The following is a 72,089-nucleotide window of genomic DNA, read 5'->3' on the forward strand; positions in this document are numbered from 1 at the left end:
GCCGTGCTCTACCAGCTGAGCTACAGATGACCACATAAATAAAAATGGGCTTCTTCTATAGAAATAGGTCCTGCCTCTCGCTACATAGTAGAAAGCAGATTCAGTCGACGCTCCTATCGGTCCTAGACTATGGGCGATCAGAATGAGTTTTTCCCCACAAAAGGGCTTTATTACAAACAGAAATACTCCTCAGTTTCATCAGCTGTCCGGGTGGCTGGTCTCAGACGATCCCACAGGTGAAGAAGCCCGATGTGGCGGTCCTGGGCTGGTGTGGTTACACGTGGCCTGCAGTTGTGAGACCGGTTGGACGTACTGCCAAATTATCTAAAACAAAGGTTGGAGGCGGCTTATGCTAGAGAAATGAACATGGAATTCTCTGGCAACAGCTCTGGTGGACATTCCTGCAGTCAGCATGCCAATTGCACACTCCCTCAAAACTTGAGACATCTGTGGCATTGTGTTGTGTGACAAAACTGCACATTTTAGAGTGTCCTTTTATTGTCCCCAGCACAAGGTGCACCTGTGTAATAATCATGCTGTTTAACCAGCTTATTGATAAGCCACACCTGTCAGGTGGATGGATTATCTTGGCAAAGGAGAAATGCTCACCAACAGGCATGTAAACAAATTTGTGCACAAAATTGGAGAGAAATGAGCTTGGAAAATTTGTGGGATCTCATTTCAACTCATGAAACATGGGACCAACACTTTACATGTTGCGTTTATATTTTTGTTCAGTATATATGAATGCAGCTGCTACTTCATTAAAGCCATTAGATGCAGTTTATCATAGCGCACTGGTTGGCCCTCTTTGATGTCACGTAGGTTGATACATTGCTATGGTTTCATTTTTAAAGCCTTTTTTAAAAAAGTCCCACTGTACCTAACATACAGTGCATTCGGAAAACAATTTTATCAATTTTAGACCCCTTGACTTTTTCCACATTTTGTTACGTTACAGCCTTATTCTAAAATTGATTAAATGTTTTTTCCCCCCCTCAACAACTACACACAATACCCCATAATGACAAAGCAAAAACTTGTTTGTCGAAATGTTTGCAAATGTATTAAAAATTTAAAACTGAAACATTTACATAAGTATTCAGACCCTTTACTCAGTACTTTTAGAAGCACTTTTGGTAGCAATTACAGCCTCGAGTCTTCTTGGGTACGACGCTACAAGCTTGGCACACCTGTATTTGGGGCGTTTCTCCCATTCCTCCCTGCAGATCCCCTCAAGCTATGTCAGGTTGGATGGGAAGCGTCGCTGCACAGCTATTTTCAGGTCTCTCCAAAGATGTTCGATAGGGTTGAAGTCCGGGCTCTGGCTGGGCCACTCAAGGACATTCAGAGACTTGTCCCGAAGCCACTCCTGAGTTGTCTTGGATGTGTGCTTAGGGTTTGTTGTCCTGTTGGACAGTGAACCATCGCCCCAGTCTGAGGTCCAGAGCGCTCTGGATCAGGTTTTCATCAATGATCACTCTGTACTTTGCTCCATTCATCTTTCCCTCGATCATGACTAGTCTCCCAGTCCCTGCCACTGAAAAACATCCCCACAGCATGATGCTGCCACCACCATGCTTCACCGTAGGGATGGTGCCAGGTTTCCTCCAGACATGACACTTGGCATTCAGGCCAAAGAGTTCAATCTTGGTTTCATCAGACCAGTGAATGTTGTTTCTCATGGTCTGAGAGTCCTTTAGGTGCCTTTTGGCAAACTTCAAGCGGGCTCTTATGTGCCTTTTACTGAGGAGTGGCTTCCTTCTGGCCACTCTACCATAAAGGCCTGATTGGTGGAGTGCTGCAGAGATGGTTGTCCTTCTGGAAGGTTCTCCATCACCACAGAGGAACTCTGGAGCTCTGTCAGAGTAACCATCGGGTTCTTGGTCATCTCCCTGACCAAGGCTCTTCTCCCCCGATTGCTCAGTTTGGCCGGGCGGCCAGCTCTAGGAAGAGTCTTGGTGGTTCCAAACTTCTTCCATTTAAGAATGATGGAGTCCACTGTGTTCTTGGGGACCTTCAATGCTGCAGAAATGTTTTGGTACCCTTCCCCAGATCTGTGCCTCGACACAATCCTGTCTCGGAGCTCTACGGACAATTCCTTCGACCTCACGGCTTGGTTTTTGCTCTGACATGCACTGTCAACTGTGGGACCTTATAGACAGGTTTGTGCCTTTCCAAATCATGTCCAATCAATTGAATTTACCACAGGTGGACTCCAATCAAGTTGTAGAAACATCTCAAGGATGATCAATGGAAACAGGATTCACCTGAGCTCAATTTCGAGTCTCATAGCAAAGGGTCCGAATACTTCTGTAAATTAGGTATTTCTGTTTTTTTATTTTGTTATTCATTTGCAAAAATGTCTAAAAACCTGTTTTCGCTTTGTCATTATGGGGTATTGGGTGTAGATTGATGAGGAACAAAATTAATTTAATCAGTTTCAGAATAAGGCTGTAACGTAACAAAATGTGGAAAAAGTCAAGGGGTCTGAATACTTTCCGAATACACTGTATTTACTAAACTTTAGACATACGAGTTATCAGACTCTGGAAACTCCTTTGGTCTTTAACCGAGTTAGGTAAATCAGCTTTTAGTTTTCTAGCACCTTATTTGTGGAACAATCTTCAAAATGTTTTTACATTTGATATTTTGGTGTCTCTAGGGCAATTCAGAAAGCTGATGGAGGACCTTATTACTGATGAATGTGTTTGTTTTTTTATGACCATGTTGTTCTTTCTGCTTGCATTTTGAATTTATATTGATGTGTGTATTTTCTGTAATTTCTGTAATTCAGGGCTCATCTGTAAAAGAGACCTTGGTCTCAGTATGACTACCTGATAAAATAAAGGTTAAATAAAAAAAATATATATATATTTCTATGGCTAGATCTATGTCTTGAAATGTATCATGGTCAAATTGCTAAATATTCAACTAAAACATTTGTTCATGTAATCATATGCAATGCATCTTCATAAACCAATATCCCTCAAGTCAAAGAGGGTGATCAAATTTGCAGTGGTCTCGAGAGCTCATCTCACTATTTGGGATTATAGATAAAAAAACGCTGGAGGGAGTCTGAATATATTGACACCCCCCCGGCATCATCGCCAGCTCTGAGGAAACAGACAGATGAATATTTATAGCACCATCTGCAGACAGAGTTAGAGCTTTATCTATTCTAAAGTCTTGACCCTTGAACACATTTTGCATTTTGGTTTAACTTCTAAATGTAATAAGCGTATGCCTGAATAGTTGTATCCCAACTGGTAATGAGAAGCACTTAGGCAACAGTAGACTAAAAGGATGGGATATTTACTTTGGAAGCTATACACACACACACACACACACACTGTAGTGACACGAATCGTCTCTGATCTCCCAAATGTTACTTCCTGTCTAGGAAGCCATTTGAGCTCATGACATCTTTATGACTTGTCATTATTTAATCATGGGTGTACACCGCAATTTAGGATTTACAACAAGTAGAAATTCCACCATTCTGTCCCAAGATTCCTTCCCAAAAACAATCTAAACAAACAATGAAAAATGCATACAAAAGATGGGATACATAGCGGAAACAGATCTGCATTACAATATTTCCCCCGAAATAGCATCAGGCCCAGTCTCTACATGTTGTTGGGTTATTGGACAGACTAAATGAGTGCTCCTCCCTGTGGTTGATCTAGGGAATTACACATTGGTGTTTCCATCTGCATCTAACCCCATTATAAACACCCATTAACATTAACAGCATCTCTCTCTCTCTGTCAGCCATCACTAACAGGCAGGAGTCATGATTTCTCACTGACTGGAATAACAACTTGGCAATCAGAGTGAATTGGTGGAAAGGAGACAGTCCTCCTGAGCACTGTAGTGTGGAGTGTGTGTTTAGGAGAGAGAGGGCGAGAGAGAGAGCTGTGTGCTGAGAAAATGCCATGGGATGTGAGGAGAGGTAGAAGAGGGAAAGAGAGGAGGGGAGGAGAGGCGGAGGGGGGGTAGCACAGGGCCTCAGTCAGTCAGTCACACGCACAGCGGATTTACTGGAGAACCAGAATTACCTCAGGAGAGACAGTGGATTTACTGGAGAACCAGAATTACCTCAGGAGAGACACAGTGGATTTACTGGAGAACCAGAATTACCTCAGGAGAGACAGTGGATTTACTGGAGAACCAGAATTACCTCAGGAGAGACACAGTGGATTTACTGGAGAACCAGAATTACCTCAGGAGAGACACAGTGGATTTACTGGAGAACCAGAATTACCTCAGGAGAGACAGTGGATTTACTGGAGAACCAGAATTACCTCAGGAGAGACACAGTGGATTTACTGGAGAACCAGAATTACCTCAGGAGAGACACAGTGGATTTACTGGAGAACCAGAATTACCTCAGGAGAGACACAGTGGATTTACTGGAGAACCAGAATTACCTCAGGAGAGACACAGTGGATTTACTGGAGAACCAGAATTACCTCAGGAGAGACACAGTGGATTTACTGGAGAACCAGAATTACCTCAGGAGAGACACAGTGGATTTACTGGAGAACCAGAATTACCTCAGGAGAGACACAGTGGATTTACTGGAGAACCAGAATTACCTCAGGAGAGACACAGTGGATTTACTGGAGAACCAGAATTACCTCAGGAGAGACACAGTGGATTTACTGGAGAACCAGAATTACCTCAGGAGAGACACAGTGGATTTACTGGAAAACCAGAATTACCTCAGGAGAGACAGATGTACTCCAAGGTGAGGAAGATGATGGGGTGAGGAGGGAGAGGAGGGGGGCTGTTCAGCCCTAATGGCACCACCACTAAGCCCCTGGCTCAGAGCCAGGTGTGTGTGTGTGTGTGTGTGTGTGTGTGTGTCAGGTGAGGTGAGGTGAGCACGCGGATGCCTGGCTCACCACAGTCAATGAATATGAATGCTTTGTTTACTTGTATTAACTCTGGTGTGCAGACCACCTCCCGACCGACGCACACACACACACACACACACACGCTTCATTACCCCGACACTGTGGCAGTGGATCTCACTCTAGATAAAATGAGTGCCCTGCCTTGCCAGTGTATGTCTACCTGCAACACCATCCCTGCTGTATTAGGTGACTGTGCATGCTTAAATAAATAAAGGTTAAATAAAGGTTGAATAAATAAAAGGTTGATAAATAAATGTTAAACAACTGCTGAATGAATAAATGGTTGAATAAATAACGGTTAAATAAATAAAAGGTTGAATAAATAAAAGATGAAAGAAATAAAAGGTTAAATAAATGCTTCTGTGAGTTAACAGGGGAGACTGATCAGTGTGAATGTCTTAATGATCCACACTGAATCATTCTATAGCCTGAGGACTCCTGATATCTCCAGGAGTGATAAGTGTTGTGGTCTAGTGCGGTCTTTTCGTCTCCCATAGTTTCTCAGCAGCAGCTGTAAGCAGTGGTTCTAAGACTGTTGCCGAAAACAAAGACGGTTCTGACAATTTACTCCAGGAAGGAAAGAGAGGAAGGCTCCACACCACTCTCTCACTTCAGTATCTTACCTTTTCAGATCTCATTTTGCTCTTTTGTAGCTTTGGTAACTATGTGTTTCCATCCCAGTTCACTCCTCCCCCTGTAGGCTTTACAGACGCTCCCCACCCCTTGGCTGCTCCTCTCCCTGTAGGCTTTACAGACGCTCCCCACCCCTTGGCTGCTCCTCTCCCTGTAGGCTTTACAGACGCTCCCCACCCCTTGGCTGCTCCTCCCCCTGTAGGCTTTACAGACGCTCCCCACCCCTTGGCTGCTCCTCCCCTGTAGGCTTTACAGACGCTCCCCCCCCCTTGGCTGCTCCTCCCCTGTAGGCTTTACAGACGCTCCCCACCCCTTGGCTGCTCCTCCCCCTGTAGGCTTTACAGACGCTCCCCACCCCTTGGCTGCTCCTCTCCCTGTAGGCTTTACAGACGCTCCCCACCCCTTGGCTGCTCCTCTCCCTGTAGGCTTTACAGACGCTCCCCACCCCTTGGCTGCTCCTCTCCCTGTAGGCTTTACAGACGCTCCCCACCCCTTGGCTGCTCCTCCCCCTGTAGGCTTTACAGACGCTCCCCCACCCCTTGGCTGCTCCTCTCCCTGTAGGCTTTACAGACGCTCCCCACCCCTTGGCTGCTCCTCTCCCTGTAGGCTTTACAGACGCTCCCCACCCCTTGGCTGCTCCTCTCCCTGTAGGCTTTACAGACGCTCCTCACCCCTTGGCTGCTCCTCTTCTAATTTAGTGGACCCTGCGCGCACAACCCATGTGGAATTCCGGGTCTCTGGCAGCGTTTTGAACTGCCGATTTGCGTTCCAGAACACAGAGTTAATCTCAGCCTATGCTGCCCTTCAGTCCCTAGACTTTTTGGCCCTGATGGAGACATGGATCCCCCCAGAGAACACTGCTAGTCCAGCTGCTCTCTCTTCATCTATGTTTTCTCTCATAGCCCAAGAGCATCTGATTGTCGCGGTGGTGGCACAGGTCTACTCATTTCTCCTAAGTGGAAACTCCAAGCGGGCTGTCATGTGCCTTTTACTGAGGAGTGGCTTCCGTCTGGCCACTCTACCATAAAGGCCTGATTGGTGAAATGCTGCAGAGATGGTTGTCCTTCTGGAAGTTTCCCCCATCTCCACTGAGGAGCTCTGTCAGAGTGACCATTGGGTTCTTGGTCACCTCCTTGACCAAGGCCCTTCTCCCCCAATTGCTCAGTTTGGAAGAGTCTTGGTGGTTCCAAACTTCTTTCATTCAAGAATGAGGCCACTGTTCTTGGAGACCTTCAATGCTGCAGACATGTTTTGGTACCCTTCCCCAGATCTGTGCCTCGACACAATCCTGTCTCGGAGCTCTACGGACAATTCCTTCAACCTCATGGCTTGGTTTTTGCTCTGACATGCACTGTCAACTGTGGAACCTTATATAGGTGTGTGCCTTTCCAAATTATGTACACAGGTGGACTCCAATCAAGTTGTATAAACTGCTAAAGGATGATCAATGGAAACAAGATGCACCTGAGCTCAATTTCGAATCTCATAGCAAAGGGTCTGAATACTTATGTAAATAAGATATCCGTTTTTAATTTTTTGTAATACATTTAGAAAAATGTCTAAACCTGTTTTTGCTTTGTCATTATGGGGTAGTGTGTGCAGATTTAAGAAACGATTTAATCAATTTTAGAATAAGGCTGTAACATAACAACATGTGATAAAGTGAAGGGACCACTGATCTATGGAATGACTGCCAGTCCACCCATTATGTCATCATTGACTTGACTGGGGAGGCCCGTTCTATAGGTTCTGTGGTCTGACCGCTGCGCTCTCTGCACTAAGTTTCCAAAGAAGAAAAAAATCATTAAAAAACAGTCACGCAGCATCATGGACGACTTTATTCCATTTGCAACTGATGGTGGCAAAATGCACTTTGATCAATTGGGTTAACTTGGACACATCTCTTTTGATACGTGTACACCTGTGCTATGTTAAGAAATCAATGGGAGGATAATATAGGACTTATTTCATCTCTTGTACCTCCAGACTGCATTCACCGTGACCTTGTTGGCTTTTTAAGTGAGAGGTCAAGGAAGTTCTAAGACGATAGAGGGTAAGGAAGTGTGCAGTAGTCCATAGCTTTATTCCCATCACAGTGACAGTGCTACCGGCATCTAGCATTCACCCCTCAGGACTGAAGGAAGGTCTCCGCTCTCTTTAAGCTCCTGTAAAAAAAAACACAGAACACACGTGTCAATACAGGTCTGATCTTCGTACCGGCTGATCATGATACATGAGAAAATAACAGCCTATTGGGTCCGTCATGTAAGCCCCATTCCAACAGGATCCAGAAATAAATATTCTATTGATGCACAATAACTATGAATCGATTCACAGAGAACTCCTGTCTCATGAAACTAACTATGAATAGATTCACAGAGAACTCCTGTCTCGTGAAACTAACTACGAATAGATTCACAGAGAACTCCTGTCTCGTGAAACTAACTACGAATAGATTCACAGAGAACTCCTGTCTCGTGAAACTCATGTTATCACAATGCAGTCCTTGAAAGAACAGTGATTGACAGGTGATCTATTAGAACTGAACTCCAGCTGACTTTAATCTCTAGCTACTGTTGGGCAATATGCTGCTGTAAGCCCCCCCCCCCCCGGAGTAGAGGCCTAGTTTATACAAAGCAAGGCTCTTGGTGAAATAAGTAGGCATACCAATAAGAGGATTACTGTTAGATACACCCTTGGGACATTATTATCTGCATGCTGTGTAACCTCCCTAGCATGGTTTAATGTAGTTCACTAAGAAACCTTGGTATTTACATTAGATCATCTTTTCCTCTGTGCTTTTTATTACGGAGGATGAACCCTCCATGCCGCTTATCTGACTGTACATGGGGTGAGGACATTAAGCATGGTAAGCTAACAGAACACGGTGCTTTAGTGACACCAGGTGGACAGACTGTGGTACTGCTGTTGTCTCTGTCTGTCCGGTTGATAGTATAAGGGTCGGTTTCCCGGGACACAGATTAAGCCTAGTTTGGGACTAAAAAGCTATTTTAATGGAGAATCTCCCTTGTGGATGGTTTTTAGTCCTGGACCAGGCTGAATATTTACATTTACATTTACATTTTAGTCATTTAGCAGACGCTCTTATCCAGAGCGACTTACAGTTAGTGAGTGCATACATTATTATTTTTTTTAAAAATTCATACTGGCCCCCCGTGGGAATCGAACCCACAACCGCCATGCAAACGCCGTGCTCTACCAACTGAGCTACATCCCTGCCAGCCATTCCCTCCCCTACCCTGGACAACGCTGGGCCAATAGTGCGCCGCCCCATGGGTCTCCCAGTCGCGGCCGGCTACGACAGAGCCTGGATTCTAACCAGGATCTCTAGTGGCACAGCTAGCACTGCGATGCAGTGCCTTAGACCACTGCGCCACTCGGGAGACAAATATATGCCTAAGTGGTGGTAATAAGTGCAATAATGGTCTAAGGCAGAGCTGCCCAACCCTCTTCCTGGAGATCTACTGTCCTGTAGGTTCAGCCCAACCCTCTTCCTGGAGATCTACTGTCCTGTAGGTTCAGTCCAACCCTCTTCCTGGAGATCTACTGTCCTGTAGGTTCAGTCCAACCCTCTTCCTGGAGATCTACTGTCCTGTAGGTTCAGTCCAACCCTCTTCCTGGAGATCTACTGTCCTGTAGGTTCAGTCCAACCCTCTTCCTGGAGATCTACTGTCCTGTAGGTTCAGTCCAACCCTCTTCCTGGAGATCTACTGTCCTGGAGGTTTTCAGTCCAACCCTCTTCCTGGAGATCTACTGTCCTGTGGGTTTTCAGTCCAACCCTCTTCCTGGAGATCTACTGTCCTGTAGGTTCAGCCCAACCCTCTTCCTGGAGATCTACTGTCCTGTAGGTTCAGTCCAACCCTCTTCCTGGAGATCTACTGTCCTGTAGGTTCAGTCCAACCCTCTTCCTATAGATCTACTGTCCTGTATCAGCCCAACCCTCTTCCTGGAGATCTACTGTCCTGTAGGTTCAGTCCAACCCTCTTCCTGGAGATCTACTGTCCTGTATCAGCCCAACCCTCTTCCTGGAGATCTACTGTCCTGTAGGTTCAGTCCAACCCTCTTCCTGGAGATCTACTGTCCTGTAGGTTTTCAGTCCAACCCTCTTCCTGGAGATCTACTGTCCTGTAGGTTTTCAGTCCAACCCTCTTCCTGGAGATCTACTGTCCTGTAGGTTCAGTCCAACCCTCTTCCTAGAGATCTACTGTCCTGTAGGTTCAGTCCAACCCTAATTTCGCATATCTGATTCAGCTAGTTAAGGTCTTGTTGAGCTGCTAATAAGTAGAATCAGGTGTGTTAAATTAGGGTTGGACTGAAAACCCACAGGACAGGAGATCTCCAGGAAGAGGGTTGGACTGAAAACCTACAGGACGGTAGATCTCCAGGAAGTGGGTTGGGTAGCCCTGGCCTAAGGTGTAAAACTAAATCCATTCTCACCTTCACAATGTCCAGCCCGCCAATGAGTTCCCCCTTGACGTATAGCTGAGGGTACGTTGGCCAGTTTGAGTATGTCTTCAGCCCCTGTCTGACCTGGAGATTGGTGAGTGGAAGAGACATGAACAAAACAATGTTACACATCTTTAGGTTTCACCAACAAAACAATGTTACACATCTTTAGGTTTCACCAACAAAACAATGTTACACATCTTTAGGTTTCACCAACATCGTTTTGTGGGGGGCTCAAAGCTTCAAGGGACTTTGGTTGCAAGGAAGAGGCGTTCAGAATCAAAACACCTAAAATTACAACATACGATCTGTTTTTCTGCGTATTTGAATCTCACTGCTGAGAAAATAAGCCTTGACTTAAATGAATCTAAAGCAACATGTCCCAGACAGATACAGAGAGGCTGTTTTACCTCCTCGTCTTCCAGTATATCAAAGGTACTGTATTCCACTCTGCAAACACAAAGCACAGGCATGATATTAACCAAAGCATCATATTATAAAACAACATTTTCTCTGTCTCCATTCATTCCTCCTAGACCTCTAGTCCTCTGCATGCTGTACACTAAGGAATATCCCACTGGAGTTAACATGTGATTGAAATCTATCTGAATCTATGAATAATTACCACTAAAACATAACAACATGAAAATACATATTATCTAAATAAATCAACGTAACAACATGATGAAGATATAGGGGTGTTATCTTACCCTGCACTATTCATTATCATGATAAAGATATAGGGGTGTTATCTTACCCTGCACTGTTCATTATCATGATAAAGGTATAGGGGTGTTATCTTACCCTGCACTATTCATTATCATGATAAAGATATAGGGGTGTTATCTTACCCTGCACTGTTCATTATCATGATAAAGATATAGGGGTGTTATCTTACCCTGCACTGTTCATTATCATGATAAAGGTATAGGGGTGTTATCTTACCCTGCACTGTTCATTATCATGATAAAGATATAGGGGTGTTATCTTACCCTGCACTGTTCATTATCATGATAAAGATATAGGGGTGTTATCTTACCCTGCACTGTTCATTATCATGATAAAGATATAGGGTGTTATCTTACCCTGCACTGTTCATTATCATGATAAAGATATAGGGGTGTTATCTTACCCTGCACTGTTCATTATCATGATAAAGATATAGGGGTGTTATCTTACCCTGCACTGTTCATTATCATGATAAAGATATAGGGGGTGTTATCTTACCCTGCACTGTTCATTATCATGATAAAGGTATAGGGGGTGTTATCTTACCCTGCACTGTTCATTATCATGATAAAGGTATAGGGGTGTTATCTTACCCTGCACTGTTCATTATCATGATAAAGATCTAGGGGTGTTATCTTACCCTGCACTGTTCATTATCATGATAAAGATATAGGGGTGTAATCTTACCCTGCACTGTTCATTATCATGATAAAGATCTAGGGGTGTATCTTACCCTGCACTGTTCATTATCATGATAAAGATATAGGGGTGTTATCTTACCCTGCACTGTTCATTATCATGATAAAGATATAGGGGTGTTATCTTACCCTGCACTGTTCATTATCATGATAAAGATATAGGGGTGTATCTTACCCTGCACTGTTCATTATCATGATAAAGATATAGGGGTGTTATCGTACCCTGCACTGTTCATTATCATGATAAAGATCTAGGGGTGTTATCTTACCCTGCACTGTTCATTATCATGATAAAGATCTAGGGGTGTTATCTTACCCTGCACTGTTCATTATCATGATAAAGATCTAGGGGTGTTATCTTACCCTGCACTGTTCATTATCATGATAAAGATCTAGGGGTGTTATCTTACCCTGCACTGTTCATTATCATGATAAAGATCTAGGGGTGTTATCTTACCCTGCACTGTTCATTATCATGATAAAGATCTAGGGGTGTTATCTTACCCTGCACTGTTCATTATCATGATAAAGATCTAGGGGTGTTATCTTACCCTGCACTGTTCATTATCATGATAAAGATATAGGGGTGTTATCTTACCCTGCACTGTTCATTATCATGATAAAGATATAGGGGTGTTATCTTACCCTGCACTGTTCATTATCATGATAAAGATATAGGGGTGTTATCTTACCCTGCACTGTTCATTATCATGATAAAGATATAGGGGTGTTATCTTACCCTGCACTGTTCATTATCATGATAAAGATATAGGGTGTTATCTTACCCTGCACTGTTCATTATCATGATAAAGATATAGGGGTGTTATCTTACCCTGCACTGTTCATTATCATGATAAAGATATAGGGGTGTTATCTTACCCTGCACTGTTCATGATCTCCAGTATCTGCCGACTGAATCCACATTTGGCTTGCTATAGACATAGGAAGAAAAACACACTTTAGATATAAAACGTAAGATCCTGGCCTGGGTATGATTAACAAAGAACATACACTTTATAATAAACATATTAAAACATTTCAGATCCTCCAACAGGTGAGTCCACACCAAACCATTTTATTGCAGAACAAAATTACAGGAAGGAATGTTTCTGGTCTTTTAAAAAGGCAACGGTTATTGAAAATAGCAAATATAAAAATGGTGCTTTCTGAGTGAGCAGGAGAAATGCTTTCAAAGATAAGTCACCGTTAAGTGCTACTCTGAAGCAGGAGGAATTGGGACTTCTTCACTACAGAATGAATAGCATCAAACTAAAGCTTTCATTGAGCAAGTTCCAACTCCTATTGGTTTCAAAGCACCCACTTAAAAACTGTCTTTCAAGAAATGGAGGGAAAGCGAATAAAGATCCATATAAAACTTGTTTTTTTTTTGCAAGTGAACGAGTGAGTGAAAGGGGAGGGAGAGAGAAGGGGATTCACAGGGGACTAGCTTTAAACTACTCTGAAGATATCTGTTCATCTGTGAGCAGTATAAATCAATAGCTGTATGAAGAGATAGGAGGAGGTCCTGCTGAAGCATTAGTGTGTGTGTGTGTGTGTGTGTGTGTGTGTGTGTGTGTGTCTGTCGGGGGGGGGAATCACTCTGCTCTGTGAGGTGCAGAACATCATTGATTTCAGATTAGCTGTAATTCTGTTAACGTATGCAAGACACATTTTCCTCATCTACTATATACGCCAACTGTTGCCTCTTGAAGTAATGTATAGGAGTTCTATTAGAACAGTATTATACAGGCCAAACACAAGCCTCCGTTTATTGTCCATGTATGTTTATGCAGAGCATTTATTTCCGATTAGCTGCAATTATGTTGGAATTATATTCAAGTCCTATTCTACTCCATGAATGAAGTACACAGGCAAAACACACACACACAGCTTAATTGACCTGTTATGATTGACTGACCCATACGTACCTCTTTATTGCCCTGTTATGATTGACTGACCCATACGTACCTCTTTAATGACCTGTTATGATTGACTGACCCATACGTACCTCTTTAATGACCTGTTATGATTGACTGACCCATACGTACCTCTTTATTGCCCTGTTATGATTGGCCGACCCTACGTACCTCTTTATTGACCTGTTATGATTGACTGACCCATACGTACTTTGGACCTGTTATGATTGACTGACCCATACGTACCTCTTTATTGGCCTGTTATGATTGACTGACCCATACGTACCTCTTTATTGACCTGTTATGATTGACTGACCATCATTACCTCTTTAATGACCTGTTATGATTGACTGACCCATACGTACCTCTTTAATGACCTGTTATGATTGACTGACCCATACGTACCTCTTTAATGACCTGTTATGATTGACTGACCCATACGTACCTCTTTATTGACCTGTTATGATTGACTGACCCATACGTACCTCTTTATTGACCTGTTATGATTGACTGACCCATACGTACCTCTTTATTGCCCTTCATGAACAGCATGACTGGACTCCTGTTGATGGTCGACTTCAACCTGTAAGTTATAAAAGACAGTCCATAAGTCGCACAATACAATGTGGCATCTTCCACGTGTGTGTTTGGTTGTGTGTGTGTGTGTGTGTGTGTGGTTGTGTGGTTGTGTGTGTGTGTTTGGTTGTGTGTGTGTGTGTGTGTGTGTGTGTGTGTGTGTGTGTGTGTGTGTGTGTGTGTGTGTGTGTGTGTGTGTGTGTGTGTGTGTGTGTGTGTGTGTGTGTGTGTGTGTGTGTGTGTGTGTGTGTGTGTGTGTTTGGGTGTGTGTGTGTGTGTGTGTGTGTGTGTGTGTTTGGTTGTGTGTGTGTGTAAAGGTGAGTTTTACCTGTGCTCCAGTGTGACAGCCTTGGGACAGGTGTTCTCCAGCTCTCCAGACTCAGCTAGTTCCTACAACAGGTATCAACACTCAGATGGGTCACTGGACTGGCCCTTTGTTCTACTGTACCTATACACTAAACACACATACCTACAGTCTCAATCCCACTAAACACACATACCTACAGTCTCAATCCCACTAACACACATACCTACAGTCTCAATCCCACTAAACACACATACCTACAGTCTCAATCCCACTAAACACACATACCTACAGTCTCAATCCCACTAACACACATACCTACAGTCTCAATCCCACTAAACACACATACCTACAGTCTCAATCCCACTAACACACATACCTACAGTCTCAATCCCACTAACACACATACCTACAGTCTCAATCCCACTAACACACATACCTACAGTCTCAATCCCACTAAACACACATACCTACAGTCTCAATCCCACTAAACACACATACCTACAGTCTCAATCCCATTAAACACACATACCTACAGTCTCAATCCCACTAACACACATACTTACAGTCTCAATCCCACTAACACACATACCTACAGTCTCAATCCACACATACCTACAGTCTCAATCCCACTAAACACACATACCTACAGTCTCAATCCCACATCCCTACAGTCTCAATCCCACTAACACACATACCTACAGTCTCAATCCCACTAACACACATACCTACAGTCTCAATCCCACTAACACACATACCTACAGTCTCAATCCCACTAACACACATACCTACAGTCTCAATCCCACTAACACACATACCTACAGTCTCAATCCCACTAACACACATACCTACAGTCTCAATCCCACATACCTACAGTCTCAATCCCACTAACACACATACCTACAGTCTCAATCCCACTAAACACACATACCTACAGTCTCAATCCCACTAAACACACATACCTACAGTCTCAATCCCACTAACACACATACCTACAGTCTCAATCCCACTAAACACACATACCTACAGTCTCAATCCCACTAAACACACATACCTACAGTCTCAATCCCACTAAACACACATACCTACAGTCTCAATCCCACTAACACACATACCTACAGTCTCAATCCCACTAACACACATACCTACAGTCTCAATCCCACTAACACACATACCTACAGTCTCAATCCCACTAAACACACATACCTACAGTCTCAATCCCACTAAACACACATACCTACAGTCTCAATCCCATTAAACACACATACCTACAGTCTCAATCCCACTAACACACATACTTACAGTCTCAATCCCACTAACACACATACCTACAGTCTCAATCCCACATACCTACAGTCTCAATCCCACTAAACACACATACCTACAGTCTCAATCCCACATCCCTACAGTCTCAATCCCACTAACACACATACCTACAGTCTCAATCCCACTAACACACATACCTACAGTCTCAATCCCACTAACACACATACCTACAGTCTCAATCCCACTAACACACATACCTACAGTCTCAATCCCACTAACACACATACCTACAGTCTCAATCCCACTAACACACATACCTACAGTCTCAATCCCACTAACACACATACCTATAGTCTCAATCCCACATACCTACAGTCTCAATCCCACTAACACACATACCTACAGTCTCAATCCCACTAACACACATACCTACAGTCTCAATCCCACTAACACACATACCTACAGTCTCAATCCCACTAACACACATACCTACAGTCTCAATCCCACTAACACACATACCTACAGTCTCAATCCCACTAAACACACATACCTACAGTCTCAATCCCACTAAACACACATACCTACAGTCTCAATCCCACTAAACACACATACCTACAGTCTCAATCCCACTAACACACATACCTACAGTCTCAATCCCACTAAACACACATACCTACAGTCTCAATCCCACTAAACACACATACCTACAGTCTCAATCCCACTAAACACACATACCTACAGTCTCAATCCCACATACCTACAGTCTCAATCCCACTAAACACACATACCTACAGTCTCAATCCCACTAACACACATACCTACAGTCTCAATCCCACTAAACACACATACCTACAGTCTCAATCCCACTAAACACACATACCTACAGTCTCAATCCCACATACCTACAGTCTCAATCCCACTAAACACACATACCTACAGTCTCAATCCCACTAAACACACATACCTACAGTCTCAATCCCACATACCTACAGTCTCAATCCCACTAAACACACATACCTACAGTCTCAATCCCACTAACACACATACCTACAGTCTCAATCCCACATACCTACAGTCTCAATCCCACTAAACACACATACCTACAGTCTCAATCCCACATACCTACAGTCTCAATCCCACTAAACACACATACCTACAGTCTCAATCCCACTAAACACACATACCTACAGTCTCAATCCCACTAACACACATACCTACAGTCTCAATCCCACTAACACACATACCTACAGTCTCAATCCCACTAACACACATCCCTACAGTCTCAATCCCACTAAACACACATACCTACAGTCTCAATCCCACTAAACACACATACCTACAGTCTCAATCCCACTAAACACACATACAGTGGGGAGAACAAGTATTTGATACACTGCCGATTTTGCAGGTTTTCCTACTGACAAAGCATGTAGAGGTCTGTAATTTTTATCATAGGTACACTTCAACTGTGAGTGACGGAATCTAAAACAAAAATCCAGAAAATCACATTGTATGATTTTAAGTAATTAATTTGCATTTTATTGCATGACATAAGTATTTGATACATCAGAAAAGCAGAACTTAATATTTTGTACAGAAACCTTTGTTTGCAATTACAGAGATCATACGTTTCCTGTAGGTCTTGACCAGGTTTGCACACACTGCAGCAGGGATTTTGGCCCACTCCTCCATACAGACCTTCTCCAGATCCTTCAGGTTTCAAGGCTGTCGCTGGGCAATACGGACTTTCAGCTCCCTCCAAAGATTTTCTATTAGGTTCAGGTCTGGAGACTGGCTAGGCCACTCCAGGACCTTGAGATGCTTCTTACGGAGCCACTCCTTAGTTGCCCTGGCTGTGTGTTTTGGGTCGTTATCATGCTGGAAGACCCAGCCACGACCCATCTTCAATGCTCTTACTGAGGGAAGGAGGTTGTTGGCCAAGATCTCGCGTACATGGCCCCATCCATCCTCCCCTCAATACGGTGCAGTCGTCCTGTCCCCTTTGCAGAAAAGCATCCCCAAAGAATGATGTTTCCACCTCCATGCTTCACGGTTGGGATGGTGTTCTTGGGGTTGTACTCATCCTTCTTCTTCCTCCAAACACGGCTAGTGGAGTTTAGACCAAAAAGCTATATTTTTGTCTCATCAGACCACATGACCTTCTCCCATTCCTCCTCTGGATCATCCAGATGGTCATTGGCAAACTTCAGACGGGCCTGGACATGCGCTGGCTTGAGCAAGGGGACCTTGCGTGCGCTGCAGGATTTTTAATCCATGACGGCGTAGTGTGTTACTAATGGTTTTCTTTGAGACTGTGGTCCCCAGCTCTCTTCAGGTCATTGACCAGGTCCTGCCGTGTAGTTCTGGGCTGATCCCTCACCTTCCTCATGATCATTGATGCCCCACGAGGTGAGATCTTGCATGGAGCCCCAGACCGAGGGTGATTGACCGTCATCTTGAACTTCTTCCATTTTCTAATAATTGCGCCAACAGTTGTTGCCTTCTCACCAAGCTGCTTGCCTATTGTCCTGTAGCCCATCCCAGCCTTGTGCAGGTCTACAATTTTATCCCTGATGTCCTTACACAGCTCTCTGGTCTTGGCCATTGTGGAGAGGTTGGAGTCTGTTTGATTGAGTGTGTGGACAGGTGTCTTTTATACAGGTAACGAGTTCAAACAGGTGCAGTTAATACAGGTAATGAGTGGAGAACAGGAGGGCTTCTTAAAGAAAAACTAACATGTCTGTGAGAGCCGAATTCTTACTGGTTGGTAGGTGATCAAATACTTATGTCATGCAATAAAATGCAAATTAATTACTTAAAAATCATACAAATGTGATTTATTGGATTTTTGTTTTAGATTCCGTCTCTCACAGTTGAAGTGTACCTATGATAAAAAGTCCAGACCTCTACATGCTTTGTAAGTAGGAAAACCTGCAAAATCGGCAGTGTATCAAATACCTGTTCTCCCCACTGTACCTACAGTCTCAATCCCACTAACACACATACCTACAGTCTCAATCCCACTAAACACACATACCTACAGTCTCAATCCCACTAAACACACATACCTACAGTCTCAATCCCACATACCTACAGTCTCAATCCCACTAAACACACATACCTACAGTCTCAATCCCACTAAACACACATACCTACAGTCTCAATCCCACATACCTACAGTCTCAATCCCACTAAACACACATACCTACAGTCTCAATCCCACTAACACACATACCTACAGTCTCAATCCCACATACCTACAGTCTCAATCCCACTAAACACACATACCTACAGTCTCAATCCCACATACCTACAGTCTCAATCCCACTAAACACACATACCTACAGTCTCAATCCCACTAAACACACATACCTACAGTCTCAATCCCACTAACACACATACCTACAGTCTCAATCCCACTAACACACATACCTACAGTCTCAATCCCACTAACACACATCCCTACAGTCTCAATCCCACTAAACACACATACCTACAGTCTCAATCCCACTAAACACACATACCTACAGTCTCAATCCCACTAAACACACATACAGTGGGGAGAACAAGTATTTGATACACTGCCGATTTTGCAGGTTTTCCTACTGACAAAGCATGTAGAGGTCTGTAATTTTTATCATAGGTACACTTCAACTGTGAGTGACGGAATCTAAAACAAAAATCCAGAAAATCACATTGTATGATTTTTAAGTAATTAATTTGCATTTTATTGCATGACATAAGTATTTGATACATCAGAAAAGCAGAACTTAATATTTTGTACAGAAACCTTTGTTTGCAATTACAGAGATCATACGTTTCCTGTAGGTCTTGACCAGGTTTGCACACACTGCAGCAGGGATTTTGGCCCACTCCTCCATACAGACCTTCTCCAGATCCTTCAGGTTTCAAGGCTGTCGCTGGGCAATACGGACTTTCAGCTCCCTCCAAAGATTTTCTATTAGGTTCAGGTCTGGAGACTGGCTAGGCCACTCCAGGACCTTGAGATGCTTCTTACGGAGCCACTCCTTAGTTGCCCTGGCTGTGTGTTTCGGGTCGTTATCATGCTGGAAGACCCAGCCACGACCCATCTTCAATGCTCTTACTGAGGGAAGGAGGTTGTTGGCCAAGATCTCGCGATACATGGCCCCATCCATCCTCCCCTCAATACGGTGCAGTCGTCCTGTCCCCTTTGCAGAAAAGCATCCCCAAAGAATGATGTTTCCACCTCCATGCTTCACGGTTGGGATGGTGTTCTTGGGGTTGTACTCATCCTTCTTCTTCCTCCAAACACGGCTAGTGGAGTTTAGACCAAAAAGCTATATTTTTGTCTCATCAGACCACATGACCTTCTCCCATTCCTCCTCTGGATCATCCAGATGGTCATTGGCAAACTTCAGACGGGCCTGGACATGCGCTGGCTTGAGCAAGGGGACCTTGCGTGCGCTGCAGGATTTTAATCCATGACGGCGTAGTGTGTTACTAATGGTTTTCTTTGAGACTGTGGTCCCAGCTCTCTTCAGGTCATTGACCAGGTCCTGCCGTGTAGTTCTGGGCTGATCCCTCACCTTCCTCATGATCATTGATGCCCCACGAGGTGAGATCTTGCATGGAGCCCCAGACCGAGGGTGATTGACCGTCATCTTGAACTTCTTCCATTTTCTAATAATTGCGCCAACAGTTGTTGCCTTCTCACCAAGCTGCTTGCCTATTGTCCTGTAGCCCATCCCAGCCTTGTGCAGGTCTACAATTTTATCCCTGATGTCCTTACACAGCTCTCTGGTCTTGGCCATTGTGGAGAGGTTGGAGTCTGTTTGATTGAGTGTGTGGACAGGTGTCTTTTATACAGGTAACGAGTTCAAACAGGTGCAGTTAATACAGGTAATGAGTGGAGAACAGGAGGGCTTCTTAAAGAAAAACTAACATGTCTGTGAGAGCCGGAATTCTTACTGGTTGGTAGGTGATCAAATACTTATGTCATGCAATAAAATGCAAATTAATTACTTAAAAATCATACAAATGTGATTTATTGGATTTTTGTTTTAGATTCCGTCTCTCACAGTTGAAGTGTACCTATGATAAAAAGTCCAGACCTCTACATGCTTTGTAAGTAGGAAAACCTGCAAAATCGGCAGTGTATCAAATACCTGTTCTCCCCACTGTACCTACAGTCTCAATCCCACTAACACACATACCTACAGTCTCATTCCCACTTCCCCCTTCTCTTGATCTATCCATCTCTTCCTCAAACGCGCACACACACACACACACACACACACAGACACACACACACACACACACAGTCACACACACAGTCACACACACACGAGAAGGAAACTCAGGCCCCAGTCGGCCTCGTCCCACACACAGCAGGGCTACTTGCTCCACTATACAGGTGTACTGTCTGCTTAATGAGGGAGGGGCAGTAGAGAGCAGCTGTGTTCCAATACTCATACTAACAACACTAACTGTACTGTTTGTGAGATAAATTGAGTATGTAGTATGCTCATTGGTCATAGTATGGATATAGTTAGTATGCCAAAAGATCCCGGATGTGGTACTACATTCGCCAAAATAAAAAGTATACAAGCAGTGGACACTATTTCCGTGCTTTTAGGGCCCATAATGCAATTCTTCCGAAAATGGGAGTGGCTTAAAAACACTTTCAGATTTGACCGGATACAAATGTAAGTCTCAAAAAGTCAATATTCATTGATTTAACTGATTAAGACAAATGTTAAGAACATGTTGAGCAATGTAATAAAGTAATGACTTTTCAAAATAAGTTACGTTATACGTTGGCTGACAATGTGTTAGCTACGCTACTAGCCTTACGAACCGCATAGCATATCATTACAGCAGTATGTAGCGGTATGTTAGCTAGCTACCTGACGTTAGTTGGCTACTAATACATGGAACCTGCCAGTATATTAACTATACATAGTTGTGGTATGTCTGTCTCGAGCCACAGACAGTGCATCGCGTGCCGTGTTGAGCCATAGAGGGTTTAATGGACACAAACAATGACACATCTAACGCATATGGAGGACAACATTTATTTGACTTGATTATTCCCCTCATTCTTAGCTTAGCTGACTGGTATAGTCGTCGTGCGTTCTCAAAAGGACATCGTTAATGATGTCGTAAAAGATGTCTAGCTGGTCATTTGTTACGCTAACAAGAAGTTGCAAAGCAACAGCATCAACTTTCGGTAGACAGGCGAAGCATTAGTACACTCAACTGAAAAGATACCGTTCGTTTACAGTATACTAAGATGAACTAATAGTATATAGTATGTAGTATATACTCATTAAGTATGCAGTAGGTTAGTATGGATATTGGAACACAGCTAGCGTCTCAGGCCCCAGTCAGCCGGGGTAGGAACACAGCTGGCGTCTCAGGCCCCAGTCAGCCGGGGTAGGAACACAGCTAGCGTCTCAGGCCCCAGTCAGCCGGGGTAGGAACACAGCTAGCGTCTCAGGCCCCAGTCAGCCGGGGTAGGAACACAGCTAGCGTCTCAGGCCCCAGTCAGCCGGGGTAGGAACACAGCTAGCGTCTCAGGCCCCAGTCAGCCGGGGTAGGAACACAGCTAGCGTCTCAGGCCCCAATCAGCCGGGGTAGGAACACAGCTAGCGTCTCAGGCCCCAGTCAGCCGGGGTAGGAACACAGCTGGCGTCTCAGGCCCCAGTCAGCCGGGGTAGGAACACAGCTAGCGTCTCAGGCCCCAGTCAGCCGGGGTAGGAAGAGAAAAAGAGCTGCTATCTAATCCCTCACTCACTCCCTCCCTCACTCCCTCGGAGGGGAGGGAAGCTCCTAGCTAAAGTAATCCAGCCCTCCTACCCCAGCAGGTGCTCTCTCATGTGTTAAAGCTGAATTACCTCAGTGGGAATGTACAGCTATGGAGGAGGGACAAACAGAACGCTAAACACAGCACCTAGGAGAAAGCATGCCATGCAGTAGGGAGAAACCAAACCCACCCACTAATATTCTGTAAAACATCTATGTTGCAATAAAAAAATGTGTTACTGTTCACATTGAAATATAATTACTAGAAGGAATAAAGCCCCTCAGTCAATTAAACTGGACCACTCATGGATACACTCAATATGGCTGCTGGTCCACCCATCGCAGAACATTGACTTGAATGAGAATGTTCGTTCTTGCAATTATATTTCTATGACTTTGCATACCCTGCCCCCCCATGCCTCCTTAACCTCACCCAAAGCCTACAGGAGGGTAGCTCTCCAGGAACAGAGTTGTGTTTAAAGCTTCAGTCGGTAATTATTTTAGTAAAACCATACTTATGTAATTAACTGAATAACGGACGCCTCACACACACAAAAAAAAATATATATACTATAAAATAAAATGATTTGAAAAACAAAGCGATTATTTGATTCACGTGAATTGATTATTTTAACCTCTTGACCATTAGGGCTAAATAGACCCATAAACAATAACTGGTACTGTTGCATCGTTTTAGAAAGGTCTGGAACTTTCTGGTAGAAATAGTTATACATTGCTGAGATGTACTCACTTTTTAGGACACAAGCTCAAGTACATAGTACAAATATTATGAAAAATCATAGGATTTTGTTCCTTATTCAACAAAAGTGGGGCAATAGGGCATGAAATGACTGAAATGCTTTCCAAATATACTAACAATCAAATTATAAAACGACTTACTATAAGACTTCCCCTTCCTTATACAGTGAGGGGAAAAAAGTATTTGATCCCCTGCTGATTTTGTACGTTTGCCCACTGACAAAGAAATGATCAGTCTATAATTTTAATGGTAGGTTTATTTGAACAGTGAGAGACAGAATAACAACAAAAAAATCCAGAAAAACACATGTCAAAAATGTTATGAATTGATTTGCATTTTAATGAGGGAAATAAGTATTTGACCCCTCTGCAAAACATGACTTAGTACTTGGTGGCAAAACCCTTGTTGGCAATCACAGAGGTCAGACGTTTCTTGTAGTTGGCCACCAGGTTTGCACACATCTCAGGAGGGATTTTGTCCCACTCCTCTTTGCAGATGTTCTCCAAGTCATTAAGGTTTCGAGGCTGACGTTTGGCAACTCGACCCTTCAGCTCCCTCCACAGATTTTCTATGGGATTAAGGTCTGGAGACTGGCTAGGCCACTCCAGGACCTTAATGTGCTTCTTCTTGAGCCACTCCTTTGTTGCCTTGGACGTGTGTTTTGGGTCATTGTCATGCTGGATTACCCATCCACGACCCATTTTCAATGCCCTGGCTGAGGGAAGGAGGTTCTCACCCTAGATTTGACGGTACATGGCCCCGTCCATCGTCCCTTTGATGCGGGGAAGTTGTCCTGTCCCCTTAGCAGAAAAACAACCCCAAAGCATAATGTTTCCACCTCCATGTTTGACGGTGGGGATGGTGTTCTTGGGGTCATAGGCAGCATTCCTCCTCCTCCAAACACGGCGAGTTGAGTTGATGCCAAAGAGCTACATTTTGGTCTCATCTGACCACAACACTTTCACCCAGTTCTCCTCTGAATCATTCAGATGTTCATTGGCAAACTTCAGACGGGCCTGTATATGTGCTTTCTTGAGCAGGGGGACCTTGCGGGCGCTGCAGGATTTCAGTCCTTCATGGCGTAGTCTGTTACCAATTGTTTTCTTGGTGACTATGGTCCCAGCTGCCTTGAGATCATTGACAAGATCCTCCCGTGTAGTTCTGGGCTGATTCCTCACCGTTCTCATGATCATTGCAACTCCACGAGGTGAGATATTGCATGGAGCCCCAGGCCGAGGGAGATTGACAGTTATTTTGTGTTTCTTCCATTTGTGAATAATCGCACCAACTGTTGTCACCTTCTCACCAAGCTCCTTGGCGTTGGTCTTGTAGCCCATTCCAGCCTTGTGTAGGTCTACAATCTTGTCCCTGACATCCTTGGAGAGCTCTTTGGTCTTGGCCATGGTGGAGAGTTTGGAATCTGATTGATTGATTGCTTCTGTGGACAGGTGTCTTTTATACAGGTAACAAGCTGAGATTAGGAGCACTCCCTTTAAAAGTGTGCTCCTAATCTCAGCTCGTTAACTGTATAAAAGACACCTGGGAGCCAGAAATCTTTCTGATTGAGAGGGGGTCAAATAATTATTTCCCTCATTAAAATGCAAATCAATTTATAAAACATTTTGACATGTGTTTTTCTGGATTTTTTTGTTGTTATTATGTCTCTCACTGTTCAAATAAACCTACCATTAAAATTATAGACTGATCATTTCTTTGTCGGTGGGAAAACGTACAAAATCAGCAGGGGATCAAATACTTTTTCCCTCACTGTAACTGTAATATAAATGTGATCATACTTAGTGACAGTACAATATTGGCACCATTTCATATAACTGACGACCGAGACTTTCTGCCAAACGTCCTCTGAGTGATGCAGAGACACTATTCAAATGTCTCCATATTCATTACAACTTCAGCTCGCTACAAGTGGTTTTGTCCGTCTGTGACCAAGAATAAGCGGTCTTTCAATTCTACAAAACGGTTTTGCACATTCTTCCTGTGGAGCGCTCTAAATCCATCTGAAAACATCACAGTGAGATGAAACCGTTATTGTTGCCTCCGCTGGAGTCTCCTGTTTCATTCATTGCACTATTGCAAGCACAGCTACGAGGTTCACAGGTACAGGAAATCCTTCCTTTGTCTGGATAGGCCAGAAAATGTGACATGTCGCTCCCCATGCAAATGGAAGATTTCCTGTGTCTGTGAACCTCACAGCTGCGCTTGTAATAGCGCATGTGAAATCGGGACAACCAGTGCTTTTAGTGAGTGTAAAGCAATTGATGTTGCGCTGTTCACAGAGCACGCTGTACACAGAAATATCGGTCGGAACCAGTCCAGAACTGCTGTAAAACTTGTTTTGTAGATACTTTTAGGTTGATTTGGGCATTTATTTTATGAGACACTGCAACATAATAGCTGCTAGTCAGCCTGCAGTGAACACATCTAAGGTAAGAAAAACATGACTCAACTAGAATAGGTACATTTCCTGAAGACAATGTGTGTGCTCGCTTCAGCTGTCTAAAAACATTTGCCTGGTAGTGGGAGATGTGTTAAGTGTAGAATTCAAGCTGAATAGAAGCTGAAGCAGTTAAATATAGTAACAATAGGTGTGATTACTTTAATAGAATACTATACATTTCAGGTCGCACATCAATTATTAAAAATGACAGAACTACGCCTCTAACTTGGCTGGGGCTTTTCAATGGTCCTATCCAACTCCTGACACCAATGTAGTTAATTAGGAAGGTATCCTGACCAGGACTCAAACCCTGGTCCCTGTCATTCCAAAACCATTATACCAAAAGGCTAAACATCTCTTGGTGAGGTCTCTAGGTGTTGTACCAAGGTTGTTTAGTATTTTTACAAGGGTTCAACTTTTCATTTTTTTGCCTCACTTTTCTGGAGAAAAAAAAATGGTATGGCTAAATGTGTATTGAACATTACTCACCTTGACAATGTCCAGTCCCCCTACGAGTTCTCCATTAACGTAAACCTGAGGGTAGGTGGGCCAATTGGAGAAGGTTTTCAGCCCCCCTCTCACTTCCTCATCTGACAGGATGTCAAAGCTGCTGTACTGGATAGCATGGTCCTTGAAAAGCGCCACAATCTGACGGCTGAAGCCTGGTGGACGGGGAGAAAACAGAGTCTGTTTGTAACATGGTACAAGACAGGTACACAGCTGTTGTACTGGGTCCTTTAATAGAACTACACTCTGACGGCTGAAACCCAGAGGGGAAATCAAGGGGTTGTTAGTTAAATGTTATTGTATGTTCATAGGAACAACAGAGTCAGGATATTAAACAGGACCTAATTGCAGATGAGTTTGGTCAGCAGCATGTTTGTTACCCTCATATTATAGAAACAAAATGAACAAGACAGCGGAGTCACTGACCACCTTCCGGAGACACTTGAAACCCTACCTCTTTAAGGAATACCTGGAATAGTATAAAGTAATCCTTCTACCCACCCCTACCCCCCCAAGAAAAAGTGGTTGTCCCACTGGCTATCATAAGTTGAATGCACCAATTTGTAAGTCGCTCTGGATAAGAGTGTCTGCTAAATGATGTAAATGTAATGAATTAAAAAGGTCAAATAAAGATGGTCCCAGACCCTAGTCTGGTATCATGACATTCATTTGATGTAATAAGTGTAACACTGATAAAATAAAAACTAATACACAGTGCATTCGGAAAGTATTAAGGACCCTTTGACCGTTTCCACGTTGTTACGTTACAGCCTTATTCTAAAACTGATCTTGAAAAATTCTCATCAATCTACACACAATACCCCATAATGTCAAAGCAAAAACAGGTTTTTAGAATAAGCAAATTTATTTAAAAAATACAAATACATTATTTACATAAGTATTCAGACCCTTTGCTATGAGACTCGAAATTGAGCTCAGGTGCATCCTGCTTGCATTGATCATCCTTGAGATGTTTCTACAACTTGACTGGAGTCCACCTGTGGTAAATTCAATTGATTGGACATGATTTGGAAAGGCACCCACCTGTCTATAGAAGGTACCACAGTTGACAGTGCATGTCAGAGCAAAAACCAAACCATGAGGTCGAAGGAATTGTCCGTAGAGCTCCAAGACAGGATCGTGTCGAGGCACGGAAAATGTCTGCAGCATTCAAGGTCCCAAAGAACACAGTGGCCTCCACCATTCTTAAATGGAAGAAGTTTGGAACCACCAAGACTCTTCATGGAGCTGGCCACCCGGCCTAACTGAGCAATCAGGGGAGAAGGGCCTTGGTCAGGGAGGTGACCAAGAACCCAATGGTCACTCTGACAGAGCTCTAGAGTTCCTCTGTGGAGATGGGAGAACCATCCAGAAGGACAACCATCTATGCAGCACTCCACCAATCAGGCCTTTATGGTCGAATGGACAGACGGAAGCCACTCCTCAGTAAAAGGCACATGACAGCCAACTTGGAGTTTGCCAAAAGGCACCTAAAGGACTCTCAGACCATGAGAAACAGGATTCTCTGGTCTGATGAAACTGATTGAACTCTTTGGCCTGAATGCCAAGCGTCACGTCTGGAGGAAACCTGGCACCATCCCTACGGTGAAGCATGGTGGTGGCAGCGTCATGCTGTGGGGATGTTTTTCAGCAGCAGGGACTGGGAGACTAGTCATGATCGAGGGAAAGATGAATGGAGCAAAGTACAGAGAGCTCCTTGATGAAAACCTACTCCAGAGCGCTCAGGACCTCAGACTGGGGCGAAGGTTCACCTTCCAATTGGACAAATACCCTAAGCACATAGCAAAGACAATGCAGGAGTGGCTTCGGGACAAGTCTCTGAATGTCCTTGAGTGGCCCAGTCAGAGCCCGGACTTGAACCCGACCGAACATCTCTAGAAGAGACCTGAAAATAGCTGTGCAGCAATGCTCCCCATCCAACCTGACAGAGCTTGAGAGGATCTGCAGAAAATGGGAGAAACTCCCCAAATACAAGTGTGCCAAGCTTGTGGCGTCATACCAAAGAAGACATGAGGCTGTAATCGCTGCCAAATGTGCTTCAACATAGTACTGAGTAAAGGGTCTGAATAATTATGTAATTGTGACATAATTTGTTTTGTCATTATGGGGTATTGTGTGTAGATTGATGAAGAAATGTTTTTATTTAACCCATTTTAGAATAAGGCTGTAACGTAACAAAATGTGGAAAAAGTCAAGGGGTCTGAATACTTTCCGAATGCTCTGAGCTATTGTAATAGCTATTTTCTTTGTTAACACTGACATGGGTCCACTTTGGAATGGACAGGCTCACTGTTTAAATATGTGAGGTATGTGTTATGTCCTTGATACATGGGTCAGTGTGTGAGAAGAGACTGTGACAGAGGGAATCAATCTCTGAAGCTGGAGACACTTATCTCCCTCACTAACTTTAAGCATCAGTTGTCAGAGCACCTTACCGATCACTGCACCTGTACACAGCCCATCTGAAATTAGCCCGCCCAACTACCTCATCCCTATATTGTTATTTATTTTGCTCATTTGCACCCCAGTATCTCTATTTGCACATCATCTCTTGCACATCTATCATTCCAGTGTTAATACTAATTGTAATTATTTTGCACTATAGCCTATTTTATTGCCTTACCTCCATAACTTGCTACATTTGCACACACTGTATATATATGTATTTCTGTTGTATTTTTGACTTTGTTTTGTTTTACCCCATATGTAACTCTGTTGTTGTTTTTATCGCACTGCTTTGCTTTATCTTGGCCAGGTCGCAGTTGTAAATGAGAACTTGTTCTCAACTGGTTTACCTGGTTAAATAAAGGTGAAATAAATTTTAAAAAGAGAGAAAGAAATGAGAGAGAGGGGGAGGGAGAGAGAGCAAGAGAGAAAGAAAAAGAGAGAAAAAGAGAGAGAGAGAGAAAGAAAGAGAGCGAGAAAGAAAGAGAGAGGAAGAGACGGAGAGAGAGAAAGAGAGAGAGAGAGAGAGAGAGAGAGAGAGAGAGAGAGAGAAAGAGGGAGAGAGAGCGAGAAAGAGAGAGAAAATGAGAAAAGAAACAGAAAGAGAAAACCAGAGAGAAAAGAGCGAACACGAGACGGAGGGGAGGGTGATATGCTGCCTGCATGTAGAGCCTGCAGTGAAACTCTCATTCTGATACTTCATTCATTCATGGGGGAATTCATTATAAAACAGCTAGAGGCCCCCAACTAATGGTTATTCAGCTGCATGCCACTATATTAACTTGTTTCTACTACGCCAGGCCCAGCTGCTTTCTCTGGCTAGAGGCTCTCTCTCCCAGACCCAGACACGCACGATTGATTGGTGAGAGGTTGTTCTCCCTCTCTCCTGTTCCTAAAGGGTCAGGGGGGATCGCGCTCCGCAGACAGACGATACAGCTCCAGGATAAAGGAACATACAAAGCTGATTTCTTATTTCAAGGAAAGTTTGGTTATTATGCACACACACACACACACACACACACACACACACACACACACACACACACACACAGAGCGTGTAATGTGTTTTACATGGTGTAAGAGCATGTAACCTTTAAATTCAGGTTTAGAGGGCTTCTTTAAAGACCTAGAGGTCCTACTCACAGCCTCACACGGCTTGGTGGGGGTTAGATTAAACAAGAGTTCAGAAACACTACGACTTGGGTTCTTTAAAGATAAATAACATTTAGAGAGAGATTTCAGGATGAGGTGAAAAGTAACACTTATGGGACTAGATTTTAAAAACTAAAATGTAATGTTAGGCGTTTGGCAAACTGCCTTGACCCTAACCCTAATAATTATACTCAGCGGCGTGGTTGGGAGTGGGACCTCAACCCTGTCCAGTGTAATGGCCTCCCCAGGTAGTGGTTGGGAGTGGGACCTCAACCCTGTCCAGTGTAATGGCCTCCCCAGGTAGTGGTTGGGAGTGGCACCTCAACCCTGTCCAGTGTAATGGCCTCCCCAGGTAGTGGTTGGGAGTGGGACCTCAACCCTGTACAGTGTAATGGCCTCCCCAGGTAGTGGTTGGGAGTGGGACCTCAACCCTGTCCAGTGTAATGGCCTCCCCAGGTAGTGGTTGGGAGTGGGACCTCAACCCTGTCCAGTGTAATGGCCTCCCCAGGTAGTGGTTGGGAGTGGGACCTCAACCCTGTCCAGTGTAATGGCCTCCCCAGGTAGTGGTTGGGAGTGGGACCTCAACCCTGTCCAGTGTAATGGCCTCCCCAGGTAGTGGTTGGGAGTGGCACCTCAACCCTGTCCAGTGTAATGGCCTCCCCAGGTAGTGGTTGGGAGTGGGACCTCAACCCTGTCCAGTGTAATGGCCTCCCCAGGTAGTGGTTGGGAGTGGGACCTCAACCCTGTCCAGTGTAATGGCCTCCCCAGGTAGTGGTTGGGAGTGGGACCTCAACCCTGTCCAGTGTAATGGCCTCCCCAGGTAGTGGTTGGGAGTGGGACCTCAACCCTGTCCAGTGTAATGGCCTCCCCAGGTAGTGGTTGGGAGTGGCACCTCAACCCTGTCCAGTGTAATGGCCTCCCCAGGTAGTGGTTATTGACACTCTTGGATAGAAGTGCTGTTAGGTTCTCCCAGGCAGATTAGTGTCCTGCTGTGGCGGGGCTGGATCCACACCCAACACTTCACTATTCACTACCTACCACCATGCCTGCCTTCTCTCCTCCACCATGCCTGCCTCCTCTCCTCCTCCATGCCTGCCTCCTCTCCTCCACCATGCCTGCCTTCTCTCCTCCACCATGCCTGCCTCCTCCATGCCTGCCTCCTCTCCTCCTCCATGCCTGCCTCCTCTCCTCCTCCATGCCTGCCTCCTCTCCTCCTCCATGCCTGCCTCTCCATCGCTCTCTTTTCCTTCTCACGCCAACACATGCAGGCAGACACGTACACACACACACTCTCATTACCGCAGCGAGGTTCCTGTGGGGATCCCTTCATGAAGAGCATGCAGGGTGCTGCATTGATCAGTCTCTTCAGACGCTCATTAAGGTCCTCTTTGGGGGGCTCCACCCCTGGCCCGCCCAGCCCCCCCGAGCTGACCGACAGCCTCTGGACCTTATTGGTCAGCTCTGGGGCATGAGCTCCGTCCAGCCTGTCAATCTTCTGGCCACCCTGAGACCCACCAGAGGACAATGGGGGAGAAAGAAAAACAACATTCATATTTTAGCGCTTTTTGTTTGTATTGTTCTAGAGGAGGAGGGTTTTGAGGAGAGAGAGAGAGAGAGAGAGAGAGAGAGAGAGAGAGAGAGAGAGCTCAGTTGAATGTTTGACATGTTAAATCAACAGTGAAGGCCTGACAGAAGGCCTGATGGGACTGTGGAGAAGCTGTAACCTAGGTTTTATTTTCCCATTGATCCTGATATCCAGTGTGTTACCTCTCCTAACAGACAAGTATTTACCAGCAGCCTCTATGGCTGAAAACTCCCATTTCGGAGTGTCAAGATTAGATTCCGCTAGGAATCGACTCATAAGATTCAGCATTTTTGGAATGGAGGAGTCTGATTAGTTTGTCGTACTTCCGAGAACACAAACACAAGCATCTTTCATAGCGAGCTAGTGAGGGACGGAGAGAGAGGGCAGAGTCAGAACCGTGCACTAGGCCTATCTATCGACAATCAAAAGCTGTGGCTTGCAATGGAATCTCACAATTTCTTGGCTTGCAATGTCTCGCAACTTCCGTAAAAGCAGGGCATGTCATCAGGGAATAGATATTAAGATGAGTGAAATGAAACACTCAGTCACACACAGTATCTGCACATGTGCAAGGGTTCGCAGCGTGGTTGCCAGGGCACCAAAACAGCCGTGAAGTTGAGCCTCGAGCTTCAACGCTCTTAGTTGCGGAAATTGACCTACTATGCGATTTACTGCATCTACGTAAAAATATAAAATTAAATTGATATACAGTGCCTTCGGTAAGTATTCAGACCCCTTGACTTTTGTCAAAAAAAATTACGTTACAGCTTATTCAGTCTACACAAAATACCCCAAAATGACAAAGTAAAAACAGTTTTTTTAGAAATGTTTGCAAATGTATTAAAAATAAAAAACGGAAATATTGCATTTACATAAGCATTCAGACTCTATACTCAGTACTTTGTTGAAGCACCTTTGGCAGCGATTACAGCCTCGAATCTTCTTGGGTATGACGTTACATGCTTGGCACAACTGTATTTGGGGAGTTTCTCCCATTCTTCTCTGCAGATCCTCTCAAGCTCTGTCAGGTTGGATGGGGTGCGTTAGATCGGGTTCAAGTCCAGGCTCTGGCTGGGCCACTCAAGGAAATTCAGAGACTTGTACCGAAGTGACTCCTGCATTGTCTTAGCTGTGTGATTAATGTTGTTGTGCTGTTGGAAGGTGAACCTTCACCCCAGTCTGAGGTCCTGAGCGCTCTGGAGCAGGTTTTCATCAAGGATCTCATTGTACTTTGCTCCGTTAATCTTTCCCTCGATCCTGACTAGTCCCCCAGTCCCTGCCGCTGAAAAACATCCCCACAGCATGATGCTGCCACCACCATGCTTCACCGTAGGGATGGTGCCAGGTTTCCACCAGACGTGACGCTTGGCATTCAGAAGCGATGTCAGCGTGACCGTCGGGTTCTTGGTCACCTCCCTGACCAAGGCCCTTCTCACCCGATTGCTCAGTTTGGCCAGGCGGCCAGCTATAGGAAGAGTCTTGGTGGTTCCAAACTTCTTCCATTTAAGAAAGATTGATGCCACTGTGTTCTTGGGGACCTTCAATGCTGCATACATTTCTTGGTACCCTTCCCCAGATCTGTGCCTCGACACAACCCTGTCTCGGAGCTCTACGGACAATTCCTTCGACCTGATGGCTTCGTTTTTGCTCTGACATGCACTGTCAACTGTGGGACCTTATATAGACAGGTGTGTGCCTTTCCAAATCATGTCCAATCAATTGAATTTACCACATGTGGACTCCAGTCAAGTTGTAGAAACATCTCAAGGATGATCAATGGAAACAAGATTCACCTGAGCTCAATTGAGTCTCATAGCAAAGGGTCTGAATACTTATGTAAATAAGGTAAACTACCGTTCAAAAGTTTGTTGTCACTTAGAAATGTCCTTGTTTTCCATGAAAACATACATGAAATGAGTTTGAATAGGAAATATAGCAAAATGCATAGGAAATGTAGTCATTGACAAGGTTAGAAATATTGATTTTTAATTGAAATAATAATTGTGTCCTTCAAACTTTGCTTTCGTCAAAGAATCTTCCATTTGCAGCAATTACAGCCTTTCAGACCTTTGGCATTCTAGTTGTCAATTTGTTGAGGTAATCTGAAGAGACTTCACCCCATGCTTCCTGAAGCACCTCCCACAAGTTGGATTGGCTTGATGGGCACTTCTTACGTACCATACGGTCAAGCTGCTCCCACAACAGCTCAATAGGGTTGAGATCCGGTGACTGTGCTGGCCACTCCATTATAGACAGAATACCAGCTGACTGCTTCTTCCCTAAATAGTTATTGCATCGTTTGGAGCTGTGCTTTGGGTCATTGTCCTGTTGTAGGAGGAAATTGGCTCCAATCAAGCCTTCCTTCTTCAAGATCCCTTTTACCTTGTACAAATCTCCCACTTTACCACCACCAAAGCACCCCCAGACCATCACATTGCCTCCACCATGCTTGACAGATGGCATCAAGCACTCCTCCAGCATCTTTTCATTTGGTCTGCGTCTCGCAAATGTTCTTCTTTGTGATCCGAACACCTCAAACTTCGATTCGTCTGTCCATAACACTTTTTCCCAATCTTCCTCTGTCCAGTGTCTGTGTTCTTTTGCCCATCTTTTCTTTTTATTGGTCAGTCTGAGATATGGCTTTTTCTTTGCAACTCTGCCTAGAAGGTCAGCATCCCGGAGTCGCCTCTTCACTGTTGATGTTGAGACTGGTGTTTTGCGGGTACTATTTAATGAAGCTGCCAGTTGAGGACCTGTGAGGCATCTGTTTCTCAAACTAGACACTAATGTATTTGTCCTCTTGCTCAGTTGTGCACCGGGGCCTCCCACTCCTCTTTCTATTCTGGTTAGAGCCAGTTTGCGCTGTTCTGTGAAGGGAGTAGTACACAGCGTTGTATGAGATCTTCAGTTTCTTGGCAATTTCCCGCATGGAATAGCCTTCATTTCTTAGAACAAGAATAGACTGACGAGTTTTAGAAGAAAGTTATTTGTTTCTGGCCATTTTGAGTCTGTAATCGAACCCACAATTGCTGATGCTCCAGATACTCAACTACTCTCAAGAAGGCCAGTTTTATTGCTTTTTAATTAGCACAACCATTTTAAACATAATTGTAAAAGGGTTTTCTAATTATCAATTAGCCTTTTAAAATGATAAACTTGGATTAGCAAACACACCGTGCCATTGGAACACAGGACTGATGGTTGCTTATAATGGGCCTCTGTGCGCCTATGTAGATATTCCATTAAAAATCAGCCGTTTCCAGCTACAATAGCCATTTACAACATTAACAATGTCTACACTGTATTTCTGATCAATTATATGTTATTTTAATGGACCAAAATATATATTTTATTTCGAAAACAAGGACATTTCTAAGTGACCCCAAACTTTTGAAAGGTAGCGTGTTCTTTATTTACTAACATTTCTAAACACCTGTTTTCGCTTTGTCATTAAATTGTATTGTGAGTGGATTGATGAGGAAATCCATTCTAGAATAAGGCTGTAATGTAACAAAATGTGGAAAAGCAAGGGGTCTGAATACTTTCCGAATGCACTGTATAGGCCTACAGCATTGGTCGATGTGGTTGAGGTCAGGGTTCTGTGCAGGCCAGTCAAGTTCTTCCACACCGATCTCGACAAACCATTTCTGTATGGACCTTGCTTTGTGCACGGGGGCATCGTCATGCTGAAACAGTAAAGGGCCTTCCCCAAACTGTTGCCACAAAGTTGGAAGCACTGAATCGTCTAGAACGTAATTGTATGCTGTGGCATTAAAAAGTATCTTCACTGGAACTAAGGGGCCTAGCCTGAACCATGAAAAACAGACCCAGACCATTATCCCTCCTCCACCAAACTTGACAGTTGGCACTATGCATTGGGGCAGGTAGCGTTCTCCTGGCATCCGCCAAACCCAGATTTGTCTGTCGGACTGCCAGATGGTGATGCGTGATTCATCACTCCAGAGAACACGTTTCCACTGCTCCAGAGTCCAATGGTGGTGAGCTTTACACCACTCCAGCCAACGCTTGGCATTGCACATGGTGATCTTAGGCTTGTGTGTGGCTGCTCAGCCATGGAAACCCATTTCATGAAGCTCCTGACGAACAGTTATTGTGCTGACGTTGCTTCCAGAGGCAGTTTGGAACTCGGTATTGAGTGTTGCAAACCGAGGACAGATTATTTTTCTGTTCTGTGAGCATGTGTGGCCTACCACTTCGCAGTTGAGCCATTGTTGCTCCTAGATGTTTCTACTTCACAAAAACAGCACTTACAGTTGACATGGGCAGTTCTAGCAGGGCAGAAATTTGATGAAGTGCCTTGTTGGAAAGGTGGCATCCTATGACTGTGCCACGTTGACAGTCACTGAGCTTTTCAGTACGGGCCATTCTACTGCCAATGTTTGTCTATGGAGATTGCATGGCTGTCAGCAACAGGTGTGGCTGAAATACCCAAATCCACTCATTTTTGAAGGGGTCTCCACATACTTTTGGTAATGTAGTGTATATTTGTTTTTCGGTTAGGGATTTTACTTAATGTTAAAGATTCAAATTTTAAGACTCACATTAAAGAAGAGGACGGTAGGGACTGAGGTAATAAGACTCACCTTAAAGAAGAGGAAGGTAGGGACTGAGGTAATAAGACTCACCTTAAAGAAGAGGAAGGTTGGGACTGAGGTAATAAGACTCACCTTAAAGAAGAGGAAGGTAGGTACTGAGGCAATCTCATATTTCTCTGATACCTCTGGCACTGCTTCTGCCTCCAGCTGTAGGAGAGAGAGGAGAGAAGGAGGGAGGAAGGGATGGAGGAGAGAGAGAGAGGACAAAGCAAGGGAAGGGGAGGGAAGAGAAGGGAAGAGGAGGGAAGGGGAATGAAGAAAGAGATAGAGTGAATGAGGGATCATCCACACTGCTGATTCCCCTTTGTTCCCTTTCCAAGCCAACAAACAATGAAGAACCTCCCTGAACCCCACTCCAGTCCCCCCTCAACACTAGATGTATTTAGCCAGGAGGCATCACCCTTCAGGGAGAAAATAAAGCACACATTCACCACTTTGATATTTCTAACAAGCAAGACAAATGAGAGAGCAGAGTAGCACCATCTCCTGCTCTGGTCGGGGTGTTGTGATCTGTGATTGGTGATGGATAGTCGCTTTGTTCTTGACAGGGCTGTGGCAATCCACCAGGACCAAATGAAGGGGACTAGCGTGATCACGCACCTCAAACTAAAACAGAAGAATAAAACAGTTCAAGTTGGCCTTAACTTTACATCGTAAAAAAAAAAGATCACGTTCAATTTCATGTCTAAAAACAATGATGTTTCTGATTTCTTTGAGTTTTTTTTTTTTAAAGACTTCACCGAGGATTCCAGGTCAAGTTAGCTACCTTCCAACACTGGACCATCACACAAACAGGGCTTTGAAGGTTTGTATTTCACCATGAATTCCCAGAAATGCCCCCCAAGGCAGAGGAAAGGAGAACCAACATTGATGCACTACTGACCCAGAGAATGTTCAATCATATTTAGCTGGCACATATTGAAATCCATAAATCACTGACCCAGGTTGTCGCAGCCAGCCATTACAGACGGGCGATTACAGACATCACTTATTTCCTGCCTGGAGCCAACTCTGCTGTTGGTGCTGCAGCCCCATGGGGCGTAGCATTATGACTGACAGTCACTTATAGGCTCTGTGAACACTACCTACATTCACGCAGTGAAATATAGCTATGAGGGTGGCGACATATAGTCACTAAATATGTATAGCCAAATGCTTGTTTCCATGTGACATGGGCAATAACAGTGATATTGATTGATTAAAGACAACCTAGGCTGGGTACAGGAAGAAAATACTCATATTGGAGTCTATAGGAATATTGTTAATAAATGTGTATGGGGGGAAAAAATAACTTGAAACACAAATTAAGAAAACAGCTCTTTTGCAGTGTACAATACGTTGGATCAAATATCAAATCTACTGGTTAGGCCTACGTCATTATGAAAAAGGATAGCATATCTCTCCTTGATCACTGTACACAAGCCATAAGTCTTTTTCGTATCGCCCCCCCTCTCCCACCCCTATACCACAGGTCTAATCAGACATGAACCAGGCAGACAGAGAGAGAGGAACAGAGACAGAGTGACAGAGACAGAGACAGAGAGAGAGAGAGAGAGACAGAGAGACAGATAGAGAGAGAAGAGACAGAGAGAAACAGAGAGACAGAGACAGAGAGAAACAGAGAGAGAGAGACAGAGAGAGAGGAACAGAGACAGAGAGAAAGAGAGAATATCACTACCAGGCAGATCCTCTGGGTCCCAGGAGAGGGAGAGGGAGAGGCATTATGACAGAGTCCCTGACCAGAGTCCTACGATGCCTTCCAAATGTGTTACTATCTTATTTTTATCTATTTATTAATTTTCTACTTTTTAACTGCATTGTTGGGAAAGGGGCTCGTAATTAAGCATTTCACGGTAAAGTCTACACTTGTTGTATTCTCTCTCTCTCCAGTATGAAAAATGTATGCACTCACTAACTGTGAGTCGCTCTGGATAAGACCGTCTGCTAAATGACTAAAATGCAAAAGTATTCGGATGTGACAAATAAAAATGTGATTTGAAACGGCACCGTATTCCCTAAATCGCTAGTGCACTACTTTGCACCTATGGGCTCTGGTCAAAAGCAGTGCACTACAAAGGGAACACTACATCTTTTCAGAATACTCTCAAATCTCAGGATATAAAATGAATGTGGAAAAAATGGAAATAATGGCAATAGGAAAAACAATAACTCATGATCTACTTGGTCCTCTGTAGCTCAGCTGGTAGAGCACGGTGCTTGTAACGCTCAGGGTAGTGGGTTCGATCCCCGGGACCACCCATACGTAAAAATGTATGTACGCATGACTGTAAGTCGCTTTGGATAAAAACGTCTGCTAAATGGCGTGTTGTTGTTGTTGTTGTTGTTGTTGTCTACAGCAGTCCTTTAAGTGGACCACAAAAAAAGATCACATACTTCGCATGATTAATAAGTGACAACAAACAAATATATAAAAATCCCTTTATCCTATTACTCAACAATATGAAAGCAGATCTATTTAAATGGAACAATCTTCCCATAAATCTTACAGGTAGAATAAACGTCTTCAGAATGGCATGGCTCCCAGAGTTATTGTATTTATTCTGGGTAATACCAATTACCCCACCGAAGACGTTCTTTTAAAAAAGTATGCTCGGCCATAACAGATTTTATATGACCAAATAAAACTCATAGAATAAAATGGAAAGTTGTACATCTTCCTAAGTCTGAGTGTGGTTTTAAACTCACCACCCAAGGCTTTTACATTAGTGCTAAATGCACTAAAGAGGAACAATGCGTACATATTGAAGATGCACATGCTCACCCCCCAAAATATTTTCACGTCTATTTTCAAAGGATAAATCTAAAGACCATTAACAACTTCATAGTTAAGAACACTATAACAATATGGAAGAAAATTCTACAAGAACCAATATCACTCCCAAAAAACACAACCCTATGAAACAATCCTTGGATAGCTTTTCAGAATTCACCGATAAATTGGTCCACATGGAAAACTAAAAAGGCATAGAAACCGTGAATGACTTGGTAACAGGAAATACATGTATTTCCATTACAAAATTTTACAATCCATTTTGGACTGACCAATGTAGATATTTTCAAATACATGCAACTTAAACATTTCATATCAAGACATTTCAATTAGAAATCTTTTGGACCATCAGAGCAATCTTGAGGGAATCCTATTTGAGTCAGAAAAGGATACTCAGATTGTAGGTAAGGTATACAAAACCTTGCAGAGAGTCTGTCCAACTGACAACCTCTTAGAAAACAATATCGATTGGAGCTAGGGCTTTTGCAGTGACCAGTCATCAGTCAAGACCGCAGTACAATTCCAAAATTCCACGTGACCGTTGTTGAGTCATGTTAATCTCCACTTATGCACTCCGGACATGCTTTGGTAGAACCCGACTCACTAACGACCATCAAGGTCCGAATGGCCTGGTACTCAGGGCTCTAGTGTCCCTCTAACCATCAGGTCCTAATGGCCTGGTACTCAGGGCTCTAGTGTCCCTCTAACCATCAGGTCCTAATGGCCTGGTACTCAGGGCTCTAGTGTCCCTCTAACCATCAGGTCCTAATGGCCTGGTACTCAGGGCTCTAGTGTCCCTCTAACCATCAGGTCCTAATGGCCTGGTACTCAGGGCTCTAGTGTCCCTCTAACCATCAGGTGTGAATGGCCTGGTACTCAGGGCTCTAGTGTCCCTCTAACCATCAGGTCCTAATGGCCTGGTACTCAGGGCTCTAGTGTCCCTCTAACCATCAGGTCCTAATGGCCTGGTACTCAGGGCTCTAGTGTCCCTCTAACCACTCGGACATCAATGCAAATGCAAACAAAAACTAAAATCACATCAAACACTCACCATTAAAACAGTAGGCCTGTCTTACTTTTAAAACTCACCTCACTGTGATGATCAATTTGAAGAATAAAGTTCAACAGCAAGTTGAAACGGTGTAAAACATGGTTGCTGTGGATGTTGTTTCAAAGGCTAACACAAAAAAATGGACAGCGCTTTCTAAGCTGATAATTAATTCAAAACACTCATATGTATATTAGAGCTTATGTGCATAGGCCTACACTCCAAGATTCAACACAATTCGAGTAATGGCCTTTGAGTGTGGACAGTATTGTTATGCATACTGGATGGACTGGTTACCTTATGCTACGCTCCAAAATGTCTATCCACTAGTCTGGGAGAGAACGTATAGCCCTAGGCGATGCTGTTGGTTCATTGATTGTGCTGGGCGGCTTACAGTTAGCCTACAATTAGTGAATTTGTATTTGAATAGCCTAGTAATAGGGAATTTTTATATTTTCATAATTAATTGGGTGACATTACCTTTAGCTATACAGCATCTCACCACCATGCGTTTCCATCTCCTCCTCTCTCTGTTATTCCTTTCTCCAGTGCGCAGAGAGACGGGCTGTCAACAGTTCAGTGAAATATGTTTTGTTGCGATGTTCCCGAACAGATTTCACTTGGTTTCCCAAAATGAAGCACTGGGTAGCTGCAGGAACAGGGTTGGAGAGCCCATGGTATACAGAGTACTGGGTAGCTGGAGGAACAGGGTTGGAGAGCCCATGGCATACAGAGTACTGGGTAGCTGGAGGAACAGGGTTGGAGAGCCCGTGGCATACAGAGTACTGGGTAGCTGGAGGAACAGGGTTGGAGAGCCCATGGCATACAGAGTACTGGGTAGCTGGAGGAACAGGGTTGGAGAGCCCATGGCATACAGAGTACTGGGTAGCTGCAGAAATAGGATTGGAGAGCCCATGGCATACAGAGTACTGGGTAGCTGGGAGAACAGGGTTGGAGAGCCCATGGCATACAGAGTACTGGGTAGCTGCAGGAACAGAGTTGGAGAGTCCATGGCATACAGAGTACTGGGTAGCTGGAGGAACAGGGTTGGAGAGCCCATGGCATACAGAGTACTGGGTAGCTGGGGGAACAGGGTTGGAGAGCCCATGGCATACAGAGTACTGGGTAGCTGCAGGAACAGGGTTGGAGAGCCCATGGCATACAGAGTACTGGGTAGCTGGGGGAACAGGGTTGGAGAGCCCATGGCATACAGAGTACTGGGTAGCTGGAGAAACAGGGTTGGAGAGCCCATGGCATACAGAGTACTGGGTAGCTGCAGTAACAGGGTTGGAGAGCCCATGGCATACAGAGTACTGGGTAGCTGGAGGAACAGGGTTGGAGAGCCCATGGCATACAGAGTACTGGGTATCTGGAGGAACAGGGTTGGAGAGCCCGTGGCATACAGAGTACTGGGTAGCTGCAGGAACAGGGTTGGAGAGCCCATGGCATACAGAGTACTGGGTAGCTGGAGGAACAGGGTTGGAGAGCCCATGGCATACAGAGTACTGGGTAGCTGCAGGAACAGGGTTGGAGAGCCCATGGCATACAGAGTACTGGGTAGCTGCAGGAACAAGGTTGGAGAGCCCATGGCATACAGAGTACTGGGTAGCTGCAGGAACAGGGTTGGAGAGCCCATGGCATACAGAGTACTGGGTAGCTGGAGGAACAGGGTTGGAGAGCCCATGGCATACAGAGTACTGGGTAGCTGGAGGAACAGGGTTGGAGAGCCCATGGCATACGGAGTACTGGGTAGCTGGAGGAACAGGGTTGGAGAGCCCATGGCATACAGAGTACTGGGTAGCTGGAGGAACAGGGTTGGAGAGCCCATGGCATACAGAGTACTGGGTAGCTGGAGGAACAGGGTTGGAGAGCCCATGGCATACAGAGTACTGGGTAGCTGCAGGAACAGGGTTGGAGAGCCCATGGCATACAGAGTACTGGGTAGCTGGAGGAACAGGGTTGGAGAGCCCATGGTATACAGAGTACTGGGTATCTGGAGGAACAGGGTTGGAGAGCCCATGGCGTACAGAGTACTGGGTATCTGGAGGAACAGGGTTGGAGAGCCCATGGCGTACAGAGTACTGGGTAGCTGGAGGAACAGGGTTGGAGAGCCCATGGCATACAGAGTACTGGGTAGCTGCAGGAACAGGGTTGGAGAGCCCATGGCATACGGAGTTTGGGCGGAATATCACCTGGTCGGGGCAGTGAGAGCATGCTCCTCAAACAGTGGTTGATGTGTGGAGTGAAATAAGTGGTCTTATATTTATTTCCCAGCTGCTCGTATTAATCACATGCTCCGCTATAAAACCACAGTAACCTACAGAACGGACCGGTGGGAAAGCGCGCGGCCTCCATTCGCTATTCCAGTGAACACAGATTACATGTATTTTTTTCTCCTGCCCCTGTTCCTGTCCATTTGATAAATGGGCCATTCTAAATCTAAACTCATTTTACATATTAGTAAAGACAAGATTAAATTGAGAATAGTCTGATGGGTGAAAATATGATCACTTGATGAGAGAACAGCTGTGCAGCCTGAGGCAAGGAACAGAGCAAGCTTTATTTTGCTACTTTCTCAAATCATCAATATCCTCTAGTCGCATCATGCAGCCCAGATATCACCATGCAGCCCATATATCACCATGCAGCCCATATCACACCATGCAGCCCATATATCACCATGCAGCCCATATATCACCATGCAGCCCAGATATCACCATGCAGCCCATATATCACCATGCAGCCCATATATCACCATGCAGCCCAAATATCACCATGCAGCCCAAATATCACCATGCAGCCCATATATCACCATGCAGCCCAGATATCTTTAGATTTCTAAGACATTCTCAGGTTTGCATCATTCAGAACTAAAGTTGCCAAATAACTCTAAATCTAGCATATAGGACCTGTTTCAAGTGATCACTTTTACGCTCAATATAGTCACGTCATAATGGGAAAAATAAAATTTATATTTTATTCAGCTATGTTCAATTGTATTCTTCTTACTATAAAATCATATAAAATAATGGCATGAGACATATAAGCATATCTTGTCAGCTAAATGAACAAGCCTACAGCCTATGGCATGGAGCATAGCCAGATAGCATAAAGTAGGCCAACTCATATTCTGTTCTTCTGAAATACATTTTCTTCATATCATAATGTTTCTTTAGACCTGACTACAATAAATAATGGATTTACTGTGATGGTGTATTTTACATTTATTTATTATACTTTTTTTTAAAGGCGTCCATCAGAGGTTTGCTGGAGGCCTGGAGATGCTACAGTGGGGGAAAAAAGTATTTAGTCAGCCACCAATTGTGCAAGTTCTCCCACTTAAAAAGATGAGAGAGGCCTGTAATTTTCATCATAGGTACACGTCAACTATGACAGACAAAATGAGAGAGAAAAAATCCAGAAAATCATATTGTAGGATTTTTAATGAATTTATTTGCAAATTATGGTGGAAAATAAGTATTTGGTCAATAACAAAAGTTTCTCAATACTTTGTTATATACCCTTTGTTGGCAATGACACAGGTCAAACGTTTTCTGTAAGTCTTCACAAGGTTTTCACACACTGTTGCTGGTATTTTGGCCCATTCCTCCATGCAGATCTCCTCTAGAGCAGTGATGTTTTGGGGCTGTCGCTGGGCAACACGGACTTTCAACTCCCTCCAAAGATTTTCTATGGGGTTGAGATATGGAGACTGGCTAGGCCACTCCAGGACCTTGAAATGCTTCTTACGAAGCCACTCCTTCGTTGCCCGGGCGGTGTGTTTGGGATCATTGTCATGCTGAAAGACCCAGCCACGTTTCATCTTCAATGCCCTTGCTGATGGAAGGAGGTTTTCACTCAAAATCTCACGATACATGGCCCCATTCATTCTTTCCTTTACACGGATCAGTCGTCCTGGTCCCTTTGCAGAAAAACAGCCCCAAAGCATGATGTTTCCACCCCCATGCTTCACAGTAGGTATGGTGTACTTTGGATGCAACTCAGCATTCTTTGTCCTCCAAACACGACGAGTTGAGTTTTTACCAAAAAGTTCTATTTTGGTTTCATCTGACCATATGACATTCTCCCAATCCTCTTCTTGTGGTCCTCTGTAGCTCAATTGGTAGAGCATGGCGCTTGTAACGCCAGGGTAGTGGGTTCGATCCCCGGGACCACCCATACGTAAAAATGTATGCACACATGACTGTAAGTCGCTTTGGATAAAAGCGTCTGCTAAATGGCATATTAATATTATTATTATTCTGGATCATCCAAATGCACTCTAGCAAACTTCAGACGGGCCTGGACATTTACTGGCTTAAGCAGGGGGACACGTCTGGCACTGCAGGATTTGAGTCCCTGGCGGCGTAGTGTGTTACTGATGGTAGGCTTTGTTACTTTGGTCCCAGCTCTCTGCAGGTCATTCACTAGGTCCCCCCGTGTGGTTCTGGGATTTTTGTTCACCGTTCTTGTGATCATTTTGACCCCACGGGGTGAGATCTTGCGTGGAGCCCCAGATCGAGGGAGATTATCAGTGGTCTTGTACTTCTTCCATTTCCTAATAATTGCTCCCACAGTTGATTTCTTCAAACCAAGCTGCTTACCTATTGCAGATTCAGTCTTCCCAGCCTGGTGCAGGTCTACAATTTTGTTTCTGGTGTCCTTTGACAGCTCTTTGGTCTTGGCCATAGTGGAGTTTGGAGTGTGACTGAACTTGTTATCAGTATAAAAGACACCTGTCCACAACCTCAAACAAACAGGTGCCATTAATACAGGTAACGAGTGGAGGACAGAGGAGCCTCTTAAAGAAGAAGTTACAGGTCTGTGAGAGCCAGAAATCTTGCTTGTTTGTAGGTGACCAAATACTTATTTTCCACCATAATTTGCAAATAAATTCATTAAAAATCCTACAATGTGATTTTCTGGATTTTTTTTTCTCAATTTGTCTGTCATAGTTGACGTGTACCTATGATAAAAATTACAGGCCTCTCTCATCTTTTTAAGTGGGAGAACATGCACAATTGGTGGCTGACTAAATACTTTTTTCCCCCACTGTAAGTGTAAAACTACTAATGACTCAATAATCCATGCCTTCTGGGAACGCTATAAAGTCCAAAAGTTATGGGCGGAGTCAGAAAGTTGGCTGTCATATGTATCACAATGTAAATGTACTTTTAATCCGTCTGTCTGCATATTTCAAGACATGTCAGATGAGGGTGCAGTGAGACAACCGATGGGTTGGACGATAGGGAGGTGTGCCTCGTCAATTATTTTGAAAAAACATATATATTTATAACCTGGAAATCAACCAATACTCCATCGTTAAGACAATAGAAAAATAATATGCTTCAAATAATATGCTTCAATATCTAAATATTGAAAGAGCGTGGGCGTAATGAAAAATGATAAATAAACAATTGTTTGTCTCTGGGGTGCTCTTGAAACAAAGTGGATGACCTAACTAGACAGAAATATTACCCAGAAATGACCTAATTGGACAGAAAGGGGCACACCTCCCTACGTCCATGAGCAAAAGCATATAGCTAAAATAGCCTGAACTAAAGGATGTTGTAGTTTCATGAGTGTTAAGCAATTCGATCAGAAATTAATTATGAAGAGCTTCTTTTTTTTTCTCCACTGGAATGCATCAGGCATCATGTAACTAGTGATGGGAAACCCGAGGATTTCTGAAGTCTTCAAAAACATTGTTCATTACTCTGAGCTTCATTATCTGTTCAGTGACATCTTCTGGTCAGCAATAAATAGCAGCGTGTGATTATCAGATAAAAATGTTTTATCAAAACCGTGGCGCAGAGGTCAGTCGTTGTCTTTAGTAGCCTATAATCAGGTGGAATAGCAGGTTCCCATCTCACATCATGCTTCCCTTTTTTGCCTTCAAGATTACAATTTTTCTAAAACTGAATCTATGGCATTATTTAGGATGCTTAAGACAGAAGCATATACTAAACGAAATAAAACAAATTATTTGAACAACAGAAAGTGTGGTTTCACATAAAACAAATTTCAAAATAGTGTGCCTTCAACAGGATTCGACCTCACGACCCTCAAGTCCCTGAATGCTCCAAAGTTCCCTACTCTACCTGCTAAGCTACCAGTCAGGTGAAACTTTCTGTACAAAATCCTAACTATATATGTAACTACGGTGTCCAGTAGAGGTCAGTGTTTGAAATCAGCTTGGTACTTCTGAAAAAGTGATACACGCATCGACACACTGCTTTGAAGTTAACTGCTTAGCAATTTTCACGCATGTCTCAGAGCTCCGGTATTACATTTAACATCACTACATGTAACATCCATCACAAGGTATATTATGTTAATCAGGCATCATGTAACATCCATCACAAGGTATATTAAGTGCATCAGGCATCGCGTAACATCCATCACAAGGTATATTAAGTGCATCAGGCATCGCGTAACATCCATCACAAGGTATATTATGTGCATCAGGCATCGTGTAACATCCATCACAAGGTATATTATGTGCATCAGGCATCGTGTAACATCCATCACAAGGTATATTATGTGCATCAGGCATCGTGTAACATCCATCACAAGGTATATTATGTGCATCAGGCATCGTGTAACATCCATCACAAGGCATATTACAGTATGTACCTTGACAAACATGGTGTGTTTGTTCTCCTTTGCCAGCTCTCCCATCACATCGTTCATCTGACTGCACTGTGGGGCCCATGCTGCCTGGAAGTGGACCACTGTCAAGAACCTGGTGGAACAGAGAAGTTACATTAGATTGTGGTCCTCTGTAGCTCAGCTGGGTTGAGCACGGCGCTTGTAACGACAAGGTAGTGGGTTCGATCCCCGGGACCACCCATACACAAAAAAAATGTATGCACGCATGACTGTAATAATATAATAATATAATAATAATATAATATGCCATTTAGCAGACGCTTTTATCCAAAGCGACTTACAGTCATGTGTGCATACATTTTTGTGTATGGGTGGTCCCGGGGATCGAACCCACTACCTTGGCGTTACAAGCGCCGTGCTCTACCAGCTGAGCTACTAATATTATATTATTATATTGGAATGGTGTAAGGCCGTGGGTACACCGGTGAGGCTCAAGGAAGAGACAGGTGTCAGATCTCAGAATAGCAATAGGTCTAAAACAGCACAACTTTATAGAGACGCAGATTCATATGCTAAAGATGTGGGACATGCACGCACACTTGCCAGCTACTGTCCATCATCAGTAGGCCTAGATAATTGACGTTGTTGTCATCCACTAATTCTTACCTCCCATACAGTGACGATCATGCACGAGATCGCTGACCAACTGAACATCACATGACTAGGACAGTGGATCATAACAGGAATCTTCTGGAATTAAATGTTATTTTATAGCCTACTTTTGATGACGGATTTCAAGAGCACAATAACTGAATGGACCTAGTTAGCTTCATAATTCTGAAATGGGCATGTGATGTTATTTTACATTTACATTTTACATTTTAGTCCTTTAGCAGACGCTCTTATCCAGAGCGACTTACAGTGAGTGCATACATTACATGTTTTTTTGTTGTTGTTATTATTATTTTTTTATACTGGCCCCCCGTGGGAAATGAACCCACAACCCTGGCGTTGCAAACGCCATGCTCTACCAACTGAGCTACATCCCTGCCGGCCGTTCCCTCCCCTACCCTGGACGACGCTGGGCCAATTGTGCGCCGCCCCATTGGTCTCCCGGTCACGGCCGGCTACGACAGAGCCTGGATTCGAACCAGGATCTCTAGTGACACAGCTACTAGAGATGCGCCACTGCGCCACTCGGGAGTACCTCTGTTATGTGGGATAACACTAGTCATGTCTGATAAGGAGTTAATCGCTCACTTTCATATGGGGGCTTGTCCTACATTATAAGGCATAGAAAAGTATGTCTGCCTAATAGAAAGGCTCGCCTAGCCCCGTCATCTTCTCCTTTCCCCCTTCTGATAACCAGGTGGCGAATCACATCTCTGCATGTCTGGCAGACATATCAATAATAATTGTAAAGTGGTTGTCCCACTGGCTATCATAAGGTGAATGCACCAATTTGTAAGTCGCTCTGGATAAGAGCGTCTGCTAAATTACGTAAAATGTTAAATGTTAAATGTAAATCTCATGACAAGAATTCCACACGAGTTCAAGACGCAGAGCGTGACAGTTCATATCAGATAAACGCATCAGCATGTACAATGATCAATTACATTCAAACCTTGTACAATAAAAATGTATGTTATTAGTTAGCTAGATGTCCAAGTTCGTTGTCGTCCGACGACATGCTAAAGCAAATATTCGCTCAAATGGCTAGCTAGTTATACTTTCATTTGGAGCAGCTAGATAGCTAGTTAACGTTACCTAAAAGGGTGAAGCTACATCACGCTAGCTTGCTAGATGTCGATATAACATAAAAGTAGCTTTCATAGCAAGCTAAATATCATACTAGGTATATTTGAATGAAACTCATTCAATAGCTAATTGCTTAAATGTCATATTATGAAATGATGTACATACTTGCCAGCCTTTGATAGCAAGTCCTCAAATTGCTGCGAGGATGTTGCCTCCACAAAATTCGCCATGTTTTCAGACGTGTGTAATCGCTGACCGAGTGATCGTGTTTTCAGACATGTGTAATCACTGACCGAGTGATCGTGTTCCATATGGATTGCCAGAAGATACCGACTCTACTATTAAGCTTGTTAACACTGAGTTGCACTGGGGTCAGAACGCAATAATGATTACATAAAGACACAGTGAACCCTGCGCTAGACATGGGTCTGAAAACGTACCTCAATGCAGGGATGGGATATGCCACTGTACTCCAAAATTTGGACTACAGTGGCATATCACATCCATGCATTGAGTTACATTTGCCGAACCATATATCGCCTGGCTCCACAGTTAATGTAATGATTACTTTGTTCCGACCCCAGTGCAGCTCAGTGTAAACAAGCTAATGGTAGAGTCGGTATCTTCTGGCAACTACATGGCTGGAACAAGACATAACTATGTACACAGAGTAGGTCTACGACTGATCTATTAATTACAATTAATAACCAACATGTTAAAATACAAAAACATAGCTATATTATTGTTATTATTCTAATGCAGAAAATGTGTTGAGCATGCATTTGGTGGCGGGAAAAACAAATTCAATCAATCAATCAAATGTATTTTATAAAGCACTTTTTACATCAGCAGTTGTCACAAGGTGCTATACAGATATCCCCCCGCCCCCGCTGCTTGAAATGGATTCTGATTGGCTGTTTATCTTGAAATGGATTCTGATTGGCTGTCTATCTTAAAATGGTTTCTGGTTGGCTGTCTATCTTGAAATGGATTCTGATTGGCTGTCTATCTTGAAATGGATTCTGATTGGCTGGCTATCATTGGAAGTCTTCAACCGGGACAACACTTTCAAATGTCAGAAGCAGAGAAATGAATAGAGCGGTTGTCGTGTCCTTGCGGTAGAAAAGCGAAATGAAAGTGAAATAGCTAACTAACCAGCTAATAAGGTAGCCAGAGATTGAACCGTTTGTAGCCACTACTAGTTGACATTTCATTAATTTGATATCGCAGCCAGACGTTTCTGAAAATACCTCGTTAGCATTAGCTAGCTAGCTAACTGGACGTGTTATGTTTGCTTGCCAGCTATCTAACGTTACTGTTACCTTTGACATTTTGTTATTAAACTCAGTCGATAGATCTAAAAAATAACTAGGTATAATACTTTTCCACAACCATGGAATATATGACACCCCTCCAGAAGAAGAGACGCCACCAAGGGGACCTTCAAAACTGGAAAGATTGCCAAGCGGTATGAAGCTAACCTTAGCTAGTTTATTGCCTGGAAACCCGACGTTGAATTGCATTGAATTCTACATCGGGCAGAAATGAGCGTTTTGAATTTTAACGTTAAAATACAATTTTATTCAACAACATTCTGGATTGTAGAGGCCGTTGTGAGAGGAAACTACCCTGATTCAAGCGCTCATTTCTGCCCGACGTAGAATTCAATGCAATTCAACGTCGGGTTTCCAGGCAATAACGTTATCCTGTTGCTTTAGTTATAAAGATCTGTGCTATTGTTGTATTTATAATTTAACTAACACCAGTCTAGCTAACTGGCATTTGAAATAGCTGTCCAGTTGGCTTGTTACTATTTTTAGGCTAAATCAGTTAATAGTGATTTATTGGCTAGCCACATTTCAGTGGTTATCACGTGTGTATGTATTTGTATTGCTACTAGTTTAACTAACCTTGCATGCATATTTGGTTGTAAGGTAGCTAGCTAAGCTAACGCATAGAGAGCTAACGTTAGTGGGGTGTTTACAAAAAGCACGTGTAACTTACACAGTCTCAGGAAGAAACTGTATCTTAGTACCTTAGAATAGTAGCTAAGTGAATGCATGCCTATAAAAATGTAGCTAGCTAGATCGATCTTTGCCTGTCATGTTATGCAACCATGCTGCGTTGTTTGAATCCTCAGAAACGACTGTGCAACGGGGTGGGAGTCTACATCCAGGTTGAACATGGCGCGATAGTGACTGACAGTGGCATGGATGCCAGTATGCAACAGCAGAGTGTCCCAAACAGCATCAACCACCCAGCTTCTAACATGGTAGCTATGCATATTAAACGATTTTTTTTTATCTTTCGCTGCTACATTCTAGGCCTATATTCCCAAGGACTTAGCTTCCCATGTGCATTGCAGGAGTGTTTTGTGGTCCGTGTTTTCCTCCTGAATGATGCTATAGTAGTAATAAAGGTGAATAGGTGAAGGAGTAAGGGACGCTAGGCGTACCCATGACAACATGCTTCCTCAACATCTCTAAGGTGCAGCGGTAGCTATATTTATGACAGTTTTTCCCAATGTTTGTGAAGTCATGTCAAGGAAGCGATAACTGTTTGGGAAATTCAACATCATCCTTACCCAGTCTCTGTCAGGAATTTGGCTAGTGCCACAATGTTGACGTGACCTTCTATATTTCCTTTCACTTTACTGTGGAATTGTCCATCCGTCATAATCAGCCTTTGAATAGTCTTGGCTTCTATGCAGTGTTCATCCTCAAATATTTTTTTGCAGAACTACAGTATGACAAGCCATTCGATAATCGGTATAATAACCCACCAGTCTCGTGTCTTCTCTTGTACAGGTCTATGCAGTCCAAGGCAGCCAGTGCTGTAATCGCTGCCTGGCAGGGGAGCCTGTAAGTAGCGCCTCAACGTATCCCAGTAACATGGATGACTGATATTATACAGTGAGGGGGGAAAAAAGTATTTGATCCCCTGCTGATTTTGTACGTTTGCCCACTGACAAAGAAAAGATCAGTCTATAATTTTAATGGTAGCTTTATTTGAACAGTGAGAGACAGAATGACAACAAAAAAATCCAGAAAAACGCATGTCAGAAATGTTATAAATTGATTTGCATTTTAATGAGGGAAATAAGTATTTGACCCCCTCTCAATCTGAAAGATTTCTGGCTCCCAGGTGTCTTTTATACAGGTAACGAGCTGAGATTAGGAGCACACTCTTCAAGGGAGTGCTCATAATCTCAGTTTGTTACCTGTATAAAAGACACCTGTCCACAGAAGCAATCAATCAGATTCCAAACTCTCCACCATGGCCAAGACCAAAGAGCTCTCCAAGGATGTCAGGGACAAGATTGTAGACCTACTCAAGGCTGGAATGGGCTACAAGACCATCGCCAAGCAGCTTGGTGAGAAGGTGACAACAGTTGCGATTATTCGCAAATGGAAGAAACACAAAATAACTGTCAATCTCCCTCGGCCTGGGGCTCCATGCAAGATCTCACCTCGTGGAGTTGCAATGATCATGAGAACGGTGAGGAATCAGCCCAGAACTACACGGGAGGATCTTGTCAATGATCTCAAGGCAGCTGGGACCATAGTCACCAAGAAAACAATTGGTAACACAGTACGCCGTGAAGAACTGAAATCCTGCAGCGCCCGCAAGGTCCCCCTGCTCAAGAAAGCACATATACAGGCCCGTCTGAAGTTTGCCAATGAAACATCTGAATGATTCAGAGGAGAACTGGGTGAAAGTGTTTTGGTCAGATGAGACCAAAATCGAGCTCTTTGGCATCAACTCAACTCGCCGTGTTTGGAGGAGGAGGAATGCTGCCTATGACCCCAAGAACACCATCCCCACCGTCAAACATGGAGGTGGAAACATTATGCTTTGGGGTTGTTTTTCTGCTAAGGGGACAGGACAACTTCACCGCATCAAAGGGACGATGGACGGGGCCATGTACCGTCAAATCTTGGGTGAGAACCTCCTTCCCTCAGCCAGGGCATAGAAAATGGGTTTTGGATGGGTATTCCAGCATGACAATGACCCAAAACACACGGCCAAGGCAACAAAGGAGTGGCTCAAGAAGAAGCACATTAAGGTCCTGGAGTGGCCTAGCCAGTCTCCAGACCTTAATCCCATAGAAAATCTGTGGAGGAAGCTGAAGGTTCAAGTTGCCAAACGTCAGCCTCGAAACCTTAATGACTTGGAGAAGATCTGCAAAGAGGAGTGGGACAAAATCCCTCCTGAGATGTGGGAAAACCTGGTGGCCAACTACAAGAAACGTCTGACCTCTGTGATTGCCAACAAGGGTTTTGCCACCAAGTACTAAGTCATGTTTTGCAGAGGGGTCAAATACTTATTTCCCTCATTTAAAATGCATATCAATTTATAACATTTTTGACATGCGTTTTTTTCTGATTTTTTTTGTTGTTATTCTGTCTCTCACTGTTCAAATAAACCTACCATTAAAATTACAGACTGATCATGTCTTTGTCAGTGGGCAAACGTACAAAATCAGCAGGGGATCAAATACTTTTTTCCCTCACTGTATGTCAGTGTGTAGGCCTAACCGAGCATTTTGTTGAAGACAACCATCAACACCGAAACCAATGTCTCATCAGTGGCAATGTGATTAATGGCTATTGCACATATAAACAAACGTTGATATGCTAATATGGGATAGAATGCCTCTTACGTTGGGGACAATTGTTGCTCCTATAACATCAATGTATATTCAACATAATAAAATATGCCCATTTAGAAGGGTTGGCCCTCAGTCTAAAGAACCTACCATATTGACCATGGAGCATTTAGAAGGGTTGGCCCTCAAACTAAAGAACCTACCATATTGACCATGGAGCATTTACAGTGGGGGGAAAAGTATTTGGTCAGCCACCAATTGTGCAAGTTCTCCCACTTAAAAAGATGAGAGAGGCCTGTAATTTTCATCATAGGTACACGTCAACTATGACTGACAAATTGAGAGAAAAAATTCCAGAAAATCACATTGTAGGATTTTTAATGAATTTATTTGCAAATTATGGTGGAAAATAAGTATTTGGTCACCTACAAACAAGCAAGAATTCTTGCTCTCAGACCTGTAACTTCTTCTTTAAGAGGCTCCTCTGTCCTCCACTCATTACCTGTACTAATGGCACCTGTTTGAACTTGTTATCAGTATAAAAGACACCTGTCCACAACCTCAAACAGTCACACTCCAAACTCCACTATGGCCAAGACCAAAGAGCTGTCAAAGGACACCAGAAACAAAATTGTAGACCTGCACCAGGCTGGGAAGACTAAATCTGCAATAGGTAAGCAGCTTGGTTTGAAGAAATCAACTGGTGGGAGCAATTATTAGGAAATGGAAGACATACAAGACCACTGATAATCTCCCTCGATCTGGGGCTCCACGCAAGATCTCACCCGTGGGGTCAAAATGATCACAAGAACGGTGAGCAAAAATCCCAGAACCACACGGGGGGACCTAGTGGATGACCTGCAGAGAGCTGGGACCAAAGTAACAAAGCCTACCATCAGTAACACACTACGCCGCCAGAGACTCAAATCCTGCAGTGCCAGACGTGTCCCCCTGCTTAAGCCAGTACATGTCCGGGCCCGTCTGAAGTTTGCTAGAGTGCATTTGGATGATCCAGAAGAGGATTGGGAGAATGTCATATGGTCAGATGAAACCAAAATAGAACCAATTTGGTAAAAACTCAACTCGTCGTGTTTGGAGGACAAAGAATGCTGAGTTGCATCCAAAGAACACCATACCTACTGTGAAGCATGGGGGTCGAAACATCATGCTTTGGGGCTGTTTTTCTGCAAAGGGACCAGGACGACTGATCCGTGTAAAGGAAAGAATGAATGGGGCCATGTATCGTGAGATTTTGAGTGAAAACCTCCTTCCATCAGCAAGGGCATTGAAGATGAAACGTGGCTGGGTCTTTCAGCATGACAATGATCCCAAACACACCGCCCGGGCAACGAAGGAGTGGCTTCGTAAGAAGCATTTCAAGGTCCTGGAGTGGCCTAGCCAGTCTCCAGATCTCAACCCCATAGAAAATCTTTGGAGGGAGTTGAAAGTCCGTGTTGCCCAGCGACAGCCCCAAAACATCACTGCTCTAGAGGAGATCTGCATGGAGGAATGGGCCAAAATACCAGCAACAGTGTGTGAAAACCTTGTGAAGACTTACAGAAAACGTTTGACCTGTGTCATTGCCAACAAAGGGTATATAACAAAGTATTGAGAAACTTTTGTTATTGACCAAATACTTATTTTCCACCATAATTTGCAAATAAATTCATTAAAAATCCTACAATGTGATTTTCTAGAGAAAAAAAATCTCATTTTGTCTGTCATAGTTGACGTGTACCTATGATGAAAATTACAGGCCTCTCTCATCTTTTTAAGTGGGAGAACTTGCACAATTGGTGGCTGACTAAATACTTTTTTTCCCCACTGTAGAAGGGTTGGCCCTCAGACTAAAGAACCGACCATATTGACCATGGAGCATTTAGAAGGGTTGGCCCTCAGACTAAAGAACCTACCATATTGACCATGGAGCATTTAGAAGGGTTGGCCCTCAGACTAAAGAACCGACCATATTGACCATGGAGCATTTAGAAGGGTTGGCCCTCAGACTAAAGAACCTACCATATTGACCATGGAGCGTTTAGAAGGGTTGGCCCTCAGACTAAAGAACCGACCATTCTGGACTTTCTAATGTCGAAAGGGTTCATCAGTCCCCCCAGGATTCTGCCATCACTTTTTTGTTGTTGTTGTGCAAAATCAACAATTCCCTGCATATTATGTGAGGGCTTGTAAATTTGACCAATCACTGCACTATTTCCATTTAAAACAGTCAAATCATCGCAATATTATCACATAAAACTGACCCATCACCGCAGCACAAAAAGAGGGCTTGCAATTTCAACCAAAATGAGCACATTTACCACCATAATATGGTTAAATCAAGCTACACATCAACAAACTCCCCCCCGTCAGCATATTTTCAAGACAAATTAGACTAAATCATAGAATATTGCCATGCAAAGTGGCAGGATTGCTGCAGCAAAATCATGCAGTTTGCCCATAAAAATCCCATTTAAAATGCTGGAGGGACTGGTTAATGAACATGACATAGCTTGCATCCCAAATAGCACCCTGTTCCATAATAGTGAAGAGGGTACCGTTTGGGATGCCGGCATTATGTAAATGTGAAGGGTTTGTTCCATATAGGTTACCTGTGTCACATTGTGAGTCCCCCTCTCTTCTCAGGGGCACATTAACCACATCATGGGGTATTGATCGGTCATCGCCATGATCAGAGATCATTTGAAGAACTTGAAGGATCCTTGAGGATGAAGCGAATGATTGATTGATCAAGCCATGGCGTGTGTGTGGCTGTGAACGTTCGTTGGAAAGGAGCCTTGACTTTTCTTGCTTTTTACCACTAGTACTGTATTGCTTCACAGATATAGCCTCACATGGTTACACTACCTAACACTGGTATGGGAAAAGGGCTGTTCACCAAACAGTAGACATGATCATTTCATTACCATCTTAATAACATTCTGTTTTGAATGGAAAGACAACTACTACAGTGTAGTCTACATACAACGATAAGGAATGAGCCATCAAGCCACAATTTAATACTGCAACTTTACAATGTAACGAGGATACTCATTTTAAAGTCAATGGCTGCGTTAGACAAATAACTGTTATTGTCCCAGTATCAAAACGGCTTCTAAAGCTGCCAGAAAATATAGAATGTAAATAATCATGATATTGTTAAGTAAATCAATGTTTTGAAGCGATATCATTGTAAACCTTTTGGAAATGGATAATCATGTCTGCAAATATATTTTTGTTAAATATTTTATATATTTTTGTAAAATGTAATTGGCTGAAATATAAAATAAGAACTTTCTAACAATATTTCTGATAATCATTTAATTTTGGCTAGTGTCCTGAATTTAGTGTTAATCTCATGAACCGTTCCAGCCACTATATTGTTTTCAATAGTTTGATCGGCACTTGAAATGTAGTGCTGTTTGACAATGCTGTGTCTATTTCCCACTAGATTTGGTTTTGTGTTATCTTACAATGATTTGAAGCCAGTTTCCTCCTTGCTAAGCAATAATTTTTATGGAAGGAATAGACAATAGTTGATGCTGTTAGATTTAGGTTATGACTCAATGAAATAGTTTATTTTTAGTACGAGGAAAAACTACTTTCAATAAAGTATGGTTTGATTAAACATGGTGGACGTTTTAGATGTATTTCTGTGACTACTATTTGTCATTCTTATCCAATGCCTTTGTATATGAAGCTTATTTCCAGATCTCATCTATTCTGTTCACCAGCTTCTACTGCCTTCTGTACATTATGGATCTTCACCCTAAAGCAGTCTGGAATGTTTACTAGTGAATTATATGTGAACAGCATTTATTCAGTTACGTTTTTGTCTCACTTGTTTGAGGATACGTTTTGTTACATACTACTGCTTGCTGTCTTTGGTTCACATTTCTCATGTCAGGAGGTAGCATATACTGTAGCTAGCATCCCAATTCTTATCCATGAAGTTTAACTAGATCACACATTTTCAGGCCACTTTTATATTCCAGTATTTTCCAACTTCCCTGCCTTCTAGAACGTTAGCATAGTCCGTATCCTATCCTTCTAGAACGTTACCATAGTCCGTATCCTATCCTTCTAGAACGTTACCATAGTCCGTATCCTATCCTTCTAGAACGTTAGCATAGTCCGTATCCTATCCTTCTAGAACGTTACCATAGTCCGTATCCTATCCTTCTAGAACGTTACCATAGTCCGTATCCTATCCTTCTAGAACGTTACCATCCTCCGTATCCTATCCTTCTAGAACGTTACCATCCTCCGTATCCTATCCTTCTAGAACGTTAGCATAGTCTGTATCCTATCCTTCTAGAACGTTACCATCCTCCGTATCCTATCCTTCTAGAACGTTACCATAGTCCGTATCCTATCCTTCTAGAACGTTACCATAGTCCGTATCCTATCCTTCTAGAACGTTACCATCCTCCGTATCCTATCCTTCTAGAACGTTACCATCCTCCGTATCCTATCCTTCTAGAACGTTACCATAGTCCGTATCCTATCCTTCTAGAACGTTACCATCCTCCGTATCCTATCCTTCTAGAACGTTACCATCCTCCGTATCCTATCCTTCTAGAACGTTACCATAGTCCGTATCATATCCTTCTAGAACGTTACCATCCTCCGTATCCTATCCTTCTAGAACGTTACCATAGTCCGTATCCTATCCTTCTAGAACGCTACCATCCTCCGTATCCTATCCTTCTAGAACGTTACCATCCTCCGTATCCTATCCTTCTAGAACGTTACCATATTCTGTTGGGTGTTGTATCCTAACCTTTATGATAGTTTCCAGTCCATCTCATATGATACGGAGTGATTGGCCGTTATAATGCCATGATGAATGATATATTCATAGACGTCAGGGTATCAACAGTCTGGCTCAACAGATGCAATAGGGGAGGGCTAAAGTTTGGAGGAAAGTCAACCGGGATGGATTCATGAGTATTACCCTTACAATCTCCCCTGTCCTCCCCCAGCACAGCCCAGTATACTAGCAGGAGAAATGAGTGTTCTCACACAAAGCTTGACCTGAGGGAAATGGCTCAGAGGGCCTAGATTTTCAATAATGTAAGACAATAAAGCGTAAGCTTGAAACCTGCTGCAATATGCTACAAGTGTAAAGAGCTTAGCTGCTAATAAAATGGAAAAGAAAATACCCTCCAACTCATATTGGGAGATCAAGTATGCCCCAGAAGAGCCCTTCGTGAAGACGTAATGAGCAGGGTGATGGTATAGGGTGCGTCCCAAATGGCACACTATATAGAGCACTACTGTGGACCAGGGCCCATAGGGCTATGCTCAAAAGTAGTGTACTATGTAGGAAATAGGGTGCCATTTGGGATGGACTCATAGGCCTCACACTGACCAACCCTGACAAGTATCATTTTATGGATGTGGAATTATTTAGATTTCCTCAGGGAGGTTTTGGACAAGTGTACACCTGTTTTATTTTCATGTTCCTGTTGTCCCTCTCTTTTCTCCTTCAGACTGGTCTGACTGCTACTGACACCCTCATCTGACTGCTACTAACACCCTCATCTGACTGCTATTAACACCCTCATCTGACTGCTACCGACACCCTCATCTGACTGCTGCTAACACCCTCATCTGACTGCTACTAACACCCTCATCTGACTGCTGCTAACACCCTCATCTGACTGCTACTAACACCCTCATCTGACTGCTACCGACACCCTCATCTGACTGCTACCGACACCCTCATCTGACTGCTACCGACACCCTCATCTGACTGCTACCGACACCCTCATCTGACTGCTACCGACACCCTCATCTGACTGCTACCGACACCCTCATCTGACTGCTACCGACACCCTCATCTGACTGCTACCGACACCCTCATCTGACTGCTACCGACACCCTCATCTGACTGCTACCGACACCCTCATCTGACTGCTACCGACACCCTCATCTGACTGCTACTGACACCCTCATCTGACTGCTACTGACACCCTCATCTGACTGCTGCTGACACCCTCATCTGACTGCTACCGACACCCTCATCTGACTGCTACTGACACCCTCATCTGACTGCTGCTGACACCCTCATCTGACTGCTACTAACACCCTCATCTGACTGTTACTAACACCCTCATCTGACTGCTACTCACACCCTCATCTGACTGCTACTCACACCCTCATCTGACTGCTACCGACACCCTCATCTGACTGCTACTCACCCCTCATCTGACTGCTACTAACACCCTCATCTGACTGCTACTCACACCCTCATCTGACTGCTACCGACACCCTCATCTGACTGCTACTCACACCCTCATCTGACTGCTATTAACACCCTCATCTGACTGCTACTCACACCCTCATCTGACTGTTACTAACACCCTCATCTGACTGCTACTCACACCCTCATCTGACTGCTACCGACACCCTCATCTGACTGCTCTGACTGCTACCGACACCCTCATCTGACTGCTACAGACACCCTCATCTGACTGCTACTGACACCCTCATCTGACTGCTACTGACACCCTCATCTGACTGCTACTGACACCCTCATCTGACTGCTACTCACACCCTCATCTGACTGCTACTAACACCCTCATCTGACTGCTACCGACACCCTCATCTGACTGCTCTGACTGCTACCGACACCCTCATCTGACTGCTACCGACACCCTCATCTGACTGCTACTAACACCCTCATCTGACTGCTACCGACACCCTCATCTGACTGCTACAGACACCCTCATCTGACTGCTACCGACACCCTCATCTGACTGCTACCGACACCCTCATCTGACGGCTACTAACACCCTCATCTGACTGCCACTGACACCCTCATCTGACTGCCGCTGACACCCTCATCTGACTGCTACCGACACCCTCATCTGACTGCTACCGACACCCTCATCTGACTGCTCTGACTGCTGCTGACACCCTCATCTGACTGCTCTGACTGCTGCTGACACCCTCATCTGACTGCTCTGACTGCTGCTGACACCCTCATCTGACTGCTACCAACACCCTCATCTGACTGCTACCGACACCCTCATCTGACTGCTACCGACACCCTCATCTGACTGCTGCCGACACCCTCATCTGACTGCTGCTGACACCCTCATCTGACTGCTGCTGACACCCTCATCTGACTGCTACTGACACCCTCATCTGACTGCTACTGACACCCTCATCTGACTGCTACCGACACCCTCATCTGACTGCTACCGACACCCTCATCTGACTGCTACCGACACCCTCATCTGACTGCTACTGACACCCTCATCTGACTGCTGCTGACACCCTCATCTGACTGCTGCTGACACCCTCATCTGACTGCTCTGACTGCTGCTGACACCCTCATCTGACTGCTCTGACTGCTGCTGACACCCTCATCTGACTGCTCTGACTGCTACTAACACCCTCATCTGACTGCTACCGACACCCTCATCTGACTGCTACCGACACCCTCATCTGACTGCTGCTGACACCCTCATCTGACTGCTGCTGACACCCTCATCTGACTGCTCTGACTGCTGCTGACACCCTCATCTGACTGCTCTGACTGCTGCTGACACCCTCATCTGACTGCTACCGACACCCTCATCTGACTGCTCTGACTGCTACTGACACCCTCATCTGACTGCTACCGACACCCTCATCTGACTGCTACCGACACCCTCATCTGACTGCTCTGACTGCTACTGACACCCTCATCTGACTGCTACTGACACCCTCATCTGACTGCTACCGACACCCTCATCTGACTGCTACCGACACCCTCATCTGACTGCTACCGACACCCTCATCTGACTGCTACCGACACCCTCATCTGACTGCTCTGACTGCTACCGACACCCTCATCTGACTGCTACTAACACCCTCATCTGACTGCTACCGACACCCTCATCTGACTGCTACCGACACCCTCATCTGACTGCTACTGACACCCTCATCTGACTGCTACCGACACCCTCATCTGACTGCTACCGACACCCTCATCTGACTGCTACTCACACCCTCATCTGACTGCTACTCACACCCTCATCTGACTGCTACCGACACCCTCATCTGACTGCTACTCACACCCTCATCTGACTGCTACCGACACCCTCATCTGACTGCTACTGACACCCTCATCTGACTGCTACCGACACCCTCATCTGACTGCTACTGACACCCTCATCTGACTGCTACCGACACCCTCATCTGACTGCTACCGACACCCTCATCTGACTGCTACTAACACCCTCATCTGACTGCTACTAACACCCTCATCTGACTGCTACTCACACCCTCATCTGACTGCTACCGACACCCTCATCTGACTGCTACTCACACCCTCATCTGACTGCTACCGACACCCTCATCTGACTGCTACTGACACCCTCATCTGACTGCTACTAACACCCTCATCTGACTGCTACTCACACCCTCATCTGACTGCTACCGACACCCTCATCTGACTGCTACTGACACCCTCATCTGACTGCTACTGACACCCTCATCTGACTGCTCTGACTGCTACTGACACCCTCATCTGACTGCTACTAACACCCTCATCTGACTGCTACCGACACCCTCATCTGACTGCTACTGACACCCTCATCTGACATGTTCACAGGTGGCTGAGTTGCCATGCTTGGCCACTGGGAAGTCAACAGATGTAATGGTTTCTCTGCTGAAGAACACTAGGTCAGAGTGTGCTCCTCGTATGCTCTTTCTTTTTCCTGTCATCTGTTCAGCTGATGTAGAACTCATCATTGAGGAACTTTGTAGTAGATGAACGTGTTGTTGCTTATTTTACTGTCTTATGCTATATATAGTATTAGTTTTCAATATTTGTATTCTGTCTTTTTAGATTCAGTGTATCATTACAGAATAAGAGAGATGTTGAGAAAGGTGACACTTTCTCTTCCTGTACTTTATTGAACTCCGAACCTTTTCCCTTTTATGAATGTGACCTTCACTGCATCCCATATAGTCTTACAGCATGTCCACCTGCTTTTTTGTTGAGTCTTTGATCCACGATGTTGCATTTAAAGTTACCCCCCCATGTAGTGCAAGGCTACCCCGCTCCCCCATTGTTCCCTATGGGAACTCTATACCCGTGGATCCCTTTCTTGTCTGCCTCAAAAAAAGTAGTCCCCCTTTTTAGTAACAGAGTTCTACAGAGACGCAGAACTAAAAGGTCATGCACACAGACGGTCTGTTCTACGTTCTTGGTAGAATGGTGCTCCCTTGAACTGTTATGAAGCGCTGATCACTGTTTTTGAAGGAAGGTCGAAGATGACCGATAACCTGAATAACCTGCCTATGAATAATTCATAGTGCTAGAGCGGTTAGTCTGTTTCAGTTCGATTGTAAAAAAATATATATATATATATATTATCAGGTTTATATATTATTGTTATTTTGATGTTAAATGCACTATGCATTATGTGGGTTGAATGCTGTAACAGCACAGAATAAAACAATTAATACAAGTCCCGTTACTGCTTATCACTCATTCACCATCATTTATTCACATTACTTTACTTTATTTCAGTTGCTGTGGATGTTACATTTGTTTTATTTGATGACTTTATTATTTCATTCCAAGTCATCTCATCTCTACTGAGCTGCTGTCTGACTAAATCACTATTTCAGTAGTTCTTCAAAGTAAATAAGGCAGACTTTAATGACTGCTGAATACCAACTGTCAATCACTTAGATCATGTATTTTCAGGTAGAGATACCTCCCGAAGAAAGTGCCCTCCGTCCCTCTCTATCACGGATTCTTCAGTCTCTTATGTAGCAGCCATAAAGAAACACAGGCTGACAAGTAGGCGGCGCAATGGATTATGGTCATTGTAGTTAATTACCACGTTTTCTGCCCTAAAGTATGTAGAATATTGGCCTGTTGGAAACCACAACTCCCTACTACATCACACAGTTAGAGCTTGATCCGATTTATCTCTAGAGAAACTGCAATGTGCACATTGAGCTCACAGGGGGAAAAAAATGAACGAAATGGAATTCTAATAATTGAACTGACGTTGGTCAATTATAGTTTTAAAACCCGAAAAATAACCAAAATGTAGGTTAATCGCTCAGCACTAGTAATTAACAACCATGCAATAGATAACAGTTCATTGTGAATTATGTGGTTCCGTCCGACGACAATTTTAACACAGTAAGTGTAAAATGACTTCAGTTACTGATCCAATTTGTTCTAATTCACTGTTGTATACAAACACATAAAACCCTGTGTCATGGTCATACCTATATAATGAGAGTTCAAAGTGCACCTTGAATTCCCCTCCTATCTGACTTGAACCCGTAACCAAGGGGGAAACGGTTTATGGCATATTCCAAGGTCATAGGCTGTTAAGTGGGAAGCAAAAAGGACAACAGAACATTGAGAGAGAAAAAAATGAAGCAGAAATAAGTTGGTACATCCTTTTTTGGACATAAATTAATTATTTATACCCATTGATTCTTGAAGAATAGAACTTCTAAATTCCTGATGAGCTTAGTTCAACTGTCATACCCCATCAGAGGCCAGAATATACAATTTGTTTACTCCAATGTTTGTAAACAACATATGTAAAACAATATATATATATATATATATGTAGTCTCAAGCCTTGTTAAAGCTATAATTCTGATATCATGGATGGTCAGTCCTTGCATCCATAGTGCTGTCTGAATTAGAGAGTGGTTAAATTTCTCTAGGCCCATCCCTCAGCTTTTTACCAAAACAAAGGCGGGGTGTCCACTTTGTTATTGTTTCAATTGCAGATTCTAGCTTTAAAGAAAGATTGTATTGTGTTGTATGAATCAAAGGGTGACAGTTTAATTTGTATACTACTGCAACTGTTTTGTATTTTTCTTCAGAACATCCCCCTCCCCCATCCCTCCAGAAAATAAAACCATACAAAGATGGATACTGTTATATGTTAAGGTTATGTGCTTAACTGAAATCACCTTTTATATCTTGCTGTGCTCCTGACAGTAGCTCCCATTACTCCTTGTGCCCAAAGGAATCCCTCAAGACTTTACTGCAACATACATTGGTACCATGAAAGTATCTAAGTGGCGTGCCTGTGCCGACCTGTCAGTCACCACCAGTCACATACGGCTAATGGCAGAGCTGCTGGAAGGGTTTACCAAACACATGAAAGCACAGGACTCCTCTCGGAGAGATATCTTAATGTCAGGCGGAGCGTCAGGACAGGAACAGGTGCTGTAGTTTGAACAAAGCTTCAGAGACGAAAGGCCAAACAGTGGAGGAGGGGAGGGTAGAGACAGAGACTGTTTAATGCATATTGTTTTATCTGATCCCAAGGCCCCCATAACGAATAATAAGTGTATTATGAATTAATAATGGCTTGTGGTGTTCACCCTCTGCTCTGCATGCCTTCGGCTGCTTGTTTGCCTCTGAGCATAACCTCTGCTTGACCTCTGCGTAACCTCTGCATTGTACATTTGTTTGGATTGGTGGTGGTGCACCTTGCTGTTGTTTTTAAAGGTTAAATCAGATCCGTGTCAACGAGGGGAGAAGCTGCGTGCACGGTGGGGCCCCGGGGGAAGGGTGAGAGGTAAAAGGGTATTAAGCTACTGCTCTCTGAGGGAGAGACGTTTTATCACACCACCTGTCATTCCACACACGTCTAACTAACCTCATTCACCCATCTCATCTGCTGTTGCTTCATTTGCTTCCTTTATTTACCTGCTTCAGTGCCGATTTTAGCATTGTGGAGGAAAAACATGCAGCTGGAGTCCGACGAGGGCGGATACAAATGTAAGTCCAAAAGGTCAATATTCATTGATTTTAACTGATTATGACAAATGTTAAGAACATGTTGAGCAATGTAATAAAAACAAATGTACTTTTCAAATAAGTTACGTTACACGTTATGTTTGCTGACAATTTGTTAGCTACGCTACAAGCCTTACAAGCCCCATAGTATATCATTACAGCAGTTGCTTGAATGCAGTGGCGATTTTAGCGTGTAAATCTTGGTGGGTGAAACTCCCCCACATTTATTTTTTTAGATGCATGCCAGCAAAGCCACAACACTAAACAATACATTAATTGCTCTATAATGGTTACAAACGGTGCCCACAAACTGTTAGGGCCTACATAAAGCTGTCCCAACAGCAGAGCTTTCTTTTCAGCACCATGGAGTGAATCCTTACCACTGCTACACCTGGCTATCAACGGAGCCTTGTCTGGCAGCGAAACAGTTCATTCAGCCTCATTTACTGCCTTAAAATAAAAAAAACATAGCTGATATGGCTGACTTGCTTAAACAAATGTGGTTTCTAATGACAATTGAGATGTACAAACTATGGCATAAGGGAACGATGAGCGGATAAGAGGCAATCCGTAATTTCGATTAAGACATTAATGAGCGAGCTAAGAAGGACGTAGTCAATATAACTATTTGTTCAGCACTTTTGAAATGTACAGCGACATAATTCAGAACATGGGCCGTTCTTACAGTGTTCTCCCTGTACACCAAGTCAGAACCGTAGGATAAATAAAGGGGGCATATAAGCAGACAATGAAAGCTCTTACAATATTCGATTAATACATGTCTCTAAAACAGGCTATGGGCTACATGTGCACCACCAAGTCAGAACAGTAGGCTAAATTATGAGGGGAAAATACACCAAATTATTAGGGTGAGGCACATGGGCTACTAACAGTTTACTACACAACATACACTTAGTATTACTTTCTTAGCTACAGTATACATATCTCCCTGGCATATTACATCATTTATGCAGCAGCATACAACAAAAATGTTAGACTCACCTTGTCGTGCTCACTTGAACAGGAAGGTGGCGCGGCGGTCCTTCGTAGGCAAATTTTGTCATCAAACGTTGTCATCAAAGTCTGGCATTTTCTGGATTTATGGTGCTTTCAAGACAACTGGGAACTCGGGGAAAAAACAAGGTCGAATCATGATGTCAGTGATCTTCAGGTCGGAGCTCTAGAAAGAGGCCTGAGTTCCCAATTTGGAATTCCAAGTTGGATGACCGTTCAAAACTAATTTTCCCAGTCGGAGCTCGTTCCCAGTTCCGAGTTTCCAGTTGTTTTGAACGCGGCAGAAGTCATGATGGATTGACAGCATGTCCAATGTTGAACGTTGATCCTTTTAAGCATGGAAAAGAGACCCTTAAACCCAGACTTGGACCACACATCCTCTCCACTGAATAGCAGGCTAGTGATTGCTTTGCAATGCTTGCAGTTAGCCACTGATTCCTTCCAAACCACTCATTGTTGAATTGCGATTTCCAACTTGTTGTGTAATGTTTATGTCCAATGGCCGATGAGCACCGATACGTTTTATCTATAATTTCTCTTCATAATTTCTCTTCATATGACAAGGATTGAAAAGGATTTGCCAGTTGATTGTCGACTAGATTCATGATGATGACTGCTAGCTTAGATTTTGAAAGTATGATGTTGACATGATCAGTCCAATCAAAGCTACAGTAGATATAACGTGATTTGACGTCATTTTATCTGTGGCCAATGACATTGAGCCTTCTTGGATGGGTACTTCTAATGTAACTCTATGGCAGCACCCAAGGGGTTTGAATTTTCGAGCTCTACCCGTAGATTTTGCGGTGACGTAGTGTCCCAATGAGTGACAGAACACTGAGCCAATCACGGCGCAACTAGAGAACATTACCAACTCCTACGCCCCGTATTTTCCGCTGGCTGCCCCACCACCACAGAAAGCCCTGAGCTAGGCTGAAACACCTGCATTATGGAGCTGCCTTACTCAAGAAAGCAAAAAAGAGACCATGTTTGTATGCGGCTTTATTAACTCAAATATTTATATTTTTTACATTGTTTGCAAACTGATATGTGACACGTATTAATGCCCAAATAAAATGCAAAACAGGCAACAACAACAACAACAAACAAAACAAAACAAAATATATATTTTTTAGCTAAACAGGTGGGGCTCAAAACAGCCCTGAATGACGGGTCGCCACTGACCTGCTTTACTTTTCAGGGATGATCGTCATGACAATGCTGACTGACTGAAACTGCCGCTGATGATGATGAAATATTCATTAGTACACACACACACACACACACAACAGCTATCCCTTTAATAGAAGAACACAGTCAGGCAAAGGTTCATTTTTCTCTGCGAGGGGAAAGAATTATCAGCAAACAACAGTTGTCTGTGATGTTCTGCATCTCTATGTGATTACGTAACAAACTCTTCAGCCAAACTCTACTATGTGTTTCAATCTGTGTGAATATTCCTTATGAATAGTCATGCTTCACAACAGAGATGTTGTATGTGTCCCAAATGGCACCCCATTCCCTATTTAGTGCACTACTTTTGACCAGAGCCCATAGGGTGGCATTTGGGATGCGCCCGGGGATTATCTGATCAAAGCTTTGGTTTCTTAATCTGCCCATTGAATCTATTTATTGTCATGGTCCTAATGAAGATGCAGTCCATATGCCAGTCTCTCTCTCTCTCTGCGGTGCTTCTCTCCTTCCCCCAATATGGCCAGACTCTCTCTCTCTCTGCCGTGCTTATCTCCTTCCCCCAATATGGCTGCAGAAAGTAGGACAAGTCACCACAAGGGGTTTTTGTTTACAGTAATTATGTCTCTGTTTGTTTTGAGAGATTTCAACGTGCAGAGATATTTCATGTACAACCGCACAAATTATTAGACAATAACCAGGTTTCCATCCAACGTTTTAATGCCAGTGAAGGACATGTCGGATAAGAACAATGACAGGCCTGATGGAAACAGCAAATTTGCCGGTAAACTTTCCCAAATGTCGACAAACCGAAATACGCTAAGACGACGTCGGATCTCTTTGTATCGGTAATATTAACTAGGCTATGCGAGAAATGGCGGTGGAAACGCTTTTAACGCGCAAATATCCTTCATATCGAAGTAAATTTGGAGTCACGTGATGACATGTTGCGTGGTCCTCCCACTATGACTCGGGGAAAGTATGCAGTTTATTACGCTACATATTAAATAAGTTATGATGAACTTCACAGGGTGGTGAAAGTCCAAATCATGTAGGCTATAACACTGTATCTGCGAGCCCAGGTGCCAACACCAGAGTGGGCTCTTTCACTATATAACGCAAACATTTTTTTGTGACCAAACCATCAGTAGAGTTGAAAATGAGATGAAACTCATTTAACTTGTCTTTTTTTATTTGGTACATGGGAATTTAACTGCAAATGTTGTTTTGATGTGCGCTACGTCGTCACGCATAGCCTTTTATCCGCAAACTAGTGTCCAGAAAACTAGTGTCCAGAAAACGAGTGTCCAGAATATCTCTCCCTGTCTTTTCTCCTTCTGTCTCCATCTTGATATCTTGATCGCACCCTCTATCTATTTTCACCCCCTGTCTGTCTGTCTGTCTCTACCTTCACTCTCTGTCTGTCTGTCTGTCTGTCTGTCTCTATCTTCTCTGTCTGTCTGTCTGTCCCTCCCTGTCTGTCTGTCTGTCTGTCTGTCTGTCTCACACACTTGTTATTTTATCCTCTTGGGAACCTAAAATGTATTTCCATTCTATTTTCCCTAATCTTAACCCCTAACCCTAATTCTAACCCAACCCAACCCTAATTGTAACCCTAAACCTAACCCCTAAACTTAAAAAAGCCTTTGTCCTCGTGGGGAAGTGGGAAATGTCCCCACAAGGGAGAATCTTCCTTGTTTTACTATCCTTGTGGAGACATTTGGGAATTTCAGGTCCCATGAGTATAGAAGAGAAAGACGACACGGACACGGACACGGACACGGACACGGACACGGACAAAGGGAAATGAGTTGTGAGTTGTGAGGAGTGAGGAGTGAGGAGTGAGGAGTGAGGAGTGAGGAGAGTTGTGAGTTGTGAGTTGTGAGTTGTGAGTTGTGAGTTGTGAGTTGTGAGGAGTGAGGAGTGAGTTGTGAGTTGTGAGTTGTGAGTTGTGAGGAGTGAGGAGTGAGGAGTGAGTTGTGAGTTGTGAGTTGTGAGGAGTGAGGAGTGAGGAGTGAGGCTGTTGAACTCTGATGATGAATCAGGAAGTGTTTCCTCTGCTTTACCACATAGCCACCTCAAAGTGTCCCCCCCCAATCAGAGGAAAATCCCCCCACCATCAGAGGAAGATTTTCTAACATTTCTAAAAATCTGTTTTCGCTCTGTCATTATGGGGTATTGAGTGTAGATTGATAAGGAAAACATGTAATTTCATCAACTTTAGAATAAGGCTGCAACGTAACAAAATGTGGAAAAGGGGAAGGGGTCTGAATACTTTCTGAATGTTCTGGATGTGGTGAATTTTCTAAACTCTTACTACAAAACTGGTAACATTTGTAACGCAGCAAGTCTTCTATTAAAAACCTTTTTATTGTGTTTTGTTTGGTAACATCTTTCACCACACCACAATTGATCCAAAATATGTTTACTGTGAAATACCATGAGAACATTGATTTAGTCACCAAATCATAACATAATGACATCTTCAAATGTAGTTATTTTAATAACTAGTTCATCTAATAGCAGAAAATGCAACATACATGTTTCAAAATTGCCTTTTGACTGTAATATGCTACAATACTGTACATTACAGTACATTAACCTGTTTTCACATCAGGCAATACACTTTCACTACCCATCAAAATGTACTAAAAATCTAATTTCCTTAATTTCTATCCCATGTGTGATCATTGAAGACATCTTTCACAGTCATTGCTGCAAGAAAATAAATGTATAGTTCATCTATAATGACACTATAGGTGTAATCAAATGAAACAAATGAAATGAAAGCATGAAATAAACGTAATGTGTAGCAGGTGCTAGTTTGCATCAAGCCTGTCTTGAGCATTTGGCCATTGGTCTCATCCACACCATAGTAAATGTCGTCATTGTTCATGCACCTGGGGAAAAACCTTTTGGCCAATCAAAGCCTGACATAGGTCTGGGTGATGTCATGGCATGACTCACCCATGGCCTGGAGGACGGTGGTTCGCGCATGGGCATTGCAATCATACACCTTCCACCTGTATTGTAATCACATATTACATTTACATTTACGTCATTTAGCAGACGCTCTTATCCAGAGCGACTTACAGTTAGCACATACATTATTTTATCGAACCCACAACCCTGGCGTTGCAAACGCCATGCTCTACCAACTGAGCTACATCCCCTGCCGGCCATTCCCTCCCCTAACCTGGACGACGCTGGGCCAATTGTGCGCCGCCCATATTGTACTTATGTATTGTAGTTGTCCTTTGTGGCTCAGTTAGTAAGCTCATGGCATCATCATAATAGTATTTTACACTATCACACTTCATATGTTTCTACAAACATACATTTTCATTTTGTAATTCTCAAAATCTGTAGTAGACAAACCATTTTTAAATCTCAGAACAGTAATAGTCAAATGTATTTGAACAAATAAGAAGACCTTCATATCAAGCATTGCATTGTGAAAAGCAATTTACTTTATATGAAAATGTATTGCAATGTGAAACACTGATTTAAGTTTGGTGAAAAAGTGACCGCATGATTTTGTGTGTTGTACTTAGTCAATTTAAAATGTGCTTAAGAGTTTTGAAACAACTGCCTTTTGGATGATCTGGTTTGCGTTTTGTACTAAATTTACCCCATACTTGTGAAAACTGCTCCGATAAAATAAATAAATATATGTAATCACACAATAACGATCATGTCACCATTTTGACATAGGCTGTATTGACCGTGCATCAATTATTAGGCGACTCGCATGAGACCTATTAAGTGTATAGTGGAGTTGAATGATTTAGCTCTTTATGCCTGTAGGTGGGGCACAGTTACCGTGGAATGGCGTTTCTCGAGACCGGGTAAATGCTGGCCGCCTCTGTGAAACTGAGGTCGCTATCGCCTATGGCCTGGGCTATGGTTCTACGTTTGGTTCTAAAATGCTACGTGATTTCAACAATTGCCCCCCATCTAATTATTGCCAAGTTGAGTAATTACGAGAAGAAACAATTCATCAAATTGTATGGATTCATCTGAGAGAGAAATAGGGGATAGCGTCCTAAATACATGGTTGCATAATGTGAGCCCATTTTTATGAAGCACACGTAGCCTACATTATATCTGACCTATATGCGATTATATCAGAGATGATAACTTGTGAAGGTGGCAGGTGCACATCTGCAAATCTTTAATTATGGAAGTCAACTGTTTTTATTCAAAATGAGCCAAACGAAGCTATTTCTTATTCTGAAATGAGAGCGGTTGACCCTCTTGGTTCACTCTCGATTTCCACTGGATATTTTACATGTTAATTGTCTAGAATAGGTCTCGCTTTCTTTATTCATTTTTCCTCCTTCTTTATATGACTATCGCCCCGGGCTGTGCCGCGGGCAAGCCGCACAGCATCTCTCTCTTCATTTTAGCACCAGAATGAAAATGCTAATTATACAGCAACCCGGGTAGGCCGCTTGACATAACTCAACCATCTCACACGTTCTTCTGCACTGTTTTCAAGACATTGATTTAAATAATTTATATCAGTAGTATTGTATTACAGCCTAATATACTGCCATTAGTAGACTAGTACTGACCTGTTATAGTGTTATACCCTTTTTAATATCTATAATACTGATACCATAATTTAGGCGTTATCGTTATCATCAGTATCATTATTTGACACTAATCACTGACACATTGCGATGATTAGGGGGACAAACGTTGAATTAAACGATTAGGCACTGTCAACAATAAAAGCACATTGTTCTACTGATAATCTTTTGTCTTAATAAACTGTGCAGTTGAAGCTGGATTGTAGGCTATAATCATCACTCAAGCGGATAAGGAGTGATGGTTGGTAGGCTAGGTGCAGCGGTTTGTAACGGTTGGTAGGCTAGGTGCAGCGGTTTGTAACGGTTGGTAGGCTAGGTGCTGCGGTTTGTAACGGTTGGTAGGCTAGGTGCTGCGGTTTGTAACGGTTGGTAGGCTAGGTGCTGCGGTTTGTAACGGTTGGTAGGCTAGGTGCTGCGGTTTGTAACGGTTGGTAGGCTAGGTGCTGCGGTTTGTATCCGTCTTGACACTGGACCTTTCTCAACAATCACTCTCCGATCTGCCCTATTGCCAAGTTTTTCTTCTTTTGCATTTTCCACATTTATATAGGCTATGCTGGTTTATTAGATTAAAATAGTTTAAAGTCAAATACAAATTTAAAATGTGCTTTTAAAGAAAACCGGTTCAACTTTTAATTGAAGGCTGATCTGTATTAGGACATCTGGGCAGTATGAATGCTGACACCCGACTCAACGTCCCAGCGGTTGCACATATTTCAGAGTTAATTATCCCGATACATGTTTAATTAAAGCCAATTACAATATCTGGAGTTACCTAATCGAACCCTGTTCCATAATGAATGTACCCCCTCTACATTAGAACCTTTGAAACAGATATATTTCTAATG

At 43.5% G+C, this 72,089-nt stretch overlaps 2 protein-coding genes and 1 long non-coding RNA gene across 4 annotated transcripts; 1 reads left to right on the plus strand and 2 right to left on the minus strand.

Moving 5' to 3' along the window:
- Window positions 1-7,375: 7,375 nt before the first annotated feature.
- Window positions 7,376-48,321, minus strand: glrx3 (glutaredoxin 3). Of its 2 annotated transcripts, XM_041893315.2 has the most exons (11): window positions 48,216-48,321; window positions 46,317-46,425; window positions 35,914-35,988; window positions 30,940-31,144; window positions 26,005-26,177; window positions 14,270-14,331; window positions 13,891-13,948; window positions 12,329-12,381; window positions 10,433-10,472; window positions 10,014-10,106; window positions 7,376-7,720 (listed from the first exon to the last, which is right to left on the minus strand). In XM_041893315.2, exons 1-11 carry the CDS (start codon window positions 48,278-48,280, stop codon window positions 7,670-7,672), a joined length of 984 nt encoding a protein of 327 aa, XP_041749249.1. In that variant the 5' UTR covers window positions 48,281-48,321; the 3' UTR covers window positions 7,376-7,669. The 2 variants fall into 2 exon arrangements, with proteins under 2 accessions (XP_041749249.1, XP_041749256.1); XM_041893322.2 differs by lacking the exons at window positions 35,914-35,988; window positions 46,317-46,425; window positions 48,216-48,321 and adding an exon at window positions 35,830-35,847.
- LOC123483459 lies at window positions 12,389-13,884 on the minus strand. The gene is made up of 3 exons (XR_006658255.1): window positions 13,703-13,884; window positions 13,584-13,663; window positions 12,389-13,469 (listed from the first exon to the last, which is right to left on the minus strand). It is a non-coding gene; the product is annotated as an uncharacterized LOC123483459 (long non-coding RNA).
- A 783-nt stretch (window positions 48,322-49,104) lies between the features above and the next one.
- On the plus strand, window positions 49,105-56,288 carry si:ch211-221j21.3. Its single transcript, XM_041893312.2, has 4 exons — window positions 49,105-49,518; window positions 50,191-50,322; window positions 50,858-50,911; window positions 55,303-56,288. The coding sequence occupies exons 1-4, from the start codon at window positions 49,444-49,446 to the stop codon at window positions 55,330-55,332; spliced, it is 291 nt and encodes a 96-aa protein (XP_041749246.2). The 5' UTR covers window positions 49,105-49,443; the 3' UTR covers window positions 55,333-56,288.
- The last annotated feature ends 15,801 nt before the right edge of the window (window positions 56,289-72,089 follow it).

Source organism: Coregonus clupeaformis, unplaced genomic scaffold (assembly GCF_020615455.1).
Source record: "Coregonus clupeaformis isolate EN_2021a unplaced genomic scaffold, ASM2061545v1 scaf0118, whole genome shotgun sequence".
NCBI classification, from domain to species: Eukaryota; Metazoa; Chordata; class Actinopteri; order Salmoniformes; family Salmonidae; genus Coregonus; species Coregonus clupeaformis.

What these genes read in the sequence shown, in the direction of transcription:
- glrx3 (XM_041893315.2), bottom strand. Translation starts at nt 48,280, where the DNA reads ATGGCGAATTTTGTGGAGGCAACATCCTCGCAGCAATTTGAGGACTTG. An exon ending in GGGGACTGGACATTGTCAAG is followed by an intron (nt 14,332 to 26,004) that starts GTGAGTAATGTT and finishes TACCTGTTGTAG; the next exon opens with GAACTAGCTGAGTCTGGAGA. An exon ending in GAGATCATGAACAGTGCAGG is followed by an intron (nt 10,473 to 12,328) that starts GTAAGATAACAC and finishes TTGTGTTTGCAG; the next exon opens with AGTGGAATACAGTACCTTTG.
- si:ch211-221j21.3 (XM_041893312.2), top strand. Translation starts at nt 49,444, where the DNA reads ATGGAATATATGACACCCCTCCAGAAGAAGAGACGCCACCAAGGGGAC. An exon ending in ACTGGAAAGATTGCCAAGCG is followed by an intron (nt 49,519 to 50,190) that starts GTATGAAGCTAA and finishes TTGAATCCTCAG; the next exon opens with AAACGACTGTGCAACGGGGT. An exon ending in ACCACCCAGCTTCTAACATG is followed by an intron (nt 50,323 to 50,857) that starts GTAGCTATGCAT and finishes TCTCTTGTACAG; the next exon opens with GTCTATGCAGTCCAAGGCAG.